The sequence below is a fragment of the Musca domestica genome, unplaced genomic scaffold, assembly GCF_030504385.1.
Source record: "Musca domestica strain aabys unplaced genomic scaffold, Musca_domestica.polishedcontigs.V.1.1 14, whole genome shotgun sequence".
Taxonomy (NCBI): domain Eukaryota; kingdom Metazoa; phylum Arthropoda; class Insecta; order Diptera; family Muscidae; genus Musca; species Musca domestica.
Genome location: NW_026712192.1, coordinates 12,918,644 through 12,988,673, shown reverse-complemented (window position 1 = coordinate 12,988,673; position 70,030 = coordinate 12,918,644). Strand labels below are relative to the sequence as shown.

The window sequence follows — 70,030 nt, the reverse complement described above, 5'->3', positions numbered from 1 at the left end:
AACGTTTTTTGACTTGCTTAACTTTTGGTTAAAAATGAATATTTTTAATTAGAAAATTGTGTTTTGGCAATAAAAACTGACAACAATAGGTGTAAATATATCTTGCTTTAGCCTACCAAAGTAAAACACCCATCCAATCCTAAAATATACACCGGTTATATATCTGCTTTTTTTGATACCGAAAAAGTTTTTATGAATAATTTTTAATGTGTCCACCCCAAACAGGTTCCATGTATAAATCAGAATATTCTGGCTACTGTTGCTTCCACATTTTGCAAATTACTTGAAATTCGCATTGAAACATTATCTAATCACGTCGTCAACATTTCAAACACAGTTTATTTGACTTGCTAAACAACTCGGAACAATGATATTTAGAATTTATAGACGAAATTGCTTGTTTTTATTCAAAGTCTCGAGATTCTCGGATTGAATATAAATTTGATCAATTTAAAAATTTTATCGTTAAATGTCTTTAAGAAGCACATGGAAGATTAGAAATATGTTATATTTTTATCATCAGTTTTTTTGAAATTCAGTTTTTAAGTATTTTCATGAATACCTTTAAGGCTAGCTTCTTGGTAGAGGAACAAAGGAGTTTTAGGTTGACTTAGTTCGATATTTTCCGAAGAAGCTAGCCGATAATATAGCCAGTAAAAAACTTGTTCTATGTGTTCTCATCTTTTCAATGACCAGAGGCGTTGGCAAGGAAAGCCTTAAGGAGAGAATACATTAAACGCTTTTTATACCCTCCACCATAGTATGGAGGGTGGGGGGGGGGAATATAAACTTTGTCATTCCGTTTGTAAAATCTCGAAATACACATTTTAGACCCCACAAAGTATATATATTTTTGATCAGCATAAATTTCTATGTTGATCTAGCGATGTCCGTCCGTCTGTGGAAATCACTCTATCTTCCGAACGAATTAAAGTAGATTGATAAAATTTTGCTAAAATGTATGTTATGTCTGCAGGACTTTTGGTAAAATCGGCCATGTAGGTCTACGTTTTGGTATAGCCCCCATATAACTGTATCTCCCGATATTCGGTATTTTGATGATTTTAGCGATATTTTTCACCGGAATAGTTTCAAATTTGGTATTTGAAGTTCACAATGAATACTACAGCCTAAAACAGAAAATTGTATGTGCAGATCCACGTCTTCGTATAGCCCCCATATAACGGTACATTCACAATGAATACTACAGCCTAAAACAGAAAATTGTATGTGCAGATCCACGTCTTCGTATAGCCCCCATATAACTGTACCTCCCGATATTCGGTGTTTTGATGATTTAAGCGAATTCATTCACCGGATTTGTTTCAAATTTGGTATTTAAAGTTCGTAATGGATACTATAGCCTACGACAGAAAATTGTCTGTGTAGGTCCACGTCTTCGTATAGGCCCCATATAACGGTACCTCCCGATATTCGGTAATTTTATTTTATCGACATTATAACCGATTTGTTTTTAAGTTTCGCATTTGAATATTGTAATGGCTTATGACAAATGTTACCTACGCAGGTTCATGTCGTCATATAGACCCTAATATAATAGCTACATTCGGTATTTTTAAAATTTTAACAGAATTTTTAACGGATTTTATTGTTTTTGAGAATTGTCAAATTCGTCCCAAATGGTAGAAGGTATTCAAAGTTCGGCCCGGCCGATCTTACAGCTTTTTTACTTGTTTGGACTGGCTTTTCTCTTTTACGAAGACTTAAGCCAACCAAAAACCCGTGTTAAGTACTCTCACATTTAGTTTTTTCGTGTGCAGAAATATATGGTTCATTTGAAACTTATAAATGTTCAGAATTGTTGATATTGCAATTCTTATGATATTTTTTTATCAGAAACATCAGCTCACCATAAGCTTTTCAAAGAGATCGTCAAACGTTTGAATTTTTTATGCGTCCCCATTGGGCGTTTATTAACGTGAAATTTTTTTATAAACTTTCTTTTGATTGAAAGATTGGAACCATGAACTTGCCGGAGTTAAAATATTCATGGCACAATATTTTCAAAATATTTATATGGCCATCTTGTCAAAAGGGTCAGTCAATGTTGCACTTATAAATTTTGATCACGTTCAGATGCAGTGCCGTTCTTTTGCATTCTTTTTCGTCGTATCAAGTTACGGTAACGTTGGAGTTTTGGTTTTATATAAAGTGTTAAAGGGGATGCAAATTGGGTTGACTAAATAATAAATCATGCGAGGCGTATCTGGGTATAAGCATGACTCAATAACAAGTCAAAAAGCTGTAAGTTCGGCCGGGACGAACTTTGAATACCCTCCACCATTTGTTACAAATTTGGCAATATTCAAAAAATAAAATGCGTTAAAAATTTTGTTAAAATCTTAAAAATACCGAATGCAGCCGTATATTAGGGTCTATACGACGACGTAGATAGACAATCTATTACAATATTCAAATGCGAACAAATTTACCATGGGGGTTATAAAACGTGGACCTGCACAGAAAATTTTCTGTCTTAGGCTGTGGTATCACTTCGGTAATTAAGATCGCTAAAATCATCAAAATACCGAATATCGGGGGTTGCGTTATATGGGAGCTATACGAAGACGTGGAAATGGGCCATGTATGTCTACGTTTTGGTATAGTCCCTATATAACGGATTTTTTTAAGTTTCGTCATATAGACCCTAATATACGGCTACTTTCGGTATTTTTAGGATTTTAACAAAATTTTTAACGGATTTTATTTATTTGAAAATTGCCAAATTCGTTCCAAACGGCGGAGGGTATTCAAAGTTCGGCTAGGCCGAACATACAGCTTTTTTATTTTAAAATGAATATTATTGAAATAATTTGCAAATATATCTCCGAATTGTCTGATCAGAATATTATTTTTTACAAAGTTGTTTTGAAAACAGAAAATTTAAAATTAAAAGATAAGAAATTATTTCTCACTGTGTAAAGAGAGACAAAAAAACACTTGCAATATTTTTTTTATTTCAAAACACATACAATCACAAAAATTTTTTGAGGCTCTCTGCCTTGCCCTGAATTAAAGGGTAAGGTATAGCTAACAGCTGATTACAATTTTTTTCTAAGTGTGTCCGACTTCTGTCAATTTTGTGTATGTATTTATTGTTTTGGAAAATAAAAAAAAAATATTTTCACAACCAATGATTGGAAGACACGTGTATATAAATGTTCGATTTCCTTCAAAATTTTGCAACAGAATTGACCATGGCCGGTGTCTATTTATGTGGAGGTCTTGAGGAGTAGAACAGCTCTGGTAAATCATGATCTCAGTGTGCATTCGGACATCCATAATAATAATCCCCCCGTTATCTCTCTGCGTTATTTTGGCCCATTCCCGGCGAAGCGCTTGCTTGAGGTGATCGACACTTTAGTGTTAAACTGGCTTTCAAAAATGGATTAATATCCGGATATTGTGCGCTGGAAATGAAGCGAGGAACCTCACATTGTAACCATTCTTGGATACCGCGTGCTAAGTGCGATGGTGCTGAGTCCTGTTGGAATGTCCAAGGTCTGCGACCAAAATGTTTGCGTGCCCAAGGCTTTAATACACCCTCCAGAATATTTTCGCGATAATATTCTGATGCCACGGTCGATTAATACGAGCGGAGAGCGACCATCTGCTGTTATAGCGGCCGACACCATCACCATGGCCAGCGCTTGAGTTCTGGTGGCCAACCGAAGGTCCACATTTTCAGCTGACCTCTTTGGCAAGTAAACACGAATATTTTGTTTGTTTACAAACTGTTGGACAACGAATGTTTTCTCATCGGAGAAAACCAAATTCGGCAGTTTACCACTTTCAGCCAAGCGAAGCAACTCTTTAGTTCTTTTGAGTCTATTTTCTTTCTGTTGGGGTGTAAGTTCTTGCACTTTTGGAATGTCAATGGCTTTACCCCGAGCTCATTTTTCAATATTTGCCGAGAATATTGCGGTATGTTAAGCTCACGAGCCATTTTTCGGCCACTTCGACACGGGTTTCAAGGCTATCAAGTAGCTTCTTTACATCCATCCACTTCCTTGACGTCGGGCTACGCTGCCAGTATCACGGTAAAGAGGGATTGTACGAGACACAAAAAAATTATTCACATTTAAATGGTGGAGTGATCTTATGCTAGCCACTTGTGGTTTTCTGCCAAATATAAAGAAATCACACTATCACGCTTTATTTCCATCCGGAATAACTTTTTACTGGAAAATGCTCACCAAAATGCTTTTGTACGCATGTAAACAATTGTTTCAAATTGTTTCAAATTTGGTATTTGAAGTTCGTAATGGATATTACAGCCTACGACAGAAAATTGTCTGTGCGGGTCCACGTCTTCGTATAGCCCCCATATAATGGTACCTCCCGATATTCGATATTTTGATGATTTTATCGAAATTATTCACCGGAATTGTTTCAAATTTGGTATTTGAGCTTCGTAATGGATATTACAGCCTAAGACAGAAAATTGTCTGTGCGGGTCGACCTCTTCGCCCCCATATAAAGGTACCTCCCGATATTCGGTATTTTGGTGATTTTAGCTACATTATTACCGATTTTTTGAAGTTTCGCATTTGAGAAGTGTAATGGTTTATGACAAATGTTACCTATGCAGTTCCATGTCGTCGTATAGACTCTAATATAACAGGTACATTCGGCATTTTTATGATATTAACAGAATTTTGAAAGGATTTTATTGTTTTTGAGAATTGCCAAATTCGTTCCGAATGGTGGAGGGTATTCAAAGTTCGGCCATCTTCTTTTTTACTTGTTAGTACTTCCAGTACACTTATAGTTCGAACATCTATACTAAACCCTTCAACAACTCCCATTCAGAATTAAGTTCATGGAGTGGTTTCAATTCTTGGTACCTTTTAGTACCTAGTCTCACCCCTTGGCACCAACCATAGATCTTCATGTAAATTTTAAGATTCTCGCTTTAGCCCTTTCGCCTGCGTTGATGAGTGTCTAATCTCTTTTATGTATAGATATTTTTCCTAGTTTGCCAACGTGGATATCGAATTCAGAACCTGCTGGTTTGATGTCGGCCGCACAGTGCGGGGAATTCGTTAAGATTTTATAACAATTGCAAAATCCAAATAAAAATATTTGAAAAGGGCCAGAGACCACTCTCCAATTTCTTTATTTTTAACAAATTCATCAGCATTTAAAAAAGGTCAAACCAACAATTTTATTTCAAGCTTTTGAAAATTTTTGTTGTGTCCAATTTCGGATTTGCCTTCTTGCTATAGCCAGCCAACAATTGTTTTAATTTGGCAATAGCTTTAGCTGGATTAAGACCCTTTGGACAGGTGTTGGTACAATTCATAATGGTATGGCATCGATATATTTTATATGGATCCCGCAAATTGTTAAGACGTTCTGCGGTAGCTTCATCACGTGAATCGATAATCCAACGATAGGCTTGCATTAGAACGGCTGGTCCCAGATAGCGGTCACTGTTCCACCAATACGAAGGACAGGATGCCTGGCAACAACAACACAAAATACACTCATACAAACCATCCAAGACATCACGATCTGCCGGATGTTGCAAATACTGAGCTGTTCCCGTTTCCTCCTTAGCCTTGCAACAGCGCTGCAACCATGGTTGTATGGAACGATACTGTTCGTAGAATTGTGAAAGATCTGGCACCAAATCACGTACCACATACATGTGGGGCAAGGGATAAATGCGCAAGGGCTTGGAGAGATTTTTATCAATTTTACAGGTGCATGCCAGCGTATTGATGCCACCAATGTTCATGGCACACGAACCACAGATACCCTCACGACACGAACGACGAAAAGTCAAAGTTTGATCCATTTCATTTTTAATTTTGATTAGAATATCCAAAACCATTGGACCACATTTGGTCAAATCAATTTTATAGGTTTGCAAACTGGCCTTTTCTCCCGGCTTCCAACGATATATTTGTACGGTTTTGATTTGTGGGCTTTTGGGCTTGATAACAGGTGCAACGGTTAAAGATTTTATTTCTTCCTTTGGCTTTGTTGGCTCCTTTGGTGCTAAGGATTTTGGAGGGGGATTTTCGGTACATTTTTTATTCGCAGCATCACTCATAGACCGCATGGGCAACGGTTTTCCATTTAGATACCATTGCTTCCAAATTGTGGAGACATTGTTAGATCGCATTATGAGAATATTTCTGGGATTATTTATTTCAAAATGTAATGAAAATTGATTTTCGTTTGTTTTTAGTCCACTCAAAGAAATATAAAAAAGTAAAGTAATTCGAAAGTCTGCTGTAAAAGTAAGTAATTCGAAATATTTCAGCTGTAATTTCGAGTCCCTGGCTCATTTGGGAATGGGTACATATCATATTAGGCATATCTTGGACTTTTTTTTAAATTTTGACCAGTTTCAGGAAGGTATCAAAGCGTGGATCCTTTTTTGGAAATTTAAAGCAGTTGCGGGCGAAAATATGGACCCTTTTTGGAAATTTTAAGCAGTTGCGGGCGAAAATATGGACCCTATACAAAAATTTTAAGTAATTCCGGGAGAGGTACAAAAATGTAGACCTAGGCAATAAATGGTCAATTATTGAACATTTTGAGCAGTTTTGGGGAAGATCCAAAACCTTTTAGGAAATGTTGACCAGTTCTGGATGAACATAACGAGACTTGTTTGGGCCATTTCGAGTAATTCCGAGGGAGGTACAAAAACGTTGAGCTACAAAAACACTTCTGCTGAAAGTATGAAAAGTGGAAAATAGAAGACCGTTTCTGGAAATATTGTCCATTTCCGGGAGAGGTACGAAAAGTGGACCCATAAAGCACTCTTTTGGACACTTTGAACAGTTCTGATCGCACTTCGAAAACGTGGACGTAGATGACCAATGGACCATTTTTTATACCCTCCACCATACATAGTTTGTAACTCATCGAACTAATAATTTTAGACATAACAAAGTATTTATATTCTTGATCTGCGTAAAATTCTAAAACGATTTAGCCATTCGTCCTTCCGTCCGTCTGTTATAATTACGCTAGAGTCAAAACGAATAAAGATAAAAAGCTAAAATTTTGCACATACCAGTATTTTGTCTGCAGGCAGGTCAAGTTCGAAGATCGGCTATGTCGATCCACTATATCTTATAGCCCCCATATAACGATACAGCCGATATTCGGTATTTTAATTATTGTAGCCAAATTTTTCAATGTAATTGTCTTAAAATCCACAAAAGAAGTTCCTTTTGAGTACTTTGCCACCTGGAAGTGAATTGTCTATATGGGTCCACCATATCGTACAGCCCCCAAATAACAGTACCCTCGATATTCGGTATTTTGATGACATTTTGACGACATTCTTACCGGAATTGTTTAAAATTTCGTATTTAAAGTTCGTAATGGGTATTGCAGCCTATAACAAAAAATTGTGTATACAGGTCCAGATCTTCGTATAGGCCCCATATATCAGTACCTTCCGATATTCGGTATTTTGATGATTTTAGGTAAAATATTCACCGAAATTCCTTGAAGTTTCCCACTTGAAGTTTCTAATAGGTACTACAGTATGTAATAGAAAGTTGTCTATGCAGGTCCAGGTCTTCACGTATCCCCGATATAACAGTATTTATTATTATTATTATTATTCGGTATTTTTATGATTTTAGCTACATTATTCACCGGATTTTTTTCAAGTTTCGTGTTTGAATATTGTAAAGGCTTATGATAAATGTTGTCTATGCAGGTCCACGTCTTCGTATAGACCCCATTATAACAGCTATATTCGGTATTTTTAAGTTGTTAAGTTTTTAACAGAATCTGTAACGGATGTTATTTATTTACTTTTTTTGAAAATTTTAAAATTCTTTCCAAATGGTGGAGGGCATTCAAAGTTCGGCCCGACCGAACTTACTGCTTTTTTAATTCTTTATCTACAAAAACATTTCTGCTGGAGGTACAAAAAGTGGACCGTATCTTGAAATTTTGACGATTTCCGGCAGAGGTACGAAAAGTGGACCCATAAAGGCTCTTATTAGACATTTTGAGCAGTTCTAGGCGCACTACGAAAACGTGGACGTAGGTGACCAACGGACTCTTTTTTAATATGTTGAACATTGTCGGGAGAGGAGCGAATTGCCCTAAGGCCCTAAGATTTATATAGTACTAGTAGGTACGAAAACATGGATCTAGATCGAAGACCTCTGGACTCTTTTTATTTTTTTTTTTTTTTTGAAAATTTTAACTAGTTCCAGGGGAAATGGAAAACCATGGACCTATACAAATTTTAACCAGTTCCGGAAACGTTCACCTCTGAACTACCCCGGTTAAATGGACCCTTTTTTGGAATTTTTGACGAGTGCCGAGGAAGATGCAAAATCATGGACCTATCCTCTTTTTACAAATTTTAACCAGTTCCGGAAACATTCATCTCTGAACCACCCCGGTAATGCGGACCCATTTTGGACCTTTTGAGCCGACCAGATTACTATAAAAACAAGCCTTACCCAAAATCTCGTTTCTGTAGTGGTGTACCCAAGCCAAAGGTTCGTATCTTCGATTTGGGCAGAAAGAAGGCTGGCGTAGAAGACCTCCTCTTGTGCGTGCAATTGGTGTTCGATGAATATGAACAGCTCTCATCCGAAGCCCTGGAAGCAGGCAGTATTTGCTGCAACAAATACTTGGTGAAATTCTGTGGTAAGGATCAACTCCACATCTGCATGCGTTTGCATCCATTCCATGTTATTTGCATCTTAAGAAGTTCTGGAAGAGGTTCGAAAACGTTGACCTAGTTAACGCATGGACCTTTTGTGAACCAATCCCGGCGAAGGTACGCACGCATACGCCGGGTCTGTAGGACATTATGTACATATGGACATTTTCACCATTCTCTTGGAGATACGAATGGCTCTAGTTCCGCGAGACCAATGCCGAGGAAAACAATGAAAACCTAGGTGACCTATGAACCACTTTTTGGAAATTTTGTTCGGTTCCAAGAGAGACGCAAAAACTTGGTCCCTTTTTAAAAAATTTGACTAGTTCCGGGAAAAGTTAACTTTTGGAAAAATCTACCAGTTCCTGGGTAGACATGAAAACATGAATCCTTATTTTATCCAATAAAAACTGGTAATGTCAATATTTATTTTGATTGTGGATCGGACAGGACCCTTTTACCAAAAACCCTGTATATAACACCAAAATCTATGCAAATCGCTATTTTAAACAATTAATGCCCACCACAAAAAGGTATAATCTGTTAAATAAAAAACTTTATTACAAAATGAATAGAACTACCATCTTGTGGTGGGAGAGTATAAAATAAAATGTTCTGTTCCAGAACCTGCAGGAATCTACAACTTTTACCTTTTTTCGGTATCACAAAGGGAAAATCGGTTATTGCAATAAAAACTTTTAAGTTCCTGAATTTCTGGATCAGGCCAAATATTGTTAAATTTATTTGCCTTACGACCATTCTGATAAAAATTGCAGTTTTCAAACAAATAATTTTTAATTAATAGATATAAAACATATTTATTAAATAAATAAAAAAAGCTATATCAAGTTACTAAATAAAAATTACTTTTAATCCTCCTCCTCAATATCGGCCTCTGCCTCTATTTCCTCTGCGGGAGCCACCACTTTAGTCATCATCAAATCAATATCTGAAGGTGGCCTCGAACCGATATCCATAGTTTGCAAAAGATCAGCATACATTTCGAAACCCCAATTACATTCACCCAATAGGTCTTCGTGGCGCAACATCTCATACCAGTAGAAGCGTTGCGTATTACCACCCAAAGATTTATTAATATTTTTCCGGCGTTCTTCGCCACGATGCAAAAAATCGGCATAATCCATTTGCTGGAATTCCTCTAGATCATCTAATATTCTATTGATTTCCATTTCATTGTCTTCATAAGATTCGACTTGCTGTAGAACGGCATCCACCGATGTCTGGATCATGTCGCTGCGTTGTAAATCGGGAATTTCTTGGGGAAATATACGCAAACGCACCGCAGCAATTTCATCGTCGATGCGTGCCAAAACTTCTGCTAACGATTCTTTTTTCGCAGCCTCATAAGCCAAACGTTCTTTTTCCAAAACTGTTTCCTGTTGCAATTGTTTTTCGTTGACACGCTTGCGGGTCATAAGAATATTCATTAAGCGTTTCAGATTCAATTCATACCATTGTTGTCGCATGCGTTCCGTGTACGTCAAATGGGCCGGAGGTGCTGCATTTCTAAAGGGAAATTGAGAGTTAAGTACGTAAAATTAATAATAAAAAAAAACAAGTAAAAGAGAAGAAAGTTCTGCCAGGAAGAAATTTGTAAATTTTCAAAAATATCTGTTGAAAAATACTGCTAAAATTATAAAAATATGGAATATTTCCCTATATTTTTTGCTGGGTAACAGCAAATTTGGGGGAAGACTGTTAACGAATGGATACACATGCCCATCGTTACATGAAAAGTATAGAAATACATTTAGGGATTAGGTCTTAGAATAGAGCTTGAATACTTAAATTTTATATGGAGGCCACCGTTGGTATGTAATTTAGAGAAGGAGGTGGATTTACGATGACTGTTCGAAAAGTACTGAATGGTACTTAATTTGACTCCTGAAATTTGGTATTGAGGTCACTGATGTAAATGTACACGTGATATATATATACCCTCCACCATAGTATAAAGGGTATATTAGATTGTCATTCCGTTTGTAACACCTCGAAATACACATTTTAGACCGCACAAAGTCCATCTGTGGAAATCACTCTAGCTTCCGAACGAATTGAAGTAGATTGATAAAATTTTGCTCTAATGTATGTTATGTCTGCAGGACACTTGGTATTGAAAATGGGCCATGTAGGTTCACGTTTTGGTATAGCAAATTTGGCATTTGAAATTCTTAATGGATACTACAGCCTAAGACAGAAAATTGTCTGTGCAGGTCGACCTCTTCGTAAAGCCCCTATTTAACTGCAGCTTCCGATATTCGGTATTTAAATGATTTTATGGACATTTTTCACCAGAATTGTTTCAAATTTGGTATTTGAAGTTCGTAATGAATACTACAGCCTATGACAGAAAATTGTCTGTGCAGGCCCACGTCTTCGTAGAGCCCCCATATGGCGGTACGTCCCTATATTCGGTATTTTGATGATTTTAGCCAATTTATTTGCCGGAATCGTTTCAAATTTAGTATTTAAAGTTTGTAATGGATACTACAGCCTACGACAGAAAATTGTCTGTACAGGTCCACGTCTTCGTAAAGCCCCCATATAACGGTACCTCCCGATATTCGGTATTTTAATGATTTTAGGGAAATTTTTCACCAGAATTATTTCAAATTTGATATTTGAAGTTCGTAATGGATACTACAACCTAGGACAGAAAATTGTCTGTGCAGGTCCACCTCTTCGTAAAGCCCCCACATAACGGTACCTCCCGATATTCGGTATTTTGATATTATCGACATTATAGCCGATTTTTTTAAGTTCCGCATTTCAATATTGTAATAGCTTATGACAAATGTTACCTACGCAGGTTCATGTCGTCGTATAGACCCTAATATAATAGCTACATTCGGTATTTTTAAGATTTTAACAGAATGGGGGAGGGTATTCAAAGTTCGGACCGGCCGAACCTACTGCTTTTTTTACATGTTCCATTTCATATTTCGTTAATTTCACCAGCGATACTTACCGTTTAGCTTCTTCCTCCTCCTTGGCCTTCCTCACAGCCTGCAGGACTTTTTCTTTTTCTTGGCGCTCCATTTCTTTGTGAGCATCTCGTTCAGCTTGACGTTTTGCTTCAATAACTTCTTTATTACGTTCATAATACTGTTGTTCCCACACTTGTATGGCCTTCTTACGGGACTCCTCACCGAGGATATACGATTTCATATCCTTAAAATATATAAAAAATAATATTTATTAGACTTTGAGGATAATACGTTAAATACCTCCAATTCCTGAGCAGTGAAATGATAAAAACTTCGAGGCAATTTCACCATACGCAAGCTACTATTGTAATCTCCGATGCCCAGCAGTTTGTCAGGTTCCTCGGGTCTGTGTTCGCAGATTTGCGTTACAATACCACCTCCCAGGACATCATTCAGACACGCGTCATCATCTCGGGCTATGTGCAATGAAAATACATGTTTTCGGTGAATTTTGAAAGGATTAGAGAAGCTTACCCAAAATATCCCATGCCTCTAGGCTACCATCGATGCGGGTTAAAAATAGCACCGACGGCCGTGATTCACTCCATGTAACAGCTGTCAAATCATTTTGACATCTACGCCAAAATATCGGCGAATAGTTGTAGTCTTCCTTCCAAACGGCAAACACATTGCGACCAATGGAAACAAACAGCCAAGGAAAGAATGGATTCCTTTTCATGGAAATAACCGGGCCATCATGCACCCGGGCGAAATGTTCCGATGTACTAACAACCTCCCTGCCTTCGGTGTCAGCATACATTCCCAACCATGAAATGCGTTCGATGCGCCCATAAAATGAGGAAACTATAAAAGATTGGCGAACTTCGGTTGGATCTTTGGACAATAGTTCCACATGATAATTGTAAAGGGTATTATTGTCCCCCCTGGGCACATCCTTGCGAGAACATTTAAAACTGGGTGTATCAGCCACAAATGCAGTCAATGGTTCATTAAAGGCCACTATGAATACCGGTACCAATACCTTGCCCTTATAACTGGACTCACTTTGACCCAGAGCTTTGGGTAAATCTCTGCGCACCGAAGAACTTACTTTTTTACCCAACTGTGAGTCTAAATTCCAAAAAGCCACAGTACCATCCAGCGAACATGTCAAGAAAAACCGATGATTAGTTTTGGAACTTGTTTCCATGCTGAGTTTTCCAAAGGTATTCACCGAACACCGTCTACCCAACCATTGTATAACAGTTATCTGGGCTTTTTGTGACTTATCGACACCAGATAGTGTAGCTGGAAATATTATCATATCTTCATTGATTTGTATGGTCCATTTGAGGAATTCATTAATGAGAACACGATAACGAACTTGTGAGGAGGACAACATTTCGGTGTAATCTAAACGTTCGGCACGATTTTGTAGATCCCATAGTATAACTTGGCCATTGCTGGCACCACCAATTAGAATATTAGCATCGTAGGGGCAAAAAGAGAGGGCGGTTATTTCCAGCGGAGATTCGAATTCTAACTTATAGTTTAGATTGTCATCGAAACTCCACAACAGTATGGGATTGGGCTGTAGCACCGTACGTTGTATGGTATCAATTTTTGCACCGACTGAAAATTATAAATTATAAAGGAGGCACTTAAAGTATGTTTCAGGAACCTCTAATTGCTAGTAAATAGATCATGAGGTATTGAATCAAATTAATATCAGATTATATAAAGATAAAGTGATTTTTCCAGAATTTGTAATTTTGAGTTTAAAAATTCTAGGGAGTACCTAAAAGTATGCAATCATTATGCTTAAAATAAATATGGAAAAAGTCTTGTGATATGTAATCGGACCTTAAAGCTGCTATCAGGCGGTAAGGGTTTTACATATGTAGTGTCAAATTTTCCATATACAGAAATTGCACACATCGTGTAATACATGGACGAAATTTTATTTGAGAATTACATGAGTACTTTTTCGATCACAGCGATCCCTATTTTCCAAATAAAATGAAAAAACTGCAACCAACTTCAGACTGCTGTCATTTCTAAGCCACTCGTCCGACAGCTGTTAAAATTATTCCAGTGACAGAAAAAAAAAGTTATTCGTGAAGGAATTCAAGCGTGATAGCGTGATTTCTTTATAGTTGGCTGGAAAACTTCAGCATTTAAACGTGAATAAATCTTTTGTGTCTCGTACCATCGCTCGTTACCGTGATGGTAGTGTTGCCAGACTTCAAGGAAGTGGACGGAAGAAAACAGCAACATCAGCAGAAATGCTTCGAAAAATAAAAAAAACGACTTGATCGAGACCCGCGTCGCAGTAGCCGAAAAATGAAAATATTGCACTATTCCATTCGGCAAATATTGAAAAATGAGCTCGGGGTAAAGCCATTGAAATTTCAAAAAGTGCAAGAACTTACAAAATATACTCAAACGATCGAAAGAGTTGCTCCGCTTGGCCGAAAGTGGGGAATATGGTTTTTTCCGATAAGAAAACATTTGTTGTCCAGCAGGTTGTGAACAAACAAAATGATTGCGTTTACTTGCCAAAGATGTCAGCTGAAAATGTGCACATTCGGCTGGCCACCAGAACTCAAGCGCCGGTCCTGGCGATAGTGTGGTCCGCCATAAAAGCCAATGGTTGCTCTCAGCTCGTATTAATCGACCGTAGCATCAGAATAAAAGCCAAATATTATCGCGAAAATATTCTGGAGGGTTAAAGCCCTGGGCGCGCAAACATTTTGGCCGCAGACCTTGGACATTCCAACAGGACTCAGCAAAATCGCACTCAGCACGCGCTACCTAAGAATGGTTAAAGAATGAGGTTCCTCGCTTCATTTCCAGCTCACAATGGTTACCAAAATCTCCGGATACCAATCCGTTGGACTAATGTGTCTGGAGTATTTTGGAAAGCAAGGTTGGCACTAAAAAATACCTACGTGTCGATCACCTCAAGCAAGCGCTTCGCCGGGAATGTGGCAAAATACCGTGCCATTTGAAGGCCATAATTTTTTCTCAAGCGTTGATAGATCTACCTGTATTCTCCTATCATGGTTCTTTTCGACCACAGCGACCCCTATTTTCATTATAACAAATAAAAAAGCAGTCAATTAGGCCGGGCCGAACTTTGAATACACTCTACCATTTGGAACGTATTTAGATATTCTTAAAAAAACATATCTTAAAAATAACGAATATAGCCGTTATATTGGAGTCTATACGAAGACGTGGACCGCCCATGCAGGTCATTTTTGTCCTTTTGCCATAAGCCATTACAATATTCAAATACGAAACCTTTAAAATGTCGCTAAAATCATCAAAATACCGAATATAGGAAGGTGCTGATATCTGGGGCCTCTACGAATACCATAGATAGACAATTTTCGGCCATAGGTTGTAGTTGCCATTACGAACTGCAAATACCAAATTTGAAACAATTCCGTTGAATAATGTCGCTAAAATCATCAAAATACCTAATATCTGGAGGAACCTATATATGGGGGCTATACGAAGACGTGGACCTGCACAGACACATTTTTATCTTAGGCTGTAGTATCCATTGCGAACCTCAAATACCAAATTTGAAACAATTCCGGTGAATAACGTCGATAAAATCATCAAAATACCGAATATCGAGAGGTGCTATACCAAAACGTGGACCTTCATGGCCAAGTTTTGAGTAAAATTTTATCAATCTACTTCAATTCGTTCGGAAGCTAGAGTGATTTCCACGAACAGAAGGACGGGCATCGCTATATCGACATAGAATTTTATGCTGACAAAGAATATATATACTTTGTGGGGGCTAAAATGTGTATTTCGAGGTATGATGGAGGTTATGAAAAACAAGTGTGTGATAGCTAGAGTTTTTGGTCACATGTAAAATGGTAATTTTGACATAAACACGGAAAACACGAGGATAACAAAAGTGACAGCACATATGTAAATCCCATATCGTCTGATAGCAGCCTTAATAACTTAAATCTTACCCGATTCCACTGTAGCCGCTGTACTGAATGTGTACGAAGTCACTATCAGACCAGCTATTGTCGGATACCAATCATAGCCGCAAACATATCGTTTTTGACTTTTCGAGATATTGGCAAAGCATAGAGTCTCCTCTAGACTCGGTGTGGTGTGATGCATGATACAGGTGTTGGAAATCAATGGATAATCATTTCTGAAATTCAAAGAAGAAGGGCAGAGGTTATGCGTTTTTCTTTCTTTTTACAAAAAGTTGTTCGAAATTAAGAAACCCGATATATGAGATACGATACGGAACAATTTTAAAAGCTGAGTTTCCGAGAGGTTGCAAATTCTTACTGGAAAATTGTACTTAGTAAGAATTAGCTTTGTCTGATTACTTTTCCGGCAGGAAGAATGTCAATGCAAAAACTTGCAACCAATTAAGTGATTTAGCAAAACAAAACTATTTATATAAGCATATGAAGCACACAACAATTACTTTTATACCCTCTACCATGGTATGGAGGGTATATTAAGTTTGTCATTCCATTTGGAACACCTCGAAATATACATTGTAGACCTCACAAACTAGTATATATTTATTTTTCATCAGCATAAAATTCTATGTCGACTTAGCGATGTCCATCCGTCTGTCCGTCTGTGAAAATTACTCTAGCTTCCAAACGAAATGAAGTATGTAGGTTGATAAAATTTTGGTATTTGCTTAATTCTCCAAAATTTACGATAATATTTTTATCAACATATTATTCTGGTCCTTGTGTATATTGTTCAGAATCGTTTGTTCACTTTCCTGCCGATAGCAATTAAACAAAATACCGGATATCGGGTTGTACAATAATATAGGGCCTGTACTGCCAAAGTCACCATGTAAGCTTTAATCTTTTTTAGCCTTTAGGCTTGCAATTTCCAAAATAGACATGTTTTATAATTGTTTGCCCAAATATAAAGCAATGGAAGGAGAAGAAGAAGAATTGCAAGTGATTGCAAAAATAAATTTCTCCAGCAAGAAACTGCAAAATCTCATTAAAAGAACTGTCAAAATGTCTCTTTCGCGGCGCTCTCTTGCAGAAATTTTGTGTTAATAAACGACTTCCAGTGATAAATTGCAAATTGGGTATTCAGACACATCTAATATCTAGTGTCATCTGTTGATTCAAAATCTGTGAAAATGCTTAAAAATTTTAAGTAATAATTTTAATATTTTAATTATTCCAGTTAGTAAGCAGTGTACTTAAAATTAGTCAATAACTTGTCCCGTTAAAATTAGTCAATAACTTGTTCTGAGAGAATTTTCTCTTCCACTTAAATAAAAAACAGTAATTGAGTTTATAAAATTCAATAAACTCCAGCAATGAACAAAATTGCAATTTTTACTATCTCAAAATAATTAAAATAATTCAATTATTGCGTGAAAATGTAAAAAAAAAAAAAAAAAAACAGAAATCAGAGATGGGAACCTGTTTTGTATTCAGTAAAATATGAAAAGGTAAATTATAGAAAGATGTTGAGTTTTATTTGAAATGACTTTACCTTGTCAATTTTACCATAAGCACAACTGTCAAAATTGGTCATTTGACTCGCCCTCATTTACTTGAATTTTGGGTATTCTAATAACATATTAGGAGTGTTCGTTAACTAGATAATTTGTACAAAATTTTACTGGAAGCTGTCCTTTTATCCAAAAGTCCAGCAAGTGGAAGAGACATTTTGAAATTTAACAAGTAAAAACCATTAAGTTCGGCCTGGCCGAACTTTGAATACCTTCCACCATTTGGAACGAATTTGAAGATTTTCAAAACAATAAAAAGCGTTAAAAATTCTTTTAAAATCCTCAAATTACCGAATATAGCCGTTATATTTGGGGTCTATACGAAGACGTGGACCTGCATATGCAACTTTTATCATATCCATGGTACAATGAATTCAAGATAGGGCAGAACTACCATATGATTTCAATTTTTTTATTTTCTTGACTTAATATGTCATCTTTATTTGTTTATGTATGTGTTTTCTTTTCAATAACAAAAAAATTGTTTAGAAAATATTCAAATTCGGGTGTTTTCAAAATGTTTATTTCAACGTATGCATCGACAAAATCTAGAGTTTTTGTAGCGAAATAATCCTTTAGAGATAAAAGAAGTTCTAACCTTTCATTCCATTATCGCTTTGTTTGATTTTTTATTGTTTTGATACTAATTCTGACATTACAAGCCAAACAGGTAGACCTCTATACTTGCAATTTTTTCAAAGTTGACCTACCTTCTCTTCATTGTACCATGATCATATCTATATGAAACTTGAAAAAAAAATCATGAAAAATACCTAATATAGGGAGGTGCCGTTATATACGAAGGCCTGGACATGCATATATAATTTTCTGTCACAGGCTGTGGTACCTATAAGGAACCTCAAATACGACATTTCAAACAATTTCGGTGAATAAAATCACTAAAATACCGAATATAGGGAGTTACCGCTATAACGGGGCTATACGAAGACCTGGACCTGCGTAGACAATTTCCCGTCGCATGCTGTAGCACCTATTAGGAACTTCAAATACGAAATTTCAAAAAAACAATTTCGGTGAATATTGTACCTAAAATCGTCAAAATACTGAATATAGAGAGGTACTGATATATGAGGCCTATACCAAGACCTGGATCTGCATGGACAATTTTCTGTCATAGACTGTAGTTCCCATTACGAATTCTAAATACGAAACTCCGTTGAATAATGTCCCTAAAGTCCTCAAAATAAATCGTCAAAAATAGGAAGGTACCGTTTTATGTTTGATATACGATATCGAGGACCTATGTAGACAACACTCTTTCAGGGCTGTAAAGTACTCAGAAGGAAAAATACGGCTACAATCATCAAAATACCGAATATCGGGGGTTACCCTTATATGAAGGCTATACGATATCGTAGGCCGAGATAGCCCATCTTCCAACTTGACCTACCTGCAAAAAAGACTGTGATCTGTGCGAAATTTTAGCTTTCTATCTCTTTTCATTTTGACTCTAGCGTGATTACAGCAGAGGGACGGACAGGTCTAAATCTTCTTAGAATTTTACGCTGGTCAGGAATATATATACTTTGTTATGTCTAAAATAATTATTTCGAAGAGTTACAAACGGAATGAAGAACTTAATATACTCTCCATACTATGCATCGTGGAGGGTATAAAAATGGGGAAAATTTCCCCTTTCTCCCCTCCAAAATTTTGGTAAGATGTTGTTTGTTTACTTTATGCAAAGTTTACTATCTCAAGAGAGAGAGAGAGAGATAGAGAGAGCATATCGTTCATTGATTGTGTAAATATTGCTAGGAAGGAAAATAAACGAACGGACCTACTGTAATTCGTCCATTTGACCGAAAGCTGCATAAAACGCTTACCTATACATATCGATTTGATTGAATTCCAAGGTTTTTAAAAGAAACTGAATTCTATCGGATACTTCTGGTGGTGGTTTTGGCGGTTTGGGAGGTTCCGGTGTCACAGCTCTGCTGGCAGGTTTACTCTTGTCATCCTCTTCCTCGGTTAATGGGTCCAGGCAATCCTCTAAAAAATAATAAATTCTTAAATTAAATTAAAAATATCCAAATTTCCAAAATTCCGCATCTTACCATCCTCATTAATCTCATACAAATATTGTGCCCATGCATTTGTGGGAAATGTCGGATCGGTTTGTTGTTCAATATCTATGCGGGGCATAGCGGACTGTATGCCCACCGTGATACGGCGACGAGCAACATTATCAAAGCGTGCACTATCCGATGGTATTAGTTCGACATATCCATCGCGAACATCACCACTCATACGAAACGAAAATTTCTTTTCCGCAGGTATATTCAAAGGGTATACACTTTGTATTTCCACATCGACCGATTCATGATAACGCTGCGAAATGGTGAGATTGACTTCATCTTCGCTACCCAGTGATACCCAGGCCCTGGGAACTTTCTGTAAACGTTTGCTAATCATCAGGCGTTCATAGGTTTCCATGTTACGTATTATCGACAAAGCCAATTTAGCATCTGCCGGGTCAATGTACATGACAAATGGATCACCCGGTGGTGGATCATCGGAATCCTGTGTCAATAGCGGTACATAGCCTATCAACACATGACCATCAACATCATAATTTTGAAAGGCATTGTAATACATCTGACCATTGGGCAAATCATCGAACAGATAATCGCGCAAATTTCTATAGGGAATTTCTTTCCATGGAAATTCCTGTGTGACATGTTCACCCACAACCATGTGTAGACGTCTCTGATTGGCCTCTCTGCAAAATAATACCGTGCATTATGATGGAAAACAATCAGATTTTGGTCCTAGAAACAATTACTGTATCATAATTTCCTGACAACTGGGCATTGAAAGTAAAGCATCCCATGCCTTGGCTGTATCAAAATATTCCACGGGTTCAAATTCATTTTTTGGTGCTTTCCATTTCAAAATATTCTTATTGATTCTAAGGAATCTGTAAATTAAATTTTGGATTAATATATCATATATTCTCTAGGTAATTTTATTATTTTACTTAGTTCTTTCATCCTCAACTTCTTCTTTTGGTTCTTCAGCACCTGTGACTGCTTCAGCCATTATTTCGGATTTTTTTTCTGCTAAATATAAATATAATTTAATGAGAAAGGAAATTTACGTATTTTATTTATTTACATTTGAAAAAGTCACCTTGGTAACGGCAAACACAATGCAATTTAAATTTTTGATGAATAATAGCCAACAGATGGCGTTGTGTGATTTGTTTTACAAGTGATGCCAACATTTAAGACTTATAAAAAGGCAATACAATTGAATTGATTAAATAGGAGTGTTCGTTTACTCGGTAATTTGTACAAATTTTTAATTTAAAATTTCACCAGTAAGTAAGGATGAAAAATGAATTTAAGTGCCGATGATAAGCTATTTTATATATCCAAAAAAATTATGCATCCGAGGATCACCATTACATCATGCATAATTCTATTGGAGATGCAGGAACAAATGGTATATGGTGCAGACGGTTTAAAGGTATGATATGATAAGAACTGCAAAAATAAATGTGTAAAGAGTAATTCATGGCAAAACAATAGAAGTAAACTCATTTGCTTAATTGAATATGGCAACCGTTTTCTGACGAACTCGACCTTGTCATTTTTCAAATAAAATCTATATTCGTATCTAAAATATTTCCGTATGACGAGTGACAGATTTGTTCTGTAAAGTAACAATTTCAAAGCCTTCTTCTTAAGGTAACGTTTTCGGTGATGTAATTTCTTGCATGATACAGTAAAAAGCTAAGGTAGAGCTACCAGCTGATTACAATTTCCTGCCAATTTTGTATTTATCGTTTTGAAGAACAAAAACAGAATATTAATTATTAAGCATTAAATCTAATCGATAAGTTTGTCATGGAATTTAAAGATAGAACTGGATAGATCGTATTATTCAAAGAAAATCCAGGCATATCATTCATTTTCCCGCTATTTAATATAAATAATAATAAAAAATAAAACAGGAAGCGGGCATAGTCTCAGGACTGTATTTCTGTAGCTTTGCGAAGCTGTTATACCTCCTCATTGTACCATGAGTTCTTGTGTAGGCCTCGAATGAAGTTTTACTTTAGGTCCGCCTTTAAAGGTGAGTGTACATAAACAGCATGTTTTGGCATATTTTGTGACATATCACAAAGGGATGCCAGAGTCGCACTCAAATTCTGCCGTCGTTTCCCTTTATAATTTGACATTAATATACCTAGCCATGATTCTTCAAATCATTGATTTTGAAAATATTTTGTTTTTATTTTTCAAAACAATAAATACTACACAAAATTGGCAGAAGCCGGACACAAAAATTGTAATCAGCTGGTAGCTCTACCTTACCTTTTTGTTGTACCATACTAAAACGAAAGCTTACGCTGACAATTTCTTGTGACGAAGGTAATGTCAATTGGACTAAAGATAAGAATACATAAAACGCTTTTTTAACTAGTTTCTTTGGAAAAGAACAAAGTAGCACAGGGCTAAAATCGAACTAAATCAACCTAAAACTCCTTTATTCCTTGTCTTTATCAAAACAACGTTTGTTTATTAGGGGAGAATGATGGTAATGTTTACCAGGGGGTAATACAGGAAATATCTAGGTTTCGAAAAGAACCACCAATCCTCATCAGTTCCCTTGTCTGGGGTATTCTCCCCAGAAGTTATTTTAAAAATAACTTCTATGACAAAAATTGTTTTTACCCAATAGAAGAGGAACTAAAGAATTACATAAATTAATTAAATTTCTTTTTGAAAATCTTCTTAATCCTACAACCGCACTTATAAACATTTCCATCTTTCTCCACTTGTTATGCTTTTGTTTTTATAAAAACAACTATAAAGGGACTAAGCCTGACCATTTTGCAACAAAATACTATGGTATCCCGAACAAACAAGCCAAACTGTTTTACTCCTTTATTCCTATACGAAGAAGCCAGCCGATGACTTAAGACAGTAAAAAAGTTTTTTATGTATTCTCACCTTAAAAAAATGAAACCAAATTCAACCATTCCAAAATTAAGTCTTACATGACGTCCGCCAACGTTTAAGAAGAACTATAATATATAAATTTGACAATGAAGGCACATAAAATAAAAATGTAATCGTATGATAGCATTAGATTACCTTGCTAATTGTACCATGGAGTAATTTTTCATATTATTCATTGTGTCCTGGTTCTACTTATACCCTAAACCACACTGTGGTCAGCGTATTATGTCTTTGCACATTTGTTTCTAACATAGAGAAGGAAGCGTGGTAGAACAATGATCCCTTTCATAATCTGCATAGGATCACATTCTGAGTCGATTTATGCATGTCCGTCCGTCTGTCCATGTATTTTTGTAAAAAAAAGTTCAGGCCGCATTTGTTGCCCGCTCGAGATGAAAATTTGCGTAAATCATTTGTTTGGCCTGAGGACGAATCCTATAGAAATTGGAGATAATCAGTCAAAATTTTGATATAGCTCGATTCCAAGTTTATTGTGCTGGTGCGATGGTTAATATATGTCGGAATTGAATGTAGTTTGGCACAGACGAACGAATGGAAGAAAGCGTATCAAATTTGGTCAAAATCGTTTAAGACATATGCCTATGTCCATAAATATGTTTTATCTGATTTTGTATTTAAGTCCCTCACACGCGTAAAATTCTATCCACATCAACGTTATTTGGTGCCAGCTATCAGATACAGAATATAAATGCATCTGCTAAAGTCATGCAATCATATGTTTACAAGTTTTTCAAAATTATTCAATTGACAGTATCTCACTGTCAAAATGTATATTTTTGAATTCATTGCACATACACAAATCAGAGATGGGAACCTGTTTTCTATGCTGTAAAATTTAGCAAGGTAAATTACAGAAAATTCCGAGATGGATACGATTAATTTAAATGACTTTACCTTCTTAATTTTACCATAGAATTACATTGGGGGAAATCCACAAAACATGAACGGAATATTAGGAGTTTTCCACAAAATTGAATCCAAGACAGAGGGACAACATTATTTTATCGCAATTTTATACATTTTGTTGTCCGTCAACATTGAAATCGTGCATTTCTGTTGCATAAAACATTTCAAATAATTTCGCATATTTTTCTTGATTTATAAACGCCTGCAAATTTTGCTAGGCTTTCGTGCACGGGAATGGTCTTCAAGTAAATATTTTAAAATTATGCTCGCTTCCAGAATTTGCAAGAATGTAAAAGTTTTTACTACGATAACCGATTTTCCCTTTATGACATCGAAGAAAATTACAAAATTAGTAGATTCTTGCAGGTACTGGAACAGAGCATTAGTGTAATTATCACCTCTTTCCTTCCTAGTCTACAGTTAAGAATTTTACAAATTAAGATTATTACATTTTTTATAGAAATACATTATACGTCTATTTTCAATATTTTGTTGATGCATTCAACATTAGCATTAACTGCAACGTTGCGTTTACGTTGCAATTGTACAATAAATCTCTCAAACATCAAATTATTTCCAACGTTTTTTATTACATTCCCAATGAATGGGCAACACTGCTGAGAGTGAATGAAACAGACATCATACACAACAGAGACAACAACACCAAATGATTAATCGCTCTCTTTTCGATCTCTAGAAACCTACTAATTCTTTGCAAAAAAGGTCTGAATTTATACTGTGTACGGAGAAGAAAAAAATATGTTGTTCTAAAAAGTACTTAATTAGAGGCGTGGAAAGTTAATAAAATTATAAAATATATTAAGAAATAGGTATTGTGGAACTGTTCTTTGTGAAATATTAGCAATTAGCTTGAGATTTATTCGCGAAAAACACGAAGAAAAAGTTGCATTGTGTGTATTTGTCTATTATCTCCGCCCTCTCTTCTTTGATGGGTTCGTCGTCGTTGTCTGGCCATTCGAAATGCAGGCCAAAAGACATTGTGGGTTTTCATGATGAAGATTACGACAAAATGTTTGTGATAGATATTGATTTTTATTGACGTCGTTTGTGGTGATTGTGAACATTTTTTTAATATTTCATTCGCAGATGCGATAAATGGATACAGATATGCACCAACATACCACAAAAAATTGGTAACAAAGAGACTATTGGTAGTTGGTGACATCATCAAAGCCTTATTTGATGATGACTCGTAAGATACACCTTTTTACAAAAAACCCAATCAGTGGCTTTTTGCATATTTTTCATGTTGAATGTGTGTTTGGAGAAAATTGTGATTGCTTTCCCTTGTTCCGCTTATGCAGAATTAAAATATTAAGTGCTATCATTTCAAAAGTCGATCTGCCTTGGGTTATTTCTTCCTGCTGAAAAGTGTAATGTGTATTTAGTCCACCGTTCCCTTTGTAGCCATCTTCTTGGGCGTATAATCTGAAAATTGTATATCATATTTGTCATTGACATTGAAGAGTCTGTTGGGAAATGTGAAAGCCGGTAAATCCCAATAAGACATTTTTTCATCTTTAATTCAAGGGATTAGTGATTATATCCATATTGAGCCTTTGAGGATCTGTATAATAAGGAACGAAGTAAGAAATGCTCGAGGGTAATTTTTTTTTTTTGCATTTTTGGACATGCCCGAATACAAGTTACACCAACTGCTCCGAAAATCTTTGGTGAAAGTTATGAAATCGGTGATTCCCATACACTTCTACTATAGAAACCTAGACGTTACTATACCTATGCATGGAGAAGTAGGCTGCTAGTGATACTAGTGTCCAAAAATTAAAAAATAAACTCAAAATTACAGGGTGAGATAAAAAACTGCAAACAAGTCAAACGCCATAATTTTTACATTTTATTAATAGTATTGAATAAAAGCAAAAAAATGTTGGAAATAGCAACAAATTTAAGAATAAGTTAAGATTTGTTCGAATTGATCACAAAATCAATCAAAAGGCCAATGAAACCGTCACACTCTGCCTGAGTGTGGCTCTGCGGTTTTATTGGCCCATTCCCGGCGAAGCGCTTACTTGAGGTGATTGACACTTTGGTATTTTTTAGTGCCAAACTTCCTTTCCAAAATACTCCAGGCACAAAAGTCCAACGGATTGGTATCCAGAGATTTTGGTGGCCATTGTGCGCTGGAAATGAAGCGAGGAATCTCATTTTGTAAACATTCTTGGGTGGCGCGAGCTGAGTGCAATGCTGCTGAGTCCTGTTGGAATGTCCAAGGTCTGCGTCCAAAATGTTTGAGTGTCCAAGGCTTTAATACACCCTCCAGAATATTTTTACGATAATATTCGGCATTTATTCTGATGCCACAGTCGATAATACGAGCAGCCATCGGGCGTTATGGCGGCCCATATCTTCAACATGGTCAAGCGTTCTGGTGGCCAACCGAAAGTGAACATTTTTAGCTGACCTCTTTGGCAAGTAAACACGGTCATTTTGTTTGTTTACAAACTGCTGGACAACGAATGTTTTCTCATCGGAGAAAACCAAATTCGGCAGTACACCACTTTTGGCCCAAGCCAAGCAATTCTTTAGCTCTTTTAAGTCTTTTTTCTTTCTGCTGCGGTGTAAGTTCTTGCACTTTTTGGCATTTTAATTTTTTCAATATTTGCCGTATAGATAATTGCGATATGTTCAGCTCACCAGCCATTTTTCGGCCACTGCGACGCGGGTTTCGATCAAGTCGCTTCTTTACTTTTCGAACCATTTCTGCTGATGTTCCTGTTTTATTCCATCCACTTCCTTGACGTCGAGCTACACTACCAGTATCACGGTAACGAGCGATTGTACGAGACACAAAAGATTTATTCACATTTAAAAGCTGGAGTTTTCTAACGATAGCCACTTGTGGTTTCCAGTCAAATATGAAGAAATCACACTATCACGCTTGAATTCCATCACGAATAACTTTTTTTCTGGAAAATTCTCACCAAAATGCTTTTGTACGCTTGTAAACAATATAATGAGCTGTCACTGGAAAAATTTTAACAGCTGTCGGACGAGTGGCTTAGAAATGACAGCAGTCTGAAGTAGGTTGCGGTTTTTTCATCTCACCCTGTATGTCAGCTACTTCCAAAATTCTTTCTTCGAAGAAGCTGGAAGAAGATGACACTTGGACACCATTGTATCTAAGGCCACAAGCTCCCATCTAGTACTTAGTAAGTCTGATTTAAAAATCGCGATAGGCTTTCTCACTGGTCCCAGTAGTATCAGGTATCTATGCTCAAGATGGGATAGATCGATAGAGACAATTAAACATGTACTATGCAAATCTACCAAGCTATGTAACAAAAGACGTCGGGAATTTTTAGAATATAGATACCATCATCATCTTCAAGTTTTTTAAAAACATTTCCTGGCTTGGCAGGTTACCCCGCTAAATATAATTCTCTTTATTAACTCTTTCTTCTCTTTCTTGACCTAAATGTTGAATTTTGAAAATTTTAATATAGTTATGACATTGTAGAGTTTTCCGTTCCCGAGGATTTTTGAGTACATTGTGCTTTACTAACTTCCAACATTAAATGCAAATACATTATTAAACCTTTTTTAAATGGTTGCATTGCTCAACTCAGGCTCTCAATGGATAGAACTTTTTTTGCCATAAATTATTTTTTTAAAGTAATGTTATTATTATTCCACTTACAGGAGTTCTGCCCTGTGGCTTAAAGAGTTATTTATTTTCATTGTTTTTTTTTTTAATATAGTGAGGATTTTTTTCTCAGTTGTAAACTTAGGAATATGAAAATATTTTAATATCTATTTTTATTTGCATATATATTTTAACAGTTCATAAATTAATATATGAAATTTTCCAATTTTCAGATAAAGCCAACGTTTAGGTCTTCAGCAGGCAACAACAAGAAAATAACTTCCACTAACAAGTGTCACAAATAAATTGCAAAATATGGATCGCAAAGCGGAATTAGAACGCAAAAAGGCCAGATTGGCCGCTTTGCGTGAAGAAAAGGATAGACGTCGCCGTGAAAAGGAAATGAAAGACATGGAAGAGCTTGCTGTGCGAAATAATGATAAGGATCAACGAAAGTAAGATAAATTGCTGACAATATCAATGAACTCTAATTCGAATATTTCTCGTTTTCAGAGACTTGGATGAAATGCTTTCATCATTGGGCGTTGCACCAGTTTCCGAAGTTTTGACTTCGTTGTCTTCAGTGAATTCATTAAACTCAGATAATTCTAATACCCAAACACCAGATGCCAGTTTACAAACAAATATGAACGGACCCAGGTATAAAGTTGTGAATTCATATTTTTTAGTCAAGTTTTTATAATATTCAAATATCTTTCAGTGCTGGCAAAAAACCCTTAAATTTGAGTGTTTATAATGTCCAGGCCACTAACATTCCCCCAAAAGAAACTCTTACCTATTCTAAGCAAACACAAACACAAAGCACCGGTGGTCATGATCGTGATGGTACGTATCTTCATGTTAATATCTTATCTCTCTATTGGAGAAATTTATATATATACACTGTTAATTGTTTTCTATTAATCCCGTTGGCGTTAAGTTATTCTAATTGGTTTTATAAATTAAGCGAATGCCTTGCAAAACAAACTACAATTTCTTTCAACTATTGTTTGTGATTAATCTAAGAATGATATAATTTCTAATTCTCTTTCACCTTGTAAATCCATTAGTTAGTTATTTTTAATTTATATAAAATTAGCAAAAAAAAATCATTATCATCTTTAAACACATTCTTTTTTGGAAATGCCAACAAACTGAAAAAATCATCTATGGTCCTAGCAATGTTATTCCAGGGGCGAAATTCTTAGTCCCTTCTCCAACAGAACGTTTGGCAGTCGTTCTTTTTTATCCGTACTTCCTTTAAAATATACATTTTATTCTATTAATTCCAATATGTTGGCAAAGAAATATGTTGCATTTTTTTGTATTGATTTCCTATCACTATTTCCGAATACGTAAATTCTCTTTTGAGGAAGACATAAGTTTGTTTTTACCCCGAAACTTAAGTTCAAGGTAACACTTTCAATAGTTAGTATAATATTTTGTGATCATGAATGCATCTATAATTTTTATTATAACAACGAATTGGATAAATTGTTACACTAAAAGTGAAAAACAATCTCTCAATCAAAATTCTTTAAAGAAATTAAGAAAATTCGTATTAGAAGTAATGGAGCATGTAGAATGTTTAGTTGTCATTATTAGATGAATTCAGAAAGTTTGCAATCTTTTTATATTTTAAAGTAAAAGCAAATGAATTTAAATTCTATTTTCATTTGTCTTTGTTATCACACTTGTAGATATAAGTTTGTGAATCTTGAAACATCTTAATTATTTAATTAATATCATTGTCCACAGAAAAGGACAGCACAATGTGGGATAGATCAGTTAAACTTCTTGAACACGGTTTGATGTTTTAATTGAAATGCCCACGACGTTATATTCTCCAAACATTTTTGATTTTTTACAAATATAAAAATATATTAGATCTGCAAAAATGGCTCTCCCTGTTGGATCTTATACAAACTCATTTCCCGTTATGTTTTGTAATTTGGTTAATTCTAACAACATCTGGCAGCTCATTTTATTTTACCATGTCCAATTTCTCCCAAATGTCAAGAACCACTTTTAAATTCTTTGGAGTGTGATTGCATAACCTCAAGTGTTCCCTGACAATCGACAATGATAAAAGTAGGACTTTGTTGCAGGTACCACATACAGCTTGAAAGTTCAATAGACGATATAAAATATCTATGATATTTTTATGAAGTTTTCACAACTTTGAAGAATGTCCAGTGGGAATTGATGGATTGATCGACTTAATCATCCAGTGGATTTACACTAGGCTCGTACATGTACACGTACATGCATATTCACGTACATGCATGTTTAAGTCGTCTACGCAAGCCACAGCTATCTGCGACGAAATGAAAAGTAGGAACAGGGTCCTCAAGGCGCTAGCTGGCAGCACTTGGGTTGCGGACATGTAATCATTGTTGACCTCTTACAACGCGATAGGTCGGTCTAGTGCTACGCAGTGGAAGCACATCCAGACCAGAATGCTGTCTCAGATGCTATCAGCAATTACAGGATGAATGCCGTCCTCGGAGTCCACCCCTATCCATTGCAGTTGAGGAAGGCCAGCTGCCTTGACAAACCAGGGTATTTTTGGCGCAATTACGTTCAGGATGGTGTAGTCGTTTCAATTCGTATTGTGCACGAATTGATGAAAATGTGCGTGACGCGCTGCACCTCTTTAATTGCACAGGCAAACCTACCCAACTCACTTTAGAAGATCTCTGGCTTCAGCCCGTTAAAGTAGTCGAATTTTTAAACCTGGAGCTTAAACTAGATTACCAGAATACAAACATCCATATGTACTACTACTACTACAATAACAACAACCCTAGGCTCGTTAGTTTACCTGCTTCACCAGGAAGAATTAAGTTATTTAAAATAGTAGAGATATAGAAACAGACCAAGCCAGGGAGTGCTTTTAGTAATCTTCAAAAAAATGTTGAGATCTGAGAAGAGCGTTCTATCACCCACATGAGAAGAACATTAAAGTATCTAACTTCTACTACCGAACAGCTTTTGTCTTTTATTTGATTAGATGTTTAATCGTCTCTACCTATTCTTCATTCCCACATAGGATATCTAATTCCAATATGGCCACCACGTTTCTTAAAAGAAAATACTAATTGAAAGAAGGTAGCAGGTTATTTTTTTCGAGATTGCAGGCCAGATTGTCTTGTCCTAGAGACTTTGCAACCGATGCCTCTGCCAGCTTCTTCGATGAGAATCTTTTTGAATCGGATGACGTAATAAACATAATAATCAATCGACTGGGAAACACCTCGAGCTAATTCGTCAGCCATTTTAGTCCCCACTATATTTCTATGTCCTGAGACCCAACAAAGCTTAATGATTTCATGTAGGGGTTTCTTGCGGTCAAGAAGGGTTCTCGATTTGATTCCTTTTAGTATGCATAGTAGGTGTCCAATCGTCTCTAACTCTTCTTCATCATCCCATAGTTCACAGTAGTCAGGAAAACTGTTATCCCATTTTGAAGTCAAATATCATATACTAGGGTTATTGCACGTGGGCAGTTGACCCAGAGTCTCAATCTTCTCTGGGATTACACCAATATCATTGGTGTGATATAATCGGCATGAGCCGCCAGCAAAAGTTCCTAGGCGAGAAGTTGTCATTACCAATCCATTAACTTCTGTTGTCTTTGTTAAAATTAATTAAATTGTATAACTGGCGATATTCAAATCTGTCAATTGTGCCAACTAAAAAGAAACTGTGAATTGCCTTAATAGAAAATTTTAGACTTTTTAGACAAAACGCCAATATAGATCTACTATAGTTTACTATCACTAATAACAATTTAAAATTACTACACATTATTTAATCTACAATCTAATAAACAAATCTCTCAATAATTTTAATTTAATCCATCCTCTTCTTTTTATACACAAATTGGAACATTATCTTTTGTCCCCCATAAAGCAACTCTACGTACGTTTGGCATGTATAATCCTATTTCTATTAGATTTTATTCTTTTTGAATGTTTTAATTGTGCTAGCAATATAAATTTATTGTATTTTAAATATATTAATATATCTATATGAAAATCGTAGTGAAATAAAATAACAAATACAGTTCTTTCTTGCCACTCCTCACCTCTGTCAGGATATATGGAGGATTGGTGGAGACCACGCAAAGGTACTGGTAATTTTTACTAACTTTTATATATTACAATTATCTATCTTCCTTTTGACTACGAAACAACAATGAGTTTATTATTTTGTTTACTCAATGCACATTTATTTGTTTCGATTAAGATTTTGCATAAATTAATTATGTTTTTATCTTCTTTTTCATGGTAAACACATCACAGTATGCTTGTTATTATATTGATGACAAAAAAGACTTGTATGCCACCATAAAGTATTTTTATAGCACTTATTTTTAATTTTGTGTAGACAAGAAAAGTCAAATATAAATCTACGTGGAATGAATGAAGGATTTATAATGAATATATATTTTTTCCTCACTTCTAAGGAGATATTATTTTCAGCGAATTTGACATATGACAGCTTCTTCACTTGGAGACCAGAAGTCCATTGTGGTTATACTGAAAAAAAGGATTTAGATTAAACCCACCACATTTTTGGGCCTATTAGATTTTCATCCTTTCTACTAAAATCACTAGAAAGGTTAATCGACGTTGAAATCAAATCTCATCTACGATCGGGGAAGATCAGCATTGCTCAACACGCCTAAACCACGCTGCATGACGTCGTTGGTTATATCGAGAAAATCTTTAATTGCTCATGTTTCCCTTTTACAGCCTTTCTCGGCATTGAGGTTGCCTCTTAATTCACGATTGCCTCAAGTGTGACATTCGAAAATCTGTATATCATTGCTCCTCACTGATGTTATGCTCTGTAGCAGTCATCAACTCATGTATAGGGGAAAACTCCGTTAGAAGATCGGTTATAAATGATATATTGAAGGACCTGGAACAAACCGAAGGAAATTCGTGGCTTACGCTGACGACGTAGTTCTGCTGCCGAAAAATGCCTGTAAACAATTTCAGATCTAATGCAAGGAGCTCTTGTCAAACTATCTAGGTGGGCACTTGGCAACGGCCTAGGTATGAACCCATTTTAAACGGATCGCGTTATCTTTACGAGAAAACGGAAACTACGAGAGTTTTCGCCACGGAGTCACATTAAGCCTATCTTCGGAAGTCAAATATCTTGGTACTGTTCTTGACTAAGAACTAAATTGAAAGAGGAATATTGAGGAGCGTGCTCAGAGGGGCTTATCGCACTCTTATTATCAAATGGATATATGAGTCGATTGTCCGTCCGATTTTGACATATGTAGCGCTCAAAAAGTTCTTAAAAGAGAAGCATTTAAAAAGTAGCATCATTACAAATTACAGGTGTATTTAGGAGTACACCCCAAGCTGCACTAGACATCCTACTTAACTTAAATCCCTTAAGTCTATTTGTAATGGAACAGACATCCAGATGTGAAAATCACAGAACTTGAACAATGGCTTAGTCAGTCCTTTGGACTTTCTGTTATTTTAAGGCATGTGGCGAACATAGGAGTGACCACATATCATCTAGGCTCAACTTTGAATTTCTGGACATCCATATGCCTGACAGGAACATCTAGACCCTGAACTGCCACCGATGGTTGAAAGATGGAGAGTGCGACGGTTGACAGGGTCTTGAACGAAATCCTGAATATCAGAAACTCATTCAAATCAAAACAACAACTGGAGAGTATTCCAGACAGAAATTTTTGATATAAAAAAATCCATAGATCGATCTACTGGCAAACAGAAACAGTGAACAGAATGTTCCGGTGGCTATATATGTCGATGGCAGTTTGCAGTTTGGAATGCACTGGAAAAAGTTAATTCGTCTATTAAGCTTTGTTGGGTTCCAGGACATTGCAACATCTCTGATAATGCTTCAGCAGATGAGTCAATCGATTTGGAGATCGAGAACTTGAGGTACCCTTGTACCACTTCTTCTGGTTGGACATAATCACTACTCTGTGAGATTTCAACTAAACTAGCTAAATGCAATGTCTCTAAGAAAATTTAGACCCAACAAAGTACATATAGGACCACGATATCGTGTATCGCCGTTATATGGTATGGTATAGTACCGTTATATGGTACCTCCCGATATTCAGAATTTTGATGATTTTAGCCACATTTTCAATGGAATTGTCTGAAAATCCACAGAAGGAGTTCCTTGTGAGTACTTTATCCCCTGGAAGAGAATTATTGACATCGGTCCACAATATCGTATACCCCCATATAACGGCACCCCTCGATATTCGATGTTTTGATGATTTTAGCCACATTTTTCAATGGAATTGTCTGAAAATTCTCACAAAAAGTTCCTTGAGAGTACTTTATACCCTAGAGGGGGATTATCTATATAGATTCACTATATCGTTTAGCCCCCGTATAACGGCACCCTCCGATATTCGGTATTTTGACGATTTTAGCCACATTTTTCAATAGAATTGTCTTAAAATCTACAAAAGGAGTTCCTTGTGAGTACATTACCCCCTGGAATAGAACTGTCTATATAGGTATACAATATATCCCCGGTTTCTCCCGATATTCGGTATTTTGATGATTTTATCCACATTTTTCAACGGAGTTGTCTGAAAATCATTACAAGGAGTTCCTTGTGAGTACTTTATTCGCTAGAAGAGGACTACGTCTTCGTATAGCCCCCATATAACAGTTTTCATTTGAGCGGTATTTTCCAACAGATTTTTTTTAACATTTTTCAAGTTTCTTACAAACGCCGGAGGGTATAAATAGTTCTTATCTGCCTTTTTACTTGTTATACCCTACACCACATAGTGGTAAGGGTATTATGTCTTTGTGCATTTGTTTGTAACATGGAGAAGGAAACGAGATAGACCCATAGTTACTTTTGAGAACCTTCATAGAATCACTTTCTGAGTCGATTTATGCATGTCAGTCCGTCTGTCCGTCCGTCCGTCCGTCTGTCCATGTATTCTTGTGAACAAAATGCAGGTCGCATTTATTATCCGATTGAGATGAAATTTTCCAAACAATATTTTTTTGGCCCAAGGACGAACCCTATTGAAATTGGTGAGAATCGGATCAAATTTAGATATAGCTCCCATATATATCTTCATCCGATTTCGGGTTAAATGTGCACCAAATATCCACTATCAGTCCAAATTACCTGAATTTTGGCACACCCAACCGAGTTCGGCCTAGAAGCAAGTATATCAAATTTGGAGAAAATCGGTTCAGATATAGCTATAGCTCCCATATATATCTTTCATCCGATTTGATCTTTAAGTCCCTCACATTTCTACTATGCACTCCACAACCGTGATATTTGGTACCAGGTATTAGATGGAGCACAGAAATAGCTGTTTTAAATTTTATCGAAATCGGTTCAGATTTGGATATAGCTCCCATATATATCTTCATCCGATTTCGGGTTAATTGACCACCAAATGGCCAATATCAGCCCAAATGGCCCGAATTTTGGCACATGTGACCGAGATTAGCCTTAAAGCAAATACAACAAATTTGGAGAAAATCGGTTCAGAAACAGCTATAGCTCCCATATATATCTTCATCCGATTTCGGGTTAAATGTGCACCAAATGTCCACTATCAGTCCAAATTACCTGAATTTTGGCACACCCAACCGAGTTCGGCCTAGAAGCAAGTATATCAAATTTGGAGAAAATCGGTTCAGATATAGCTATAGCTCCCATATATATTTTTCATCCGATTTGGTGTTTAAGCCTCTCACATTCGTAATATGCACTCCACAAGAATGATATTTGGTACCAGATATAAGATACAGCCCAGAAATAGCTGTTTGTAATTTTATCGAAATCGGTTCAGATTTGGATATAGCTCCCATATATATCTTCATCCGATTTCGGGTTAATTGTGCACCAAATGGCCGATATAAGTCCAAATGGACTGAATTTTAGTACATCGGACCAAATTCAGCCTAGAAGCAAGTATATCAAATTTAGTGAAAATCGGTTCAGATATAGATTTAGCAACCATATATATGTTTCATCCGATTTAGAGTTTTAGTCCTATACATTCGTAATATTCACTCCACAACCGTGATATTTGGTACCAGGTATTAGATGGAGCACAGGAATAGCTGTTTTAAATTTTATCGAAATCGGTTCAGATTTGGATATAGCTCCCATATATATCTTCATCCGATTTCGGGTTAAATGTGCACTAAATGGTCAATATCAGCCCAAATCACCAGTCTAGAAGCTAATACGTAAAATTTGGAGAAACCCGGTTCAGAGATAGCTATAGTTCGTAAAATGCACGATAGAATTAGATAGATTTTGATTTTGTACCAAATATCTCATAGAGCTCTGAAATGCCCTGCATAAACCTTTTTACGAGAGCTCTACTAAATATGCATAGTGGTGTAGGGTATCATATAGTCGGCCCCGCCCGACTTTTGAGCTTTCCTTACTGGTTTTTTCATCTATATTTTCCCGTTTCCGAGTTTCCGAGTGAAGTGGTTGTTATATGGCAATCGAGTATCCTTTAACATAACCTATCCTACACTTTGGCTTTTCGAAAATAGTTCACATTGCTACTTTCATTTTAGAATTTTACAACCAAAATCCGATTAATGAAAAGTTAAGTTACTTATAATCTAGCATATGCCTCCAATCTAAATAGTGGTGGCCAATTTAAATACACCTTAAATAATGCTAAGTATCAGTATCAGACTACTTACTTGGACCCGTCAAATTCATAAATCCCATGGTATTCATTCATTTCATTCCAACACAAAACAAAAAAATTATTTGACTTTTCTTATGAACTATATTTTGTGAAAACAATTCCTTTAAGTATTTGTAGAGTAAAAAAACGTCTAAACAATGTGTCTATATTAATTTGCTAATTTATGAAAACATTCTTTTCTTCTTCTTCTATTGTTGCTTTCTTTTAGCTCATACTACGGACTATTATGGTGAGTTTTATTGTGTAAAATGCAATGTAATAAATGTGTAGAAACGTTTTTGTTTTCCTAAATTAGAAAATTGTGAGATAGAATTTACTTCATGTATAAGTGTGTAGTTTAGGACATGTTTTTACATTTTTAATAGTTTAATTTAACATATTTAGTTTTAGATGTCTTTAAAAAGCAAACAACTTTTTTGTTTCGTTTTAATTTTTCCATTACTTTCGAACTTGTTAACCAAAAATGAAACTTGGCCAAGAACAAGTCATCCAAAAAATCAGTGACATTTCAATATTTTAATTATGTTTTTTTTTTTCATAATTTATTTGTATATATTTGTAATAGCGAGCAATAATTATATCACCAAGTATATTTTTTTTCTCCACCCATTTTTTTAATTTCAATATTAACGAAAATGTATTTATTCTATTTTTAAGTGGATATTTTATTTATAGAAAACAAATGCCACTTTTTAAGTTCACCTAAATAAGTTGTAGAGTGTTCATTATTTTTTCTTATTTTTAATTTTAATTTCTTAGAAATAATTCTAGTTTTAAAAAAAATCTAACATTATTACGGCTACCCTTCCAAACTGAACAACTAAATAATCATTCATTAATTATAGGTGTTTTTTAATTATTTTTTTCTAATTAAACACTTGAAAACCTCACTTGTGTTTAACACAATTCCCGTTATGTTTATATCCATAAATAATTCACAATCACTTTAGGGAAATTGTTACTCAAGTATTAGGGTGGGATTAACAAATTTAAAAGTTATTTACTTGCATGTTGTTTTTTTTTTAAGAAAAATTCTATGGCAATTGCTACACCATTTTCATGTGTTATCCCAGAAATCCTATTTGAAAGTCAATGTATTTTAATTACAATTTTACTTATTCTCCTTGAACATTAGAAACATTACATTGAGTGGCGAGTCTTACTGCAACGCAACTCTTCCAGTCAACATCTCCGAGACATTTCATTTCATGAAATTTCCGGAGCAATGTTTATATATCACTCGGAAGACGTGGTACAAGAACGGATTCATCGAGATCTCGATCTCCAGATCGATTGTAAGGAATCCACGTCTACCTAATTCATCTGCTGATTCATTGCCAATAGATTTAATGGTACAAGAATTCAGTATTTTCAGGGCTGCTTGACTCTCGACATTTATACAGGGTTGCCCATATTTGACGGACCCATCTGGCAACGCCATAACTTTTGACAGAGATGTCACATCGCTTAATGACATACCGCGTTTGAAGCGTCAGTCCAAGCAGATTTTTACCATGAACCAATACACGCCACGCGAGCGCTCTGAAATAGTTGAAATTTACAAGAAGTCAATTGTGAAAACTCAACAGAACATTAAAAAAAGTGAGAAGTGCGCCTTCTAAGAACACCATTAAGCGTTTATACGAAAAATTTTCGACTGGTAAGGCTCTTTCTAATCCGAAGAGGCCAAGGGGATCGGCCGAGAACATCGCTGCCGTACGAGCCAGTGTTGAGAGGTTCCCAAGAACATCCCAAAAACGCCGTTCTTAGCAGTTGGGCATGGCTCGGTCCACTTTACAACGGATTATTCGCATTGATTTGCATTTGTTAATTGACGCAAATTTGTTTAATTGACGCAAAGAATGTTGCCGGCGGACAAGCCTCGTCGATTGGAATGGGCCCAAAGGTCCGTCAAATATGGGCAACCCTGTAGTCGCCGGACCGTACAGTTCAATGATTTTGTTTGCCATCAGATCTATGGCTTTTGTGTAATAGCAAAGATTTATACCTAGAATACTCTGATATTCAGACTGTCGCAGAAGACCCTCGCAACCGGCTCACTCTCACATTCAAAAGTGGGCTGTTCTGTGTTAAGATGTCCCTGTCAGGTTTAGGTGATATGTAGTCACTGGCTTTGATCCGCCCTCATATTTTTCACATGTCTCAAAATAACAAAGGACTGACTGCGCCATTGTTCAAGTTCACTGAGTCGTAGGGTGCACCTAGCTACCTCTTCCTCTTCCTCTACCTCGATTCGATTTCCTCTTTTTCCTGGCAGTCTTTTTAGTGGCAGTTGGACCCATAGATTTAATCTCAAGCTCGTCTTTTCTTGCTTTGGAGGGTGGTATCTCCGGCACTGGCACTTAATAGGACTTTTTTTAAGTCTTCTTTGTTCCAGTCGCCTTCGTTTCATGGGTTTCCCGAAGCCCAACTGGCTTCACCATTGTTCTGCATGTGCGGATCCTGCTTATCGGGAGTTCTCTTAGAGTTGCTTTAGGATACGTTCTGACGAACTTCGGGTTCTTCCTGATAAGCTGCTACCCTTATCAGTGAGCTTCGATGGATCCCCATCTTATGGGACTACAGTAGTTTACTGCTCGCCGACATGCCCTTTTATCCCTCATCTTATTGGATTTGGTGTTGGGCTTTGCCTCCTTATACTTCCATTGCCTCCTGTTTTGATAGTGTGGGCCTGTCAGTTTTTATTGAAGAACTTGTATTGAGGCCGCTAGAACTATTCGGGTCGAGTACATTGGAAGTCAGCCCTGATTAGAGGCGAAGGCATGGACTACCGTGTTATCCATGTCTTTCTCCCCCTCAGACAGGGGGGTTTCCCAGAAGTTTGCAGCCCCAAAGGATAAAACTAATCAAAGCCTAACCATGAATTCACCGTGAAAATACAACGCTGTTGTCAGCTACAAGTGACAAGTGGTAGGTTGTTTAATATTTCTCCTTCCATATGTCATCGTCGCTGTGAAGGGACTGTGGTCGACCATGGCAAGGACTCGGCAACTAAATCTAATATTCATTGAGGCGCCCAGGTATCAAAGAAGGTGCGTTAGAATACAATCCTACAACAGTGATGGATACGTAGTCGAATAACAACACATCGTTAGGGGATCCTCTTTGGGGTCCAGCATAGAGGTTTTACTATTTTAGGAGCTCATCAACATCATTGGCACCCGGGTATTGAAACCGAGACCCTCCATCCATCCAGACTAACAATCCGCGACTGGTACACAGTCTACTTTTCGCGACTTCGCAACCTGGGAATACGTCCGATAGCAATCAGCTATGCTCCCCGAAGGCGGAAGATACCCTCTGCCAATAGTAGATTAGATTTGTTGAGGAAAAGTAGTGAATTTGTTCTTATTCTGACGGGGGATCGAGTTCTGAAATAGGTATGCATGAAAAGTTTCACTCGGATCAGCCAAAATGATGGATATACGTGTTGGGCTAAGTCGAACATTGAGAGAAAATGTCGTTTTAACTTAAATACAATAAATATTTAAAAGGAATTAAAACTTTGTAAATAACTTTCTTTCTGGAAATACATGTTTAATGGTGTAGCGCCGCAATTGCATTTTTCGTTCTATTTATCTACATCTTTACACAAATACTTAACGTTTAGCTAGAGCTAGTTCAAAACTTTCTATGGGGTTCAATCTTATTTCTTTTTTGCATAAATATTTTCTTTTTTTTAATTTTCATTTCTTTAAATCAAATTTGTTTTTGTTTTCTAAACTTAAATCTTCTTGAAATTTCAAACAACAACCAAAACAAAACCAAACAATCAATCAAGAACAACAATGTTGCAACTTCTTTCTTTTTTAATTTTCTATTTTTCAAGATGAATACAATCTAAATCCGGGTTTAGAATGGGAGGATGAGTTCACAGGTAGGTACTCTTTTGAAATTTGTCTCCACAGTAAACGGAATAAATCGACATGAAGCAAAATAGGAACGTCAAAATTCTGCGTTTTGATATAAAGCAAAATTGAAAAAGAAAACGGAAACTTGAATAATGTGGAAGCCTCTCTATTTTTTGGGTAGTTTTGATGAAGGAACAACAAAATTTTGGGTTTCCTAAAATATATATTACAACCTTATCATAACATTTCAAATAATAAAAATAACATGCACTCTCATTACCTATCCAAAATAAGGAATAAAGAAATCTTCAAAACTAATTTTATCTTCCAGTAGGTATCATTACTTTTGTATATGTCAACCTTTTCACATCACCAACATTTTTATCTGTGTTAATGCTTTTGTAAATGTTGTCGTCTATTTTTCATGACTACTTATTTCTGCATTGTCTTGGCTTTTATTCGACTGATTCATGCATTCTGCACGAATTTGTTATGTCCCAATGAAATATTTCAAATGTAATTTTTTAAGGAAATATAAAAAATGTGAAGCATTTTTAAGATATGTGTACGGATTTTAAGAGATTTGCAGGTTTTAGTCGTTAATGTTTAAATGGACTACGTAAATGTCAAATGTGAACGGAAATATAAATGTTTTTACTACCGTCAACCCCAAATTGGCTTTGAGTTTTGTAATAGTTAATTTAATTAAAAGTGTTTTATGTCCATTCGAAAAGATGTTTTTACAAGAAGAGAATATGTAGCAGGTGGCAGTTGGAATTCAAAGCCTTGCTAATATGCTATTGTGAAAAACGTGCGGATTATGATTAATGTAAATTTTCAAATGCTATTGTAATGGGCATCAGGTGAGTTTCATTGGTGTTGGTAACTTCTTAAAAAATAAAAAAATATATTAAAAATGCTTCAACATTTCATAAATTTGGACATTTAATTATTTATACTTAAAGATATACATAAACATATTTCTAATCACATTTAAATATGAAGCATGCATTAACACAGCTAGTCTCTCTCTATCTCTCTCCTTGTTTTTTTTTTATCGTCTCATAACACCTGCTTTACACAAATAAAAAATGTGAATAACACAAAATTTTCAGCATGAAGGGATTTCTTCATATAAATGTACATACCAAAATTGAACAGCTCTTAAGATTATGTAGTTATGTGTGGGATACGCAGACAGTCTCCGTCATTCGATATCGGAAAATTTGAAGGGAGGGGATGTCTGGTATCATAGACGACCTCAAGGTCGTCCCATAAATGTACTTTCAAGGTCTTCTCAAAGAACATCGTGAGGTCTTTTTAAAGACCTCTCGTAGAACATTTCGAGTTCATATCAAAGAACACTGCGAGAACTTCTCATAGATGATCACAAGAATTTTTGTTTTTTTTTGTTTTTGTGTTACATAGTTGACATGATCATCTCTTTTGGTTCGTCCGAGGATCGTTCGAGGATAATATATATTCAGAGTTTAGCAGGTTTATAAGTGTTCCATAGGTGAAAGGAAAAAAAAATATCTCTAGGGTTGAGTTTTGCCTTGTTAAGGCGAAGATCATATGTTTTATGATTTATGTGTTTGTTTTCTCTTTCGAGACGAGCTTAATGATCAGGAATTTGCAGTGAAAAGGAAAGCCAGATAGACACTATCACACACTCACCACTATGCGACGCGTTTCGCCGTTGGTTAAGCGGCTCATCAGGCATATTTGGTGTGGATGATGGCTTACAAGGGCCGTTCTCTGGAAAGTAGTATTGCAAATTAGCATATGCGAATTATACACTAGAAACTCTCCAGGTTCGACTCAAGTTCTATTGGCAGATCTTTTTCACAGCAATGGGTTGTTTTCGAACTACATATTGGTGTAAATTTTCTCGGCCGCGGTCACACCTGCACATGATAATTACACATAAAATAGCTAACCCATTTGTCTTCTAAAGCTACGATACAAAATTAAAACATATATTCCCTATGTCTCTTGATGTTGGAAACTTTTCAATGTATGGTATATTAAATGTGTCATTTCTGTTGCAACACCTCAAAATATTCCTGATCAGAATGAAATTGTAAGGCGTTTTAGCGATGTCCATCCGTCCATCTGTCTCTTGAAATCATGATAGAGTCCACATTATTTAATCTAAAACTTTGAAACAGTCCATGTTTAGGTATATAACGGTACCTCCAGATTTTCAGTATTTTGAACGTTTCTGGGCTATATTGGTCCGCATTTAGGTATAGCCCCTATATAACGTTGCCTCCAAATTTTCGGTATTTTTAAGGTTTTTGCCACAATTTTCAATTAAATCAGCTGGAAGGTCTGTTCTATCTCCGCAAAAAATATTTGCTACAGATCCACCATATAACGCTTCCTCCCGATTTTCTACAATTTCCAACCAAATCAGATGAAACTTTACATTTAGGGCTCTTGGTAGGCCTGTTATCTCCTGTTCGTTTCAGGACCACAAATTGGTATAGCCTCCATATAACGCTACCTCCCGATTTTCGGTATTTTGAAGTTTTCTGACACAATTTTTAACCAAATCAGCTGAAACTTGACATTCTTGAAAGGTCTATTCTTTGTTCGATTGAGGATACCTCGCGATATTCAGTATTTTTGTGGTTTCTGCCAAAATTTTCCAACCAAATCAGCTGGAACTTGGCATTTGGCATTTCTTGAAATTAAAACGAATTGATATTCTAAGTTTGTTTTTGATAAACATAGTGGTGGAGTTTATAAAAAACCGAACTTAAAGCCCTTTTTACTTGATTGGTGTAAACTGAGCCATAAACCCGAAGTTTTGCAGAAGTTCAACCACACTTTTCTCCTCAAATTTGCCATTGTAAATTCCGAATTGAAGATCATTTTTGGACAAAATTTTCAATGCGATTTAATGTTTTAGTGAAGACCACGCCTTTCCTTTGGAACGAGGAAGAACACTATTGATATCAGTGATAATCGGTCCTAAATTTTATATATCTCGTCTAAATGTAATTTGATTGTGCAACAAATGTGTTATATTAGTCCAAATAGGGTTGAATTTGGCGCACGCGACAGATGTTAGCCTAGAAATAGTTATGTCAAATTAGGTGTAAATCGGTTCAGATATAGAAACAGGGGGGGAAAAAACTGAAACAAAGTCAAACGTCATAATTTTTAATTTTTTTCTAAATTTTAATTGAATGGAAGCAAAAATATCGGAAATAGCATCAAATTTTAGAATAAGTTTAGATTTGTTGTTATTTTGGCCCATTACCGATGAAGTGCTTACTTGAGGTATTTTTAGTGCCATCCTCTCTTTCCAAAATACTCCAGACACAATAGTCCAACGGATTGGTATCCAAAGATTTTGGTGGCCATTGTGCGCTGGAAACCATTTTGTAACCATTCTTTGGTGCCGCGTGCTGAGTCCTGTTGAAATGTCCAAAGTCTGCGGCCAAAATGTTTGTGTTCCCAAGGCTTTATAACACCCTCCAGAACGAATGTTTTTCTCACTTTCGGCCAAGCGAAGCAGCTCTTTAGCTCTATTGAGTCTATTTTCTTTCCGTTGCGGTCTACCGTCTACCCCGAGCTCATTTTTCAATATTTTCCGAATGGAATATTGCAATATGTCCAGCTCTCGAGCCGTTTTTTGGACACTGCGACGCGGGTTTCGATCAAGTCGCTTCTTTACTTTTCGAACCATTTCTGCTTATATTGCTGTTTTCTTCCGCCCACTTCCTTTAAATGCTGGAGTGCTCTAACTATAGCCACTTGTGGTTTTCCAGCCAAATATAAAGAAATCACACAATCACGCTTGAATTCCATCACGAATAACTTTTGTTCTGGAAAGTTCTCACCAAAATGCTTTTGTACGCTTGTAAACAATATATTGAGCTATCACTGGAATAATTTTAACAGCTGTCGGACGAGTGGCTTAGAAATGACAGCAGTCTGAAGTTGGTTGCAGTTTTTTTCATTTCACACTGTATATCTTCGTCCAGTTTGTCTTTTATAGTGGCATTTGGCGTATGCGACCAAGAATCAAGTATGTCAAATTTGGTGGAAAACGGTTCAGATATCGCTATAGCTCCCATTGTGTACTGTTCATCCGATTTGTTATGTTGCTGTCCCCCACGGCTGTAATATGCAATCCATAACAGTGATATTTACTATCAGATATCAGATACAGCGCAGAAATACCTATGCAAAAATTTATTTGGATATATCCGTATTTTATTTTATTGTTCACTTAATGGTTACTATCAGCCCAAATGGACCAAATTTAGTGAAAATAGTTTCAGATGTAGCTATCGCTTCTATATAAAGAAGATATTTTTTAAAATCTATAGGAATTTTTTTTCGAAATATACATAAAATACTGAAAAATGCTTGACATTTTTATTTGAATTGTAAGTATTGCCTATATAATTTGATGTTGGAAGATTATTTAATGCAAATGTTGACCGCGACTGCTCCTCAAATTGTCTATCCGCTTAGTATAATTTTGGCATACTCTTTACAAAATTTCGCATCACTGATGTGGGCTCGCCTGTACAAACATGAGCTTTAACATTGTCCCACAAAAAACCGTCTAAAGGCGTTAAATCACACGATATAGAGCAATTGACCGGTCCTGAACGTGAAATAAAATGCCCACAGAACTCACCTCTCAATAAGTCCATTGTTATGCGTGCTCTGTGGCATGTGGCACCGTCTTGTTGAAACCACATGTAACTTGGAATGATGTTTTTCGTTCGCAGTCATCATAATTTAGCCTGTAAGCAAACACGTCAAATGTGGTGAAAATCCGTTCAGATATAGGTATAGCTTCGTAAAATATTCTTCATACGATTTTAGTCTTCCGGAAATCGTGATATGGAATCTATAGCAATCATATTTGGTACGAGAAGTCACTGACAAAAAAATATACCTCCTTCAAATGTAGTGGAAATCAATAGAGCTTCCATATATTTTTAAGATTCTATCCTATCTCAAATTTATACAGGTCTAAAGCCGCAACACGCAGTCAATAAATTCCCAATATAAACGTTTATTTGTTACGGGTAGTTTTACTAAAAGTGCATTTTGGTGTAGGGTACCATCAAGTAGTCACCTTCTTACTTTTGTTCTTTCTTTTCCCACAGTGGGAAAAAAATACCTCTCTACATTTTTGCTCAACTGTTCAATTTTGGGTGTACAAAGTCTTCGATTGGCTTTACTATCAAATTTTTGGTGAAGGGATCGTTTCATAAGCAGGCAAAACTTCTGGAATTGAAAATATAAAATAAACTTTCTTTTTGGATACTCTCAAGAAAATAACATCCTACATTTTTCTGTAACTTTTTTTCTCATCATACATACATACATACATACATATCCCTCCCTCCCCCTCTTTCTCCGATTTCCAAAAAAGAAATTATTATTTTCCAAAATTGATTTTTGGCAACAAATCAAAATAAAACACACAACTCTAACAACCAGCCAATGTTCCTAATTTGTATTCATTGATCGGCATACTTGTAACATAAACAACAATAACAAAAAAAAAAAAAAAACTGAACAAATGAATCCTCCCTTTCATCGATGGCGCCATCTAATCGCCCATTATTAAATATATCAAATTCCTTACGCGATCAAAATATGCACCACTCTAAGAAGACAAATTAATTTTAAGCCATTTATTCTTAAATTTTCTATATTTAATTTTTATAAATAAAACAGAAAATAAAAATCGAATTGAAATCAAAAAAATTGGGTGGAGATTTTTTATGAATAAAAAACACAGAAATTATTTTTAAAAAATGTAAAAATACAAAAACTGTCGAATTGTTTGACTTGCACTGCACCAGAACCAAAATAGTTTTCGGCTTAAAACAAAAGAAAATCTATGAGTTTCAAAAATTTCTTCCTAACTTTTATACAAAAATCATTTTGTTGTCTCAAAATTCACTGTGCAACGATAACTTTTTGATATCACAGAAATAACAACAATTTAAAAATTGGTTTTTAAGGTACTCAAACATACAGACTTATGTACAATAAAATTTGCAATTTGATTTTGTGTGTGTGTATAAATTCCAAATTAATTCATAAAACAAAATATATACATGCCATATGTGTTTTGCATTCTCTTTCTTTCTTCTTCTTTGAAATCATGGATATGGCTCAATTATGAAATAGATCTCATCATTTAAAATTTATAATTTAATTACAAAATTGTTGTAACAAAAATTCGGCAAAACATGTTTGATCAATTCGCAGTTTGAAATTAGTTAACATCCATAATGGAGCCATTGAAGTAATTTCTTTTATTTCAAGATCTTGCAAACAGTTTAAAAGACATCTGCACCTTAAAAGGTAATTTTGTATGTGTGATAAAACAAACAACAACATAAACATAAACATTTAAACAAAACACCATATTTTTTAACTTTTTATAAAACAATGTATATTTTTTACCCTTTTTAGTTCAATATTTTCTTTTACAACTTTGCAGATTCGAAATGTTTCATTATGTGTTTGTCCATTTGTTTTTTTTAATAACAACCTTATTTGCACGCTTTAAATATTAATTAATTAATTTTGATTTACTCTCGCCATACCACCTCAAAGCTGCATTTTTAACATTTTTCTAACTTTTGACACAAATCTCATTTTTTTTTTTTTTTTTTTTTTTTTTTGACATTTGAAACTTCCTCATACTTTTCACAACGTATTTTTGTATATAAATACAATTCAATGTATGTATATAAATGGAAAAAATTTTAGAGTGTACCACGATAAAAATTTGTTCTCAACCAAATTAATAGACGATCTCAAAACTGTAAAGATTCATTATTTCAACAAAAACGGTGTTAAGTTCGACTCACCCAAGATGAGAATTGAAAAAAAAATATTAAAAATATGCCAGAGCCCGGATTCAATTATATCAGAAACCAAAAACCTGATTTATGAGTAACAAAAATTTCTGCAGGTATGGTTTCAATTTATTTAACAAAGCAATTTACAGCAAATTCGCAGGGATTTTTTTTTTTTGTATCTAGGTTATCTGTAAAACTAAATAAATAATTTAAATTTCTGCTATAGAAAAAGTCAACAATGGTCTAAAAACTCTAGAAACTAAGACAAAACTAGACCGCTACATCGTCGGCGAAAAGTTCGTCTTAAAATTTAAAATTCCTTCGTGTTAGGCCTTTTTAGTACTCAAGATGCACACATTGTTCAGTTTGACAAATAGCAGTGACCTCAATATCAATCTTCAGAATTTTGGCTCTATCACTTCTCCCAATATCAAATTTAGAAGCATTTAGTACACATATCCAAAACAATGTACATCTCTCCATCCCAATAGTGATCTATGATTAGGTCTATTTAGTACTTTTCGAACAATTATAGCACAAATTACCAAAATCGCCTCCATATCTCAACCCAGAGAGACTTCAATATTAATGGGCTGGATTCCTCAACCCTTCACCCAATACCAAATTTAGTACCATTTAATGCTTTTCGTACAGCTGAACTAAGTATTTCCAAAACCACCTCCTTGGATACCAACAATTGACTAAATATCAAAGTTCAGAATTCTATCTCTATTTCTTCACCCAATACAGTACTTTTCGCACAATTAATGTTCACATTTCCGAAATCATCTCCATATGTTCAGGCTATACATGAACAGCGACTAGAATACCAAATTTCAGATTTCAAGCATTATCTATTCACAAAATACCAAACTGTACCATATATGAAGGGCTCACAGCTATACCGAACTAAGTCATAAAATCATAATTCGAAGATATTTAGAGGTAAAGTAAACGCACTGCTATTAATTTCTGGAAGGAATATTTTAGTCTACCAAAAGAAAATGTAAAAGTCTATATTCAAAATTAACTAATGACATTAATTTAAAATAGAAATAATTTAAATATATTACTAAAAAAATATTCAAAAACAAAAAAATCTACTTTGGTTCATTATTACTCTGAATAAAATTTCAAGATTTCACAGCTAAAGCGAACCAAGTCAAAAAAATAAAATAAAGTATTCGTTATATGATTCGTTAAGTCATGTCTTGGTTTGGCAGCTGCGGGTGCTTCTATTGTAATTGACAATCATTGTGATTTTTAGGAAAATAATATAAATTATTTTTTTTTTTAAATAAATTAATGTTAACAGGGATAAAGGAAAATTTAAGGTTTCAACTATGGTAGAAATAAGAAGGTAAAGTCATGCAACTATATGTTTACATTTTTATACCCTTCACCATAGTATGGAGGGTATATTACGTTTGTAATTCCGTTTGTAACACCTCGAAATATACATTTTAGAACCCATAATATATTCCTTATAAGCAAAAAATTCTATTTCGATTTAGCGAGATACGTCCGGCTTTAGCGAGATACGTCTGTTCGTCTGTGGAAATCACTCTTGAATCCGAACGAAATAAAGTAAGTTAATAAAAATTTACTCAAATGTATACTATGTCTGCAGGACTTTTGGTATTGAAAATGGGCCATGTAGGTCCACGTCTTCGTATAGCCCCCATATAACGGTACCTCCCGATATGCGGTACTATTACCGGAACTATTTCAAATGTAGTATTTGAAGTTCGTAATTAATACTACAGCCTATGACTGTAAATTTTCTGTGCAGGTTCACGTCTTCGTATAGCCCCTAATATACGGATATATTCGGTATTTTTAAGACTTTACCAGAATTTTTAATGGATTTTAATTTTTTGAAAATTGCCAAATTTGAACCAAATGGTGGAAGGTATTCAAAGTTCGGTCCGGCCTTACTTAGCTTTTTTACTTGTTTTTTTTTTTAAGTTTTTCAAATGTATATTTATAAATCCATTGTACATACAAATCAGAGATGGGAACCTGCTTTCAGGCAGGGAAATTTGACAGAGTAAATTACACAAAATGCAGATATGGATATGCTTATTTGAAATGACTTTACCTTCTTAATTTTACGATGGTTTCAACAAATATTTATAATTTTTGGGGCTGGCAAATATTCCTCATCTTCATTACTTGAAATATCACTAACACTGCTATTATTACTATCCATTTATAGAAAACACAAATTTTTTTTTAATATTGCTGAAAACTGAACGACAATAAACACGTGCTCACTAATAGTACTGATTCAAAGTAAAACACACTGACTTGGTTCATTTTTGCTTTAAAAAAAGTCGAAAATAACAGTCGTTGACTTAGGTTTTTTACCGTCAACTTTGGAACGAAACACTTTGTGACATTGTGCTTTACAGGGTAAACAGAGTTTCCATATACGGGGACATTGGCACTAATTTCAGCATTTTTTATTTTTCATGACTTGGTTCGGTATAGCAGTGAGCCCTCCATATAATATTATTTAGTAATTACACATCTTTGTTTCTCAAACTTACCACCAACAGGATCCCCAGTACAAAATTTCAAAATTGAAACTTCATCTTTTCACACGTTTCGAGTACCATTTAGTACATTTCGCACACTTACTTTCGAATCTTGATTCTTATATCAAATTTCAAGTTTCTAGCTCTATCCGTTCACATATTCACAAAAATTAAGAATTCTAGCTCATTCCCATTGTCCAGTACAAAGTATTCAATTGTTTTAACATTGTGGTACATACACCTATGCACCATGCTTGACCCTTGTGCTTAATTGATTAAGTTTTGATCAAAATGTCTGGTCCATTAAACTTGAATGGAACAGGTACTTTAGTATTAAATTATGTGCAAATCGAGGCGTATGTTACAAATGTTTTGTATATACAATTATATTGGACAAAAATATTGCTAAACTTGGTTCAAATCACTGCAACTGGCTCAGGGTTTCATAAAAAAACGAAAAAAATGAGAAACGATTGATATAATATAATTTTTGATGATAATTTAATGCAAATGTCGCCCGTTTAGTCCAATTTTGGCATGCTTTTTTCAACATCTCTGTCGGTTTCTGACGAAAATATGTTTTAATGTTGTATAGACTTGAGCTTTCGATATCTTCCGCCGATTTCATGTTAATTGTGCACTAAAGGCATAATGTAGGACCAAATCAAATAGATCTTTTCACATGCAACCGAAATCTGCGTAGAAGTCTATTTAGGAAATTTAATGAAAATAAATTTAGATATTCCTCTTATATGTATGTTTATGCACTCTATGTTTTACCTTCACCAAATTTTGTCAAAATTAAATCTCATTAATTAGTTATAAATAATATTATATAGCATTCTACAGTATACATTTCAAAAATCGGTGGTTCAAAATTGGTAATCACAAAATGTTACAAAATCACTTTACATATGACAGTAACACGATGTGGAATCTAGCCTTTAATGTGGAAATCCATTTATATTTATAAGCTCAACCGCTCAAGAGCCAGAATTCAATGATTTTGAACAATTTCAATGTTATTGTTACAACAATAGCATAATGAAACAAGTAAGCAAAGGCTATAGTCGTGCGGGGCCGACCATGTGATACCCTACAACACTAAAATATAACTATATAACTAACTTCATACGAGATTCTATTTCGGCTGCAAGAGGTTTCTATTTCGGCTACAAAAGCAGGAACATTTTGAGTTGCTGGTCCATTTCAACCCCTAAATATATTGCGGACATCTTTGAAACCAATAGGATTAGCCATTCTGAGCCTAATTCTACCTTTGTGAAAAATTTCGTGGGTATCGAACGATAATTGCAATCTGTATATAAATAATAACCCCAACTTGTGTTATAAAGTGAAAAAATATTAAAAAATATACACTTCATTATTATAAGTCAAATTGAAAAAATCGCATGCGATAAAAAAATGAAAAATACAAATATGTCACAAAATACTACAAAATGCATATGAATATCATTATTGGCATCTTTTTATGCGATTTTTTTTAGATTTTATACTTTTATGCCAAAAGGGCATTCTAAATTGACAAAATTTGTAAAAATCGCCCCAGCCATTCTGGAGATATAAGCATTCTAACTAACATCCCCTTCCTTTGAATATATACATTGTATATATTTCGCTATATATCCGATATTTTTACTATCGGCATTTACGTAACGGTCAGAATTGAACTGTTCGTCTATTTGTAATTTCGACGGGATCAAAAATATTCGCGGTTTAAAGGAAAATTTTACTTTTATTTAACACAAATGTTGTGGCCCATTTCACCCACTAAATATTACCCGATGAGCATCAAAATTGGAGTGTTTCAGCCCAGCTCAAAGCTCTAGCTCCATGCTAACTTTCGCTTCGATTGGTCTATAATTGTGACCTGTAGAGCAAATGCAAAATCATGAAATTTTTCAGTTTTTGGTCCATTTCAACCCCTAAATATTATGCGATCATCTCCAAAAAAATAGGGTTCTATTCTGACCTAAACCCCACCTACATTATAAATTTCGTGAAGATCGGGTCATAATTGCGACCTGTAGAGTGATTACAAATTAACATGGACAGACGGACGGACGGACATACATAGCTAGATCGACTCAGCTCGGCGAGCTAGGAAGATCCATATATACTTTCCTATGTGGGAAACCAATATTTCGAGGTGTTACATAATTTTTCCCCCAATCAAACTTATAATACCCCAACACATAGTGTTGTAGGGTATAAAAAAAAAACTTAAAACTGGCACGTATGGCTTTTATAACAAAATATAAATCGCAGCAACTAGATTCTTTTCGAAATTAGCAACAAATTAATGTCCAAGGTTTGCGGCCAAAATATTTGCGTTCCCAAGGCTTTAATACAGCTTCCAAAATATTTTTCCGATAATATTCGGCATTTAATCTGATGCCACGGTCGATTAATACGAGCGGAGAGTGACCATCGGCTGTTATGGCGGTCGACACCATCACCATGGCCGTCGCTCGAGTTCTGGGGTCACTGAAGGTGCACATTTTCAACTGACCTTTTTGGCAAGTAAACACGATCATTTTGTTTGTTTACAAACAGCTGGACAACGAATGTTTTCTCAACGGAGAAAATCAAATTCGGCAGTTCACCACTTTCGGCCAAGCGAAGCAACTCTTTAGCTCTTTTGAGTCTATTTTCTTTCTGTTGCGGTGTAAGTTCGTACACTTTTTGGAATTTCAATGACTCTACGAGCTCATTTTTCAATGTTTTCAATGTTTGCGCGGGTTTCGATCAAGTCGCTTCTTTACTTTTCGAACCATTTCTGCATTTGCTCCATCACGAATAACTTTTTTTTCTGGAAAATTCTCACCAAAATGCTTTTGTACGCTTGAAAACAATATAATGAACTGTCATTGGAATAATTTAAACAGCTGTCGGACGAGTGACTTAGAAATGACAGCAGTCTGAAGTTGTTTGCAGTTTTTTCATCTCATCCTGTAGGCATACCTAATTGGACTACTAAAAAGATCGTTTTAATATCAAAATTGGTCTTGAGCGGCTACAAACTATGTAATAAATTCCATTACTCCATTCCAACATTTGCCCTCGGTTGTGCTTGTGGAAATTCAGAACATTAAAAAAATTAGATTCATGTATTTTTATTTTGCTATATTTCCGATTTCAGACAATATAACTTTACGAAATCAGGATCAAAATAAAGATCAGTGGTTTTTCTATTGCAATGCATTGTCTTCAGCTCATAAATAACTCACAGTTGTATATAATTCTAGTATTTTTTAGATTTACACTTGAAACGACACATAGACAAAGTCTACATCACGACATATATTAACCCGAATTTGTTCAATGATAAGCGGTGAGAGCATTCCTTCGTTCATATATTCATTAGTTAATGCCTATATGACGGTAGGGTTACATTAGATTTTTCATTTGCAATACTTCAAGGTTTTAGTCTAGGCCTCGTTTATATATTCATTAGTTAATGCCTATATGACGGTAGGGTTACATTAGATTTTTCATTTGCAATACTTCAAGGTTTTAGTCTAGGCCTCATGGGGTGTAAATGTTTTGATCAGCATAAATCCCAATTCCGTTCGGCAATTTTCGATTACTGCCTGTTTAAATCGTCACCATTTTTAATCTAGAGGGTAAACAAGTAAAATTTAGAAAAATACATGAATTGATAGTCGACCTACATAATTTAATGTTTAAAGATTATTTCATGCAAATGTTAACCGATACTGCGCCTCAAATGGACCATCCCCTTAGCCCAATTTTTGCATACACTTTCCAACATTTCGGAGATAACACAGATAAAAGCTCTACAAAAATAGTTTTTGCAATGGTTCTGTCTGATATTTACAAAATCGACAATTTACGTACACATTGAGCCAAAAATAAGGGACGCGAGCGATGAACATTTCCAAAAGAGCACAAATATTGAAAATTAACCTTTCGAACTTTTTCAATTAATTACAAAAAGATAATAACTAAAATATCACACTTTAGTTCAATTTTAGTTCACAAGGATTTATCGAGTTGAGGCAATGAAATATTTGTACGTTATCTCATGTCTTAAAAATGCTTACTTTGGAATGCTTTTAATAGACAGTATTAATAGCGGAAGCGCATATGTTTTTTTTTTTTTGATTCTTAAATATCACGAGTGTATTCGAACTGGGTCAAAACATGTGTTCATATCCTTGCTAAACGACTCCGACTTTTTATATTCGTATTGGTGTATATGGGCGATCTACTTAAGCTTAGCAATTGTTAAAAACTAGAATATGTAAGTGAACCAATTAGAAGTTACAAAATGCAGAGGTTGTTATACGATTTCGAATCTGCTGCTAAGTCCCAAAAGAAAGTATGATGACATCTGATGTAATATTTGCTTTATTTTAACATGATTATTTTTGTTTGTTTTTCACATGCATTCCCAAAGAGACACACATACACACACAAAAAGTGCACATGTAATTTTCTCTCTCTCCTTTAAACAAATGTGAATAAAATGACGTATACGTTTAACTTGTCAAAGCCTCAATCTATACAAAAATACAATGCGCGAGGATACGAAACTAATGAGAAAATTAAAAAAAAGAAAACGAATTTACAAAAAAGTATAGTAGAATTTGTTCCTGTTCTGTCGATTGTCATGTTCCTTTAGCTGTGTTAGTTTTTATACCTTAAACAGTGCTTGCATTTGATGCCCAAGGAGATGACGAAGAGAGTTCGCTGCCACATTTGGACGGTTTCACTTCTAAATTGCCACCTGGCTATTTGACGCATGGTTTGCCAACGGTAAAGGATGTTGCCCCAGCCATTACGCCCCTGGAACAAAAGAAGGAGCAAGAGGAAAAGAAAGAGAGTAAGTAGAGAGTACTTAATGCCTGATTACGGATATCACTTCTAATCAACCATTAATCGCTTGCATTTGCAGTCAAGGAACTTTCAGAGGAACAGAAACAAATGATCATCCTGTCGGAGGACTTCCAAAGGTTTGTATTACGCGCTGGCCGTATTATGGAGAGAGCCTTGTCAGAGAATGTTGATATTTATACGGATTACATTCGTATTGGCGATAATGAGGAGGCTAACGATGAGAAATCGCATGCACGTCTGTCGTTGAATCGTGTATTCTATGATGATCGCTGGTCGAAAAATCGTTGCATTACATGCATGGATTGGTCTTCACATTTCCCCGAATTGGTAGTGGCTTCCTATCACAACAATGAGGTAAATTATTCTTTACTATTACATTAGTTGGATTTTTAAAACGATTTCTTCTCCTCCAGGAAAGCCCCAATGAACCGGATGGTGTTGTTATGGTTTGGAATACTAAATTTAAGAAACACACTCCCGAAGATGTTTTCCATTGTCAGAGTGCAGTTATGTCAACATGTTTTGCTAAATTCAATCCCAATTTAATTCTGGGTGGTACTTATTCCGGTCAAGTGGTTCTCTGGGATAATCGTGTCCAAAAACGTACACCCATACAACGTACACCACTGAGTGCTGCAGCTCACACCCATCCCGTGTATTGTCTACAAATGGTCGGAACACAAAATGCTCATAATGTCATTTCCATTTCATCGGATGGTAAATTATGTTCGTGGAGTTTGGATATGTTGTCATTGCCTCAGGATACAATGGAACTTCAACAGAGTCAAAAGAAAGCCATAGCCATTACATGTATGGCCTTTCCGGCAAATGAGATCAATAGTTTGGTAATGGGCAGCGAAGATGGTTATGTGTATTCAGGTAAGGAATAAGAGAGATGCTAAACTTTTTTCCACTGTTATACTTGAACAGCTGTTGCTCTTTTTAAAGTAGGGCTTCAAACATTTGACGGAAAAGTACTTGGTATTTAAGTAGAAGATCATTTGTCTCTGCAATTATCAGAGTTTATTATCAGTAATAAAGAATTTTAATATCCTCAGCCTTATGGCTACAGAGGTTCATTTCATATTTTAGACCAAAGTTATATTTGAAAGAAATCGATTTCCGCCAGGATTTCAAATGCTAACGTCGATTTAGCTTTGCCTGCGAAAAATCCTAAAATTGATGTTGCCCATCAGTGAGCGACACCAACAAGTAGCAGCACATTAAAAAAGATGACTGTTTATACCCTCAGCCATATTGCTAGAAAGGGTATACATCATTTGATACCGCCAAAACGTGCCTGATCGAAATAACGTTTTAGATCATAGGTATCTTTGGACCATTTCCGTTTGAGGACATTTGGAGTAGATCTAGCGATGTCCATCCGTCGGCCTGGCTGGCTGGTGCGTACGATAACTCTCGAGGGAGTATCCGATTTGGTCCAAACTTGGTACATCGTAATATTATTGTCAAACTTAGATCGAGTTCGGAGATTGACAATATCAGTCCACTCCTCGTGGTACCTGCACCACAAAAGGTAAAAAATTTCAAAGAAAATATTTTAGTGCACAAAATGAGAAAGGATGATCCGATTTTGCTTCAACTTTGCAAATCCTTGGAACAGTGCTAGGTCCGGGCGAAAATTGACAAAATCGGTCAACTCCAATAAGTACCTCCCCCACAAAAAGGGTCACAATTTTGAATAATTAAAATTCTCATCAAATGTAAATAAGAGTCGGATTGTCTTTCAATTTCACACATCACAATATTTTTATTAACCCAAAATTTGGTGTGAAGTTAGGGCATATCGGTCCACTGGTACCTCTCCACAGACGGCCAAAATTTGGAATATCAAAGAAGCTCATAAAACACGAAATTAATATCCGATTCCATTCAAACTTGTCTCAATCAAGACAAGTGTGTTATAAAGATGGTAGATATCGGAACATTCCTTCTGGTACCTCCCCACACAGCGGGTCAATATTTTGATTAACTATGACGCTCTAAAAATGCGAAAATAGCATCCGATTATTTTCAAACTTGGCTTATTCCAATACCTATACCAATGCAAGATCTAGTGTGGAGATGGATACATCGGTCCTTCCTTCTGTTACCTTTCCTACAAAATGCTACAAATTTGAGTAATTATATCTGCCGTAACATTCGAAGTAAGTCACTGATTCTTTTAAAACTTGGTATATCTAAATATTTCTCTCAAACAGAGATCAGATGTGAATAAGAGATTTTTCGGCCCATTCGTACCCCATAAGCGGACAAAATGTTTAATAATTATAAAGTCTGAGGTAAACCTGAATGATAATTTTAAATTGTTGTATAGATTATTCGATGTAAGAGTAAGATATAAGATTATTAAAAAAATCTTCGACATTTAATGGTCTTTTCATAGAAGACCTAATGGTCTTCTCATAGAAGACCTAATGGTCTTCTCATAGAAGACCTAATGGTCTTCTCATAGAAGACTTAATGGTCTTCTCATAGAAGACTTAATGGTCTTCTCATAGAAGACCTAATGGTCTTCTCATAGAAGACCTATTGGTCTTCCTCTCATAGAAGATCTATTGGTCTTCCTCTCATAGAAGACCTATTGGTCTTCCTCTCATAGAAGACCTATTGGTCTTCCTCTCATAGAAGACCTATTGGTCTTCCTCTCATAGAAGAGACCTATTGATCCTCCTCTCATAGAAGACCTATTGGTCTTCCTCTCATAGAGGACCTATTGGTCTTCTCATAGAAGATTTATTGGTCTTCTCATAAAAGGCCAATTAGTCTTCTCATAGAAGACCTATTGGTCTTCTCATAGAAGACCAATTGGTCTTCTCATAGAAGACCTATTGGTCTTCTAATAGAAGACCTATTGGTCTTCTAATAGGTCTTCTCATGGAAGACCAATCATAGAAAACCAATTGGCCTTCTCATAGAAGACCTATTGGTCTTCTCATAGAAGACCTATTGGTCTTTTCATAGAAGACCTATTGGTCTTCTCATAGAAGACCAATTGGTCTTCTCATAGAGGACCTAATGGTCTTTTCATAGAAGACCTAATGGTCTTCTCTTAGAAGACCTAATGGTCTTCTCTTAGAAGACCTAATGGTCTTCTCATATAAGACCTAATGGTCTTCTCATAGAAGACCTATTGGTCTTCCTCTCATAGAAGACCTATTGGTCTTCCTCTCATAGAGGACCTATTGGTCTTCTCATAGAAGATTTATTGGTCTTCTCATAAAAGGCCTATTGGTCTTCTCATAGAAGACTTATTGGTCTTCTCATAGAAGACCAATTGGTCTTCTCATAGAAGACCTATTGGTCTTCTCATAGAAGGCTCATAGAAGACTTAGCTCTCATAGAAGACCTAGCTCTCATAGAAGACCTAGTATTCTTCTTTTCCTACATGGAATTTTCTCAAATGAGTAATATAAAATTGTTCGCTTTCACATAGTTTCAATAGCTATAGTTCTGTGTATTATTTTACATCTTTTTACCACAAAAAATTAATACCCGCCTTTTTTTTTTCTATTTTCAGCCTCTCGTCATGGTCTGAGATCTGGTGTAAATGAAACATTTGAAAAGCATATCGGTCCGGTTACAGGCATTTCAACACATTACAATCAATCCTCGCCCGATTTCAGTCACTTGTTCCTTACCTCATCCATTGATTGGACAATCAAGCTATGGTCATTGAAAGATAACAAACCATTGTATTCGTTTGAAGACAATTCGGACTATGTTATGGATGTAGCATGGTCTCCCGTTCATCCGGCATTGTTTGCTGCTGTCGATGGTAGCGGTCGTCTAGATTTATGGAATTTAAATCAAGACACCGAAGTACCCACGGCATCAGTTGTTGTAGACCATGCACCGGCATTGAATCGTGTATCATGGATGCCAAATGGCCAGCATGTATGTGTGGGCGATGACAGTGGTCGCCTGCATGTTTACGATGTGGCTGATCATTTGGCACAGCCATCTAGGGATGAATGGTCTAGATTTAATGCTACACTAAATGAGCTCAAAATGAATCAAAGCGATGAGGTTTAGATGTAGATCCATATAGACACAAAACCTAGAACTTTCTGATTATTTAAAATATAATAAAAAGAAGTCAGAAGTTCTAAAACCCACAACAACAACAATTCTATTTACAGCTTTAAAAGACTATAAAGTTGTTCAAATGGCAATTTTACTTTCAAAATATTTTTTTGTATTTTTGCTTTTCCCCCCCTTCGCTGTTTTTTTTCCTTTGCATCTCTAAAGCCTTTGTATCTCTTCTTTTGTATTGTAACATTAACCCTCTTAGTCACGAAACAATTAAGTCCTTTTTAGAAATAATTTGTATTTGATTTATTTACCTTTCCCATTCTCCTTCTTTAAGTATTATAAGTTCATTACAAATGAAGGTTTACTGTATTAAATCAAATAAAATCTATGATAAATTTGTTAAACAATTGTATTTATGTTTTTGATACAAACTTTATTTAACATCGACTTTTTTTAAAAACTCAAGAGAGATATTTCGTTGATTTGTTTTTTAACTTTTAAACAATTTTTATGGTATTATTTATACACAAACTACTATTTGGCTAAACTATTTGTTAATATAAACAAGTAAATTCAATTTAAACAACAATCGAACGTGGTTATAAAGAGTATTGCTTTCAATTTGTGTTAAATTGATACAAATTCCTACAAGATGGATTGGTTTATAATGTACTAAAGCAAGAAATGTATTGCAAAAGTTCTTTATAACCCTGTTTGATTGTTTATAAATAAAAAAATATAACAACCACAGCAACACTCAAACCCTTACAAAATCAATCTGAAATTTATGGCAGTTTTCTTAAAGAATAATTATTAATGATAGTTAAAATAAAGATGTGTACGATTGTCTCCCTAAAGCAAATTGGCATATTTAAAATAACAACAAGAACAACTATATGAATTAAAGTAGATGTGTAACAAGCGTACATACGAGTATACACATATTATTAAAAAAATGATGAAGTATACATCCATATAACATATATTTATTGAAAATAATCTATTGAGAATATACATTAAAAATTTATTGGAAATATGAAATTGGGTGTTTTTATTTTTTGTTCAGTAGAGTAAAGGTAATTAACATAGCATTCCTAAAAATATTGAAAAAATAATTTTTGGTGGCAAATTTTATATTTTCTTTATAAATTCGTTTGTAAATTTCGGTTTGGAAGATCCAAGTTATTGAAAGGCATGCGGAAGCAGTAAAATCTTGTATTCCATGTTTAAAATTCAGGCTACTTCAATAGTACGAAACAATGAAAACTCGGTAATGGGTTGGCGGGTTTGGTCGGACAATTTAGAAAATGCAGCATAGTGCCCGGGTAGTATCATATGTTTTATAAATGTTCTGCTAATTTTCATCAATTCATCCCCAATATAGATTGAGACAACTGCACCATCGTGATAGTAATGGGGCCCAAATTACCGTAGCTTGTTTAACAAACTGACGTTTTTCAACTGCAATGGGGATGTAGTGGCTCTAAAAATAGTATTCATAATGAGCAAAAATTTCTATATTCGATATCGGCAAAAATTCGATAGATATTAATTAATTTAAATAAACAGAAGAAAGCTTGAAAACAACGGACTACACAGCACAATACGCTTCTCAAAATTTCAAGGACCACCTGGCTAAACAGTCCACGACCCACCGTCCACTGTGCAGAGGAGTTTGGTATTTCTACTAAATACTGTTGTCATTTCTAAGCCACTCCTCCGACAGCTGTTACAATTATTCCAGTGACAGCTCATTGTATTGTTTACAAGCTTACAAAAGCATTTTGGCGAGAATTTTCCAGAAAAAAAAAGTTATTCGTGATGGAATTCAAGCGTGATAATGTGATTTCTTTATGTTTGGCTGGAAAACCACAACTGGCTATCGTTAGAGCCCTCCAGCATTTAAATGTGAATAAATCTTTTGTGACTCGTACCATCGCTCGTTACCGAGATACTGGTAGCGTAGCCCGACGTCAAAGAAGTGGACGAAGAAAACAGCAAAGTCAGCAGAAATGGTTCGAAACGTAAAGTAAAGAAGCGACTTGATCGAAATCCGTGTCGCAGTGGCCGAAAAATGGCTGGCCGTGAGCTGAACATATCTCAATATTCCATTCGGCAAATATTGAAAAATGAGCCATTGACATTCCAAAAAGTGCAAGAACTTACACCGCAACAGAATGAGTATAGACTCAAAAGAGCTAAAGAGTTGCTTCGCTTGGCCGAAAGTGGTGAAAATGATCGTGTTTACTTGCCAAAGAGGTCAGCTGAAAATGTACACCTTCGGTTGGCCACCAGAACTCAAGCGCTGGCCATGATGATGGTGTGGGCCCTCATAACAGCCGTTCGTATTAATCGTCCGTAGCATCAGAATAAATGCCGAATATTATCGCGAAAATATTCTGGAGGGTGTATTAAATCCTTGGGCACACAAACATTTTTGCCGCAAACCTTGGACTCCGCTCCGTTGCCACCGAAGAATGGTTACAAAATGAGGTTCCTCGCTTCATTTCCAGCGCACAATGGCCGCCAAAATCTCCGGATATCAATCCGTTGGACTATTGTGCCTGGAGTATTTTGGAAAGCAAGGTTGGCACTAAAAAATACCAAAGTGTCGATCAACTCAAGCAAACGCTTCGGCGGGCCGGGAATGGGCCAAAAGACCGCAGAACAATATTTGGGCAGCGTGTGACGGTTTCATTGGCCGTTTGAAGGCCATAATGTGACAAAGGTGACTAATTCGAACAAATTTAAACTTATTCTGAAATTTGATGCTATTTCCGACATTTTTTTGCTTTCATTCAATAAAATTAAAAAAAATATGTAAAAATTGTAGAGTTTGACTTTGTTGCAATTTTTTTTTATCTCGCCTTGTATGTGGAGGTAGGGTTAGGGTCAGAATAGAAAGAATAGAATTAGGGATTCAAATGGACCAAAAAATTAAAAATTTTCCTGATTTTGCAGTCGCTCTACGGGTCAAAATTAAAAACCAATCGGCACAGAATTTTGTATGAAGAGAGAGTTAAGGACAAGCACTTTGGAAATTGTTTTATGTGAATTTGTTTTGAATACCAATCAGCACGACAGACTTTGGACCAAATCCGTTTCAGAATATTTGGAGTCGATCTGTCCGTCCGTCCGTCTGTCTGTCTGGCTGGTGTGCACGATAACTCTCGAACGGAGTATCTGATTTGGTACATCGTAATATTATTATCAAACTTTGATCGAGTTTGCAGATGGGAAAAATTGGGTCACTACTTGTGGTACCTCCATTACAAAAGGTCGAAATTTTCAAAAAATATATTTTCAGCACAGAAAGAGAATGTAAGAGTCCAATTGTCTTCAAATTTCACACATCCCAATATTTATATTAACCCAAGGTCTGGTGCTACGGTGGAACATATCGGTCCACTCCTTCTGGTACCTCCCCCACACAAGTTCGAAATTTTCAAAAAAAAAAAAAAAAAATCTGCGCCGAAAAAGAAGCGATAATCCGGGTTTTCTCCAACTTTTCAAATCCTAATATTCTAGGTCTGGTGCAAAAATGGATAATAATGGTCCACTCCATCAAGCACCTCCCCACAAAGGGTAAACATTTTGAATAATCATAAGTCTTATTTAAGAATCCGATTGTTTTGAAATTTCACACATTCCAATATTTTCAAAAACCCAAGATCTGGTGTTAAGATGGAATATATCGGTCCACTCCTCTGGTACCTCCCCCACAAAAGGTTGAAAATATCCGATTCCATTTAGACTTGGCACATCTGAATATTTCTATCAACACAGGATCTGTTATTAAGACTGTAGAGATCGGACCATTCCTTTTGGTACCTCCCCCACAAAGGGTCAAAGTTTTGAGTAACCAAAACATTTATAAAATCCGAAATAAGCATCAGGATCTCTTTAAACTTCACACATCCCATTATTTCTACAAACACAAGATCTGTTATAAAGATTGTAGAGATCGGACCATTTCTTCTGGAACATGTCCCACATAGGGTTCAATATTTTGAAAAACAAAACGCTGAGGAAGAAAGCGAAATAAGCATCCAACACATCTAAATATACCACAAAGAGTCATAATTTCCAATACTTTTATCTATCATAAATTGCGAAACTAGTCAGCGATTCTTTACAACTTGCTATGTCTAAATATTTCTCTCAACCAGAAACCTGATATTAATATGAAATTTAGCGGAATTTATGATTTTATTTGTATTAGATGTCCATACCTGGCACGTCGCAACATTTATATCATATTAATCATAACACAAGCCAAAATAGATTTAAATAATAGAACATAGGCTAAGGGTATACATCTGTCTTCAAAAATTGCGAGTATAAAAATTGTAGGGCATAAAAATCTGCTGATTTGACTAACAAACTTTTACTGAGAAAAATTTCCCAATAGTGTGATCTCTAAGTAACACAAATGTGCGTTAGCCATTCGCTCTCACTTACTCAAACAAAATCCAATCATAATTTATACAAATTGTTATAATTTATTGGGTTATCGTATACACATAAATTTATATACTCTATCCTGTAATAATAGGTTCAACAACCGGACAAAACCTACTGCTGATAGGATCGATGTTTATTTAATAAATAACTTATTATTACTATTATCAAATTGTTTGTGCACTTTATTAACACTTGACTTCTTACAATTAAACATAATTTACGCTATAAATTTTTAATCACAACAATAAAATACAATATGTCACGCATTCATACATACATAATTTCTACGATACGATAAAATAAACAACAACAAATTGATAAATAATAATTTAGAAAATAAACATTTCAGTTTTTTTTTTTTTTTTTTTTTTTTTTTGGGTTAAGCTAAGCCATTTGGGGTTGAGTTGGGATTTGAGTCTGAGTCTGTGTTTGGGCATCGCACTGGCGATAGATGCGATAACACAAATAGGCATCGAATGTATAAAAGCTAAATGCGAGGAATATAAAGAACTGGAATGGTAAAAAGACATTAAAAATATAAAAAAAAATTAAAATAATTGTGTTTATAATAAATTTCCAAATATGCCACCATTTGTAGTATACTTACTGTGGCCACTGTATAAGCTACGACATCCAACGAGATGCTAACGCAGCCGCCAATAAAGCAACAGCACGCCAAAACGACATTCACGTACAATTCATATTTGACGGCATTAAATGTTAAGAATTTTCGCTGCCACACTTGGAAAAGACGAGCGAGCAGCATACATCCGGAAAACAGAAATGACAGTCCAACGATTACATTGTAGAAACATCCACGAAAATTGTGCAACTGCACCGAACTACAAACAATGCACAGGAATCCAAGGAGGCAGCATATCTGAAATTTGGTAGAAGCGGATGAAAGTTTTGTCGACAGCAGGATGGAAAGAAGAAGGAGGAAAATAGGAACAAGATTTATATTTATGAAGAGAGTAAACTGAGAAATCATATGCATTATATGAATGTGAACATATGTATGTAATGTGTAATTAATACGAGTTTTAGATATTTTTTTCTTGTAAAGCAAAACCCTATCATCTATTTCTCATTGTTTTAGTGATTACGAAAGATAACAATGGAATAAAGTAGTGTGTGTACTTCAAGAAAATATTTAAGCTACTTGCTATTACTTGAAAAATCCATATCAACAGATTGTTCTAAAAACTAATAAGAGTGTAGCGAAAAGGGACACGAGACACATCATCAAAATACATTTAGAACAGATCACGACAGGAGCTTCAATAGAGCCTATTGTATAGAGCCGGGTATCTGTATACAGTGACAAGCACAAGTCGATACATCGTAACTAAATATGGTTTAAGTTGCTGGAATACCAATAAATATATAAATTCTTTATTATTATATACAATGGTTTTAAAGAGCTATATCTCGATTTCAACCGATTCTCACCGATTCGTGCTTGGACAAACAAATATTGTTTGCACAGCAATAATAGCCTTACCACATATGGTGTAGGGTATTACAATGAGCTAGAGCTAGCTCTACAGTGCAGTAATACTTATGCCAAATTTTATAACGATCGGTTGAGATTTAAATTTAGCCCCCATATATATCTTTATACGATTTAACCAAATTTATCTTAAAAGACATTTGATGAAAATCGGTTCCCATATATCTATTGCTCCGATATATTAATACCCTACATCACTTTGTGCTGGGGGTATTATAAGCTTGATTGGGCCAAGCAATATGTAATACCTAAAAATATTGGACATAGAATAATATACATGGATTTTCCTATTTCACCGAGCTGAGTCGATCTACGTATGTACAGGGTGAGATAAAAAGAAAAAAAAAAAACTGCAACAAAGTCAAACGCCATAATTTTTACATTATTTTTTAAAATTTTATTGAATGAAAGCAAAAAATGTCGGAAATAGCATCAAATTTTAGAATAAGTTTAGATTTGTTCGAATTGGTCTCCTCTGGCACGAATTATGGCCAATGAAACAGTCACACGCTGCCCAAATGTTGCTCTGCGGTATTTCGGTCCATTCCCGGCGAAGCGCTTGCTTGAGGTGATCGACACTTTGGTATATTTAAGTGCCAACATTGCTTTCCAAAATAAACAAAATAGTCTAACGGATGGGTATCCGGATATTTTGGTAGCCACTGTGAGCTGGAAATGAAGCGAGGACCCTCATTTTGTAACCATTTTTGGGCGCGTGCTGAGTGCGATGGTGCTTAGTTCCGTTGGAATGTCCAAGGTCTGCGTTCAAAATTTTTGCGTGCCCAAGACTTTAATACACCCTCCAGAATATTTTCACGACAATATTCGGCATGTATTCTGATGCCACGGTCGATTAATACGAGCGGAGTGCGATCATCGGTTGTTATCGCGGCCCACACCATCACCTGGGCCTCAATTCTTGTTCTGTGAAAAAGTGAAATGAAAATTTTTATAAAGGAAAGAAATTTCAAATGAAAAAATTTATAAGGGAAATATTTTTCATTTAAAATTTTCATAGAACAAGAATCCACTCCCTGGTGGCCAACCGAGGGTGCACATTTTCAGCTAATCTCTTTGGCAAGTAAACACGATCATTTTGTTTGTTTACAAACTGCTGGACAACGAATGTATGTTCTCATCGGAGAAAACCAAATTCGGCAGTTCACTACTTTCGGCCAAGTGAAGCAACTCTTTAGCTCTTTTGAGTCTTGTCTTGTCTTGAACTTGTTGGAATTTCAATGGCTTTACCCTGAGCTCATTTTTTAATATTTGCCGAATGGAATATTGCGTATGTTCAGCTTACGAGCCATTTTTCGGCCACTGCGACGCGGGTTTCGATCAAGTCTCTTCTTTACTTTTCGAACCATTTCTGCTCCACTTCCTTGACGCCGGGCTACGCTACCAGTATCTCAGTAACGAGCGATGGTACGAGACACAAAAGTTTTATTCACATTTAAATGCTGGAGTGCTCTAGCGATAGCCACTTGAGATTTTCCAGCCAAATATGAAGAAATCACACTATCACGCTTGAATCCCATCACGAATAATTTTTTTTTCTGAAAATTCTCACCAAAATGCTTTTGTACGATTGTAAACAATACAATGAGCTGTCATTCGAATAATTTTCACAGCTGTCGGACGAGTGGTTTAGAAATGACAGCAGTCTGAAGTTGGTTGCAGTTTTTTCATCTCACCCTGTAACATTTCTTACAGCAAAATCAAAAAGTACACTTAATCATCAAAGATATAAGATGTGTGATGCATTTCAAAATACTACATTAAAAATTAAAAAGTGTTATAGGCGGGCAGGGAGGACCATGTGATACCCTAGATCTTTCGATTTAATGAAAGAATCCCACATGATACTAGCAGGCATTTTTGCGAAAACTTAAAAAAAAAATCCAAATAACAATGTTCGCCCTGTTTTTGAATATCGTTGAACTATTATTTGTGAAGTGACGTTAAAGATATGTCTTACGCCGACAAGCCAGAGACAATTGACGCTTTAAAGGACAATATTCTTGAAGCCATTGGTGATAAACAGTTGCACACAATCGATAAAGGACTTAAAAATTTTACCAGTGGTGTGACCGGATATCCAATCGAATAAAATGTTTTTCCGGAAGGTTTTGTACTAGCAAATTAATTTTAAGAATATGTTCAGAAGTTCGTTTTTATAACATTTGTGACAGATCCTGTATATTTGAGCAGAATCAATGAATAATCATTGGGTTTGACCCCGACTCCTATGTGTTTTACATGCTCTAAAAGCGTACATCATTTACACATCATATTTATCTATGGAATCTTTTCCAAAAGTTGGGCTAATTGGTGCACTTTGTCTCCACCCTCCATGCAATTATGGAAAATATTATAAATGTTATTGGGAATATGATTTTTGATTCAACTTTCAATTAATCTTTCATTGTGGCGGAAAAAGGGGATCGCATTTACATGTTTGCACAATAGAACCACATGACTTCATTTGAAGAACTTCCAGTTATATTTCTAACGTTTTGTTGTCCTTTTTTCATGACATCATTTAAAATGACAGTGCCATTATGTTAATGACCCACAAACATGCTGAGAGAAAGGGATACACACGTACATATGTGTGAAATACTTTTCAGAATAAAAGTGTAATCCTTAAACATTTAAAGAGGTGGTTAGAAGGAAATTGAAAATTAATTGAAATTGGAGTTACCAACTCGTGAAAGGGGAGATTTAATGGGAAAAAAATAAAACCAGTAAGGAAAGACAAAAGATGGGCGGCGCTGACTTTACGATGGCCAACACCATAGTGAGAATTTAGCAGAGCCACCTGTAACAAATAAACTCTTATATTGGCAATTTAAGTTTTACATAGATGTACATACATTTAAAACTGGTTGGAACCAATATATGGAAGCTATATTCTTAATCGATTTCCTTAATGGCAATTTAATTTTTAATTGCGTATTATGGCTTTACAGTGGTATATATTTGGAATCGAATGGAACCAACATATGGAAGCTACATTTTATTCGCAATCGATTTCCACTAAATTTGATGGAGGTTTTATATTGGATGTGGTATGAGACCTCTCGTACCAAATATCACTGATATAGATTGCATGTCATGACTTGGAGAAGACTTAAGAAGTATATAAATCGGATACATTGGTATGTCTGAATTTTACAAAATTTGATATCTTTGATGTTTGGTTAAATTCGGCAAATGTGCGTGAAACAATCCCATTTTGGCTTTTATTACACATTTGGCACACTATGAACTTAAAATCGCACATGGATATATGTAGAAGTTATATCTAAATCTTAACCAATCTCGACAGAATTTTTAAAGGTATTCTTGGATGATATCTTGTACCGAAAATCGTTGTTATCAAGTAGTGGCTTATAAGGATTTAATCGGCTTCAATATCAAATCGGGTCAAACAAATATATGAGGGCTTTAACTATATCTCAACCGATTTTCACCAAATGCGACGTTTTTGCTAAATTCGGATGTCAGAGAAGGTAGAAGCTATAACCATATCTGATTCAGTCTCGACAAAATTTGGCAGAGCTGCATGTGGTATCTCGTGCCGAATATCGTTGTCAAGGAGCGCATTAAAATAATAAATCGGCCGCAACAAATGGGAGCAATAGCTATATTTGAACCGATTTTTACCAAATTTTGATACACATGCTTCTAGGCTGGGCTAATATTACACATTTGGTGCAAAATAAAGATAGATATTGAAATTTCAATTTGTTTCGTCCTCGGACTAATCAAATGATTTGTGGAAAATTTCATATCAATCGGGCAATAATTGCAATTTGTACTTTGTTTACAAAAATACAGGGACAGATGGACGGACATGCACAAATCGACTCAGAATGTGATTCCATTCAGATAAGGAAAGGAAATGTGTGCCACAGTCTGGTGTAGGGTATAAAAATGGGAGGAAAAGTTGTTGTTGCTTGTTTGGTATTTCAGAAATTTAGAAGGTAAAAACTTTCGTTAAAAAAAATCAGATTTGGTTTTAGTTGCCATATACTGGGTGAGATGAAAAAAACTGCAGCCAACTTCAGAGAACTTACACCGCATCGGAAAGAAAATATACTCAAAAGAGCTAAAGAGTTGCTTCACTTTGCCGAAAGTGGTGAACTGCCGAATTTGGTTTTCTTCGATGAAAAAAAATTCGTTGTCCAGCAGTTTGTAAACAGACAAAATGATCGTGTTTATTTGCCAAAGAGGTCAGCTGAAAATGTGAACATTCGGTTGGCCACCAGAACACAAGCGCCGGCCATGGTTTTGGTGTGGGCCGCCATAACAGCCGATGGTGGCTCTCCGCTCGTATTAATCGACCGTGGCATCAGAATAAATGCCGAATATTATCGTAAAAATATTCTAGAGGGTGTATTAAAACCTTGGACACACAAACATTTTGATCGCAGACCTTGGACATTCCAACAGAACTCAGCACCATCGCACTCAGCACGCGTCACTTAAAAATGGTTAATCTTGATCAGCGTAAAATTCTAAGACGATTTAGCCCTGTCCGTCTGTTGTAATCACGCTACAGTCAAAACGAATTAAGATAGAAAGGTAAGATAATATTTTGTACAGATATCTCTTTTGTCTGCAGGCAGGTCAAGTTCGAAGATTTGCTATATCGGTCAACGATATCGTATAGCCTTATATATAGCTTTCCTTATGAGTACTTTACCTCCTAAAAGAGAATTGTCTATATAGGTCCACGATATCGTATATCCCCCATATAACGGTACCCCCCGATATCCGGTATTTTGATGATTTTAGCCACATATTTCAATGGAATTGTATGAAATTCCACACAAGGAGTTCCTTATGAGTACTTTACCTCCTATATATCGATATCGCATATCCCCCATATAACCGTAACCCCCCCCCCCCATATTCTGTATTTTGATGATTTTAGCCACATTTTTCAACGAAATTGTCTGAAAACCACACAAGGAGTTCTTTGTGTGTACTTTATCCCTTGGAAGAGAATTATCTATATAGGTCCACGATATCGTATAGCCCCCATTTAACAGTACCCACTGTATTCGGTATTTTGATTATTTTAGACACATTTTACAATGGAATTGTCTAAAATTCTACAGAAGGGGTTCTTTGTGAGTACTTTACCTACTGATAGAGAATTGTCTAAATAGGTCCACGATATAGTATAGCCCGCATATAACAGTACCCCCAGATATTCGGTATTTTGAAGATTTTAGCCCCATTTTTCACTTGAATTATCCGAAAATTAACACAAGTAGTTCCTTCTAAGTACTTTATCTCCTAGGAGAGTATTGTCTTTATAGGTCCACGATATCGTATAGCTCCCATACGACGGTAACCACCCGATGTTGGGTATTTTGATGAATTTCAATTTGATGATTTTTTCAATGGAATTTTCTGTAATTGCACACAAAGGGTTCCGTGTGAGTACTTTATCTCCTGAAGCAGAATTGTCTATATAGGTCCACAATATCGTATATCCCCCATATATGGGCACCTTCCGATATTCGGCATTTTTAAGATTTTAACGGAATTTTTAATGGATCTTATTTTTTTGGAAAATTTCCTAATTCGTCCCAAATGGTAGAGGATATTCAAAGTGCGGCCCGGCCAAACTTACTGCTTTTTTACTTGTTTGCTTTCATTCAATAAAATTTAAAAAAAAATGTAAAAATTATGGAATTTGACTTTGTTGCAGTTTTTTTTATCTCACTTTGTGGAAAAGTGGAAGTGTATAGGCAAAGGTCATAACAGGTAGACCAAATATATAATTTGTGAAGTATTCCGTTAAAAACTTTTGTTAAAGTCATCAAAATACCAAATATAGAGAGGTACAATTGTATAGACAATAACCGGACACAGAAGGTAGAACCCACTATGAACTTTATATCCCAAATTGTTAAACTATTCCGTTAGAGACTGTCGCTAAAATACGTCAAAATACCGACTTTGGGGAGGTACAATTGTATGGAACTTGAAGTGCAAACAAAAGACGTTTTTATACCCTAAACCACAAGGTGGTCGGAGTATTATGTCTTTGTGCATTTGTTTGTAAGAGGCAAAAGGAAACGAAATAGACCCATAGTTCCTTTTGATGCAGATCATCATCACAATCACATTCTGAGTCAATTTATGCATGTCCGTCCGTCCGCCTGTCCGTCTGTCCATGTATTTTTGTAAACAAAGTACAGTTCGCATTTATTGCCCTATTCAGATGAAATTTTGCACAAATCATTTGTTTGGCCCAAGGACGAACCCTATTGAAATTGGAGATAATCGGTCAAAATTTAGATATAGCTCCCATATATATCTTCGTCCGATTTGCCTTTTATTGTGCACCAAACGTGTAATATCGGTCCGAATAGTA

The 70,030-nt window shown here is 35.5% G+C and overlaps 4 protein-coding genes across 21 annotated transcripts in view; 1 reads left to right on the top strand and 3 right to left on the bottom strand.

The window, feature by feature from the left end:
• Window positions 1–5,091: 5,091 nt before the first annotated feature.
• Window positions 5,092–6,229, bottom strand: LOC101889995 (succinate dehydrogenase [ubiquinone] iron-sulfur subunit, mitochondrial-like). The gene has a single exon (XM_005186569.3). It carries the CDS (start codon window positions 6,152–6,154, stop codon window positions 5,189–5,191), a length of 966 nt encoding a protein of 321 aa, XP_005186626.1. The 5' UTR covers window positions 6,155–6,229; the 3' UTR covers window positions 5,092–5,188.
• A 3,137-nt stretch (window positions 6,230–9,366) lies between these two features.
• LOC101889824 (dynein axonemal intermediate chain 3) lies at window positions 9,367–20,277 on the bottom strand. Its single transcript, XM_005186568.3, has 9 exons — window positions 20,175–20,277; window positions 19,980–20,114; window positions 19,252–19,916; window positions 19,021–19,186; window positions 15,627–15,817; window positions 12,160–13,257; window positions 11,926–12,101; window positions 11,667–11,869; window positions 9,367–10,204 (listed from the first exon to the last, which is right to left on the bottom strand). The coding sequence occupies exons 1-9, from the start codon at window positions 20,234–20,236 to the stop codon at window positions 9,547–9,549; spliced, it is 3,354 nt and encodes a 1,117-aa protein (XP_005186625.2). The 5' UTR covers window positions 20,237–20,277; the 3' UTR covers window positions 9,367–9,546.
• Window positions 20,278–23,751: 3,474 nt separating this feature from the next.
• Window positions 23,752–58,697, top strand: LOC101888373 (cytoplasmic dynein 1 intermediate chain). Of its 18 annotated transcripts, none has more exons than XM_059119198.1 (11): window positions 23,752–23,814; window positions 26,950–27,171; window positions 27,230–27,376; window positions 27,438–27,562; window positions 30,786–30,848; window positions 35,656–35,676; window positions 39,298–39,345; window positions 53,434–53,586; window positions 53,659–53,954; window positions 54,014–54,479; window positions 57,142–58,697. In XM_059119198.1, exons 2-11 carry the CDS (start codon window positions 27,032–27,034, stop codon window positions 57,654–57,656), a joined length of 1,974 nt encoding a protein of 657 aa, XP_058975181.1. In that variant the 5' UTR covers window positions 23,752–23,814; window positions 26,950–27,031; the 3' UTR covers window positions 57,657–58,697. The 18 variants fall into 18 exon arrangements, with proteins under 18 accessions (XP_058975181.1, XP_019893421.1, XP_058975180.1 ...); XM_020037862.2 differs by having other exon boundaries at window positions 23,785–23,921; XM_059119197.1 differs by lacking the exon at window positions 23,752–23,814 and adding an exon at window positions 23,842–23,865.
• Window positions 58,698–62,132: 3,435 nt separating this feature from the next.
• LOC101889649 (uncharacterized) overlaps window positions 62,133–70,030 on the bottom strand; it is a 10,105-nt gene continuing 2,207 nt past the window's right edge. Inside the window, exons 2-3 of the mRNA XM_005186567.4 lie at window positions 62,728–63,000; window positions 62,133–62,630 (exon numbers count right to left, since the gene is read on the bottom strand). Coding sequence (XP_005186624.1) covers window positions 62,505–62,630; window positions 62,728–63,000 — 399 coding nt within the window. The 3' untranslated portion in view covers window positions 62,133–62,504. The remainder of the gene's footprint in view (window positions 62,631–62,727; window positions 63,001–70,030) is intronic.

Bases quoted from the DNA above. Each gene is read 5' to 3' on its own strand.
- LOC101889995 (XM_005186569.3), bottom strand. From the start codon at position 6,154: ATGCGATCTAACAATGTCTCCACAATTTGGAAGCAATGGTATCTAAAT.
- LOC101889824 (XM_005186568.3), bottom strand. From the start codon at position 20,236: ATGGCTGAAGCAGTCACAGGTGCTGAAGAACCAAAAGAAGAAGTTGAG. The intron at 19,917-19,979 runs GTAATTGTTTCT...ATTATTTTGCAG, and splicing joins TGTCAGGAAATTATGATACA to AGAGGCCAATCAGAGACGTC. The intron at 10,205-11,666 runs GTAAGTATCGCT...ATTTCCCTTTAG, and splicing joins GAGGAGGAAGAAGCTAAACG to AAATGCAGCACCTCCGGCCC.
- LOC101888373 (XM_059119198.1), top strand. From the start codon at position 27,032: ATGGATCGCAAAGCGGAATTAGAACGCAAAAAGGCCAGATTGGCCGCT. The intron at 27,172-27,229 runs GTAAGATAAATT...TCTCGTTTTCAG, and splicing joins AATGATAAGGATCAACGAAA to AGACTTGGATGAAATGCTTT. The intron at 30,849-35,655 runs GTACTGGTAATT...GCTTTCTTTTAG, and splicing joins TTGGTGGAGACCACGCAAAG to CTCATACTACGGACTATTAT.